Source organism: Erpetoichthys calabaricus, chromosome 7, assembly GCF_900747795.2.
Source record: "Erpetoichthys calabaricus chromosome 7, fErpCal1.3, whole genome shotgun sequence".
NCBI lineage: Eukaryota > Metazoa > Chordata > Cladistia > Polypteriformes > Polypteridae > Erpetoichthys > Erpetoichthys calabaricus.
Window position 1 is genome coordinate 140562318 of NC_041400.2, and position 72089 is coordinate 140634406.

The window sequence follows — 72089 nt, forward strand, 5'->3', positions numbered from 1 at the left end:
TAACAAGGCAGTAAATAGAGTTCTACAGTATGTGACATATATATATTTTCATTAACTAATATTCCATTGCAACTTTGTAACTCTTCCTCTAGTAAAAATTATTCCTTGTATCTACCATGAAATTGTCAGTATCAAACACATTACCTGATGGACAAAAAAAAAAAAAGTAATTTAATATTAGTTTTAAGCAAGCAGCGTAATAGTGAAAAGTGAAACATCTATTTTGGGGTAAAGAAAAAATTGTACAGGAAAAAACAGTGCACACATTATAACAAAATGCAAAGCAGAGTATATGCTTTGATTTCCATGCTATACTTGCCTGACATTAGCACATTTATTCCGCACATTATGCACATTAATATAGTGCACATGGGTGCACCTGCAAAATGTAAAGACATGCATTTTGGCAGACTGAAATTAAATTCCTTGTGCATGCAAATACAATTTAGATCAAAATAAACTTGTTACATTATATTATGGTAGGATAAACAGCATCCTATGAGGAGAGATCTTTGAAAATTAATAATAATTCATTTACATTATGCTGCACAAACAGTGAAAATTTAACAGTGAAATTCTAGACCTTGTGTTGAAATACTTGTCCTAATCTTCACATTTTCTTTGCTGATGTAGCTGGCCTATACAGCAGAATGCTTATTTTATTCTAGTATAGTTTTCCAACTATTTGTATTACCAGAGTACATAATATGTTAATAAAAGTGTAGTCTTTAACTCATTACAGTATTTCTGTTGTACTTCCTTGGCAGTGTAGTGCCCAGGCCTTTTGTCTCAAAAATCTTCTGTGCCGAGTTAAAATTTCCAGCCAGCATTCTGGGAATGGCACAATGCCATCTTGACCTTTTGAGTTCTGGGTGCTCTTGTTTCCTTCCACTCCCAAAAACATGCAGTTAATGTTTAGTGGTGTCTGCAAATTCACTCTGTTTGAGTGCTTCTGGGTGTGAACATGCAGTTAGTGTGCTCTGAAATGAAGTGACATCCCACCTTCCATGGATTCCAAGTTTAAAATCCATGATGCCAGGATAGGCTGTGACCGGAACCCGTACCCCCCCCCCCCCCCCATCCCCCGTACTACCCCCCCCCCACCACCTAATTAGTGTGGTTTTTGACTAAGCATTCAATGGAGATTAGTGACTACTGTATTTGTATTTTTTACAATAAAACACAATCATTAAAGCAATGAATGTTCAGCAGTTTATGAAATAAGGTTCATTAAAAAAATATTCTGTTAGTAGCTTCAAAAACTTCTCATACACATGCTCAGCAAAAATAAATTAATAAAAAAAATCATTAACTCATTTTATTATAATGCAAACGAAATGCATAATGCAATTCCACCTCACCAAAACAATAACATAAAGAAGAAGCTTATAGATAATAAAAGATAACAATGAATTATGTAGGGAATAATATTTTTATTCTTATAAGCACATAGAGATACAAATAATGTATTTTTTTCTGCTTAATATTTTAATATTGTTTTTTGATATTTCATACTGCAGAATCATGTATAATTTGATATACAATCTGATATTGTTGGATTTCTGTTATACCAGTCATTTACCTTCAGCCAGTCAGCTTTAAACTCATTCTCTGATATTTATCAGAAAGTACATGAAAAACTGCCAAAATCCCTTCTTTGAATAAAAAAATCCTTCCTCTCTCATTCACAAAAGCAGGAGCAGAATCCTTTGTGCTTGCATGTAAAAAGTTGTTCATCATTTAAAATATGCAATTGTGTGCCTTTCAGCATATGATTACTTTCCTTATGATGTCACAGATTGAGTGTGATATTTTTCAGATTTTTCAAAGCACAGAATAACAAAGTGAATGATACGTTAGACTTTAAAGGAAAATGGGACCTGTTAATATTATATTAAGATGTATGCATCGACACAGTAATTTTCTCATGCAGTCATACTAACCAGGAAGCAAATGGGTAAACAGAAACAAGCCCAAACAAACAATCAGATCCTAACAAAAGTTAATTCAGAACACTTTATTGCCAGTATTTGCAACATACCATATTTGGTTGTAGTACAGTGTCAACAAAGAATGACAACAATATTACTGGGCCCACTGTAATTAATACACTCACCATAAGAAGCCAATTGGAATCAGAAATTTACTGACGCACCATGACTAAAACATATTCAAGCAACCACACAATTCCTAAATGTTTTCAAGTAACCAGTTTATCTAAGAGTAAAGAAGGTGAATAGCTACTATGTGCAACAATAATGTGCGGACAACACGGAAGAGCAAAATCAGACTGAAAATCTGATGTTGCGCAAAAGCAAGTTATTGACTGTGAACAGCTTTACTCATGAAGTGTATCTTGACAGTTGGGAAAATATCCTTATGTGCAAAAGATGGACCAATACTTGATGCAGTGCCAAAACAAATATTGATTGTAAAAACCAACTATAGATTGCAGTTCAGATTTACAAATGCAGTGCAAGTAGAAGAGAGAAATGTCCAGATAAGGCCAGAGCAAAATTAACTAGGATGAGGGATTTCATGGGAGTGATTGGCGACATGATTGAAGTGTTTAAAATTATGAAGGGAATTAATGCGGGCGGCACGGTGGCGCAGTGGGTAGCGCTGCTGCCTCGCAGTTGGGGGACCTGGGGACCTGGGTTCACTTCCCGGGTCCACCCTGCGTGGAGTTTGCATGTTCTCCCCGTGTCTGCGTGGGTTTCCTCCGGGCGCTCCGGTTTCCTCCCACAGTCCAAAGACATGCAGGTTAGGTGGATTGGCGATTCTAAATTGGCCCTAGTGTGTGCTTGGTATGTGGGTGTGTTTGTGTGTGTCCTGCGGTGGGTTGGCACCCTGCCCGGGATTTGTTCCCTGCCTTGTGCCCTGTGTTGGCTGGGATTGGCTCCAGCAGACCCCCGTGACCCTGTGTTCAGATTCAGCGGGTTGGAAAATGGATGGATGGATGGATGATTGGTGATCTATATGAGAGGCTATGTGAGCTTATTAAGAAGCTGGATAGCTGTGAAAAAGGCATGTAGTCTTTGTGATGATGGACTTATTCCTCCTCTATGACGGCAGTTTGGTAAAAACGTGATGACCTGGGTGGGTGGAATCAACAGTAATCTTACCTGCTCCCATCGTTGTCCTGGCAGAGAAAAGGTCCCTCAAAGATGAGAGCTGACAGTCAATGATCTTTTCAGCTGAGATAAAGAGACGGAAGAAGGCAGCAGGGAACCAGATTGTGATGGAGGATGTCACAACACTCTCAAGAATCGCAAGGTAAATGTTTACCATGATGCACTGTGAGATGTTCAGCTTCTTAAACTGACATAGAGAGAAGTTTTTTTCTGTGCTTTTTTGGTGATGGAGATGACTTGCATGTCCCATTTCCATGTGTTAGTGATGGTGCTCCCTAGGCACTTTTGTTGTAGTATCTCTTTCCTGACCTTACAGTACCTTAAACTTGGCCATGTTGTACAGTACAACACTTCCTACATTAGCCAATGGGATATCACATTTTTACTCATGTGACTACACCGTCATGGTATCACAAGATCAGTACCATGTTAAATCCCAGTAACAAATAAAGATGGCCAACAAAACAGAAATTGTGGAAAGTCATATAAAGGCAAACATGTTAACAAAAGGCTAAAGCCATAATCTAGTTAATTTTTGCATTGCATCATTCATTAATGTCAAATTATTAAACTGTACAATGTTTACATACATTAACATGCAAGTTACATTAAATTCACACTAATACCAAATAATTTCAATGAAAAATAGAAACACACCATTGAATTGTGAACATAATTAGTACAGTGGTGCCTCGCATAAAGAACGCCTCGCACAGCGAACGCTGCACACAACGAACTTCATTTCATGATTCATACAACGAACTTCGTTTCACACAACGAAGTCGCCCGAGCTTCCACGACCGCTTTGCCCGAGCTTCCACGACTGCTTCGCCCGAGCTTCCACGATCGCTGCCGATGTATTGCATCCTTCCGCGCAGGCACTGCAGGCAGTCGTTAGTCACTGTGCTTAACTTAAGCACGTATCGCGGCAATCTTTCTTCATTACGAATTAAATCACGCACGTATCACGGCAGTCGTCCTTTTAAGTTAAACTCAATATTTTTTTTATATCATGGCTTCTAAAAAAAGCAGGAAGGTGATTTCTGTTGAAATGAAACAGGAAATAATTAGAAGGAGTGAATGTGGGGTAAAACAGTGTGACCTCGTCAAAGAGTTTGGCCTCAGCAAGACCACCATTTTCACCATTTTGACAAATAAGGATGCAATCAAATCAGCCAAAGTAGCCAAAGGAGTATCAAAACTATTTCATGAAAAACATAGGTCTTCAATCCACGAGGAAATGGAGAGGCTATTAGCGATTTGGATTAAGGACAGGCAGGTGAAAGGTGACGTAACAACCCAAGATATTATCTGTCACAAAGCCAAGAGAATTTATGACGATCTAAAGAAAAACGTCCCTGGAAGTAGCAGCAATCAAGATAATGAAGAAGAATTCAAAGCCAGCAGGGGGTGGTTTTTTAGATTTAAGAAAAGGTGTGGAATCCACAGCGTTACTATGCATGGTGAGGCTGGCAGTGCTGACAAGAAAGAAGCAGAAAAGTTCTCTATTAACTTTCAAAAATGTATTAAGGATGAAGGATACTGCCCACAACAAGTGTTCAATGCCGATGAAACGGGTCTTTTCTGGAAAAGAATGCCGAGCAGAACCTTCATTACAAAAGAGGAGAAGAAATTGCCAGGACACAAAGCCATGAAGGACAGACTTACCCTTATGTTTTCGTCTAATGCCAGCGGAGACCTCAAGATCAAACGTCTATTGGTTTATCACTCTGAAAATCCCAGAATTTTCAAGAAAAATAACGTTATTAAGTCCAAACTGCCCGTCCATTGGAAGTCCAATCAAAAAGCCTGGGTGACCCAAGTTATCTTCAACGAATGGATTCTGGAAACCTTTGCTCCTGCCGTGAAGAAATTCTTGCTGGAAAAAGAACTGCCGCTCAAAGCCCTTCTGATACTTGACAATGCCCCTTCTCACTCAAAAGACCTAGAGGAAATATTGCAGGAAAATTATCCTTTTATCAAGGTGCAGTATTTGCCACCAAACACCACATCCATTCTTCAGCCAATGGATCAGCAAGTTATTGCGAACTTTAAAAAACTCTACACTAGAGCCCTCTTTAATAAGGTGTTTGAAGAATGCGAGTTTGGTGGAGACAATATGACTGTCCGAAAGTTTTGGAAGGAGAAATTTGATGTCCTTATGGCAATACGACTTATACAGAAGGCCTGGGAAGAAGTGTCACAAAGGACCCTCATTTCTGCTTGGAAGATGCTTGTGCCTTCGTGGACCCAGGAAGAAGCAGTAGTTGATGACACAGAAGTGGTGAAGGACATCATCACAGTGGCCCAAAGGTTGGAATTAGAGGTAGAGGAAGAGGATGTAGAGGAGCTTATTGAGGAACACGAAGAAGAGCTGACAACTGAAGAGCTCCAAGCACTTCTGGTCCAGCAACAGGACAATGCTCAAAGGGAAGCGTCATCTGATAACGAGGAGCAACAATCAAACAATCAACCAATCCCAACTGCTGACATCAAGAACATCCTGGTCAAATGGAAAGCAGTTCAGGAGTTTACCAATGCCCACTATCCGGATTCAGCTAAAGCAAACAGGATCAACGATCTTTACTCCGATACTCTTGTCCGTTATTTCCGGCAGATGTTGAAGAAAAGAGAAAAACAAACGACTTTGGACAGGTTTTTCATGAAACCATCGGCCAAAAAGCAGAAAATGGATGAAGATGTGCAAGATTCGGTAGACTCTACTTAGTCTGTCTTAAAATTTAAAAAATGTGTGTTTTTTTTTAAAAAAAATTATGTTTTTAGATGTATCTAAATAAAAATAATAACAAAAAATTTATCTTTTTTTATGTCATCTTAGCATATTTTATGCTACAGAACGAATTATTTTTTTTAACATGTATTGTTATGGGAAAACGCGTTTCACATAACGAACTTTTCGCATAACAAACTTGCTCCTGGAACGAATTAAGTTCGTTGTGTGAGGCACCACTGTACTATAATTGAGATAGGGTCAGTTGCTAATGGAGGAAAAGAAAACAAAAACTTCAAACAGACAACATCACAGATGTTACAGTTAGAGGGTTTTAACCACATTGACTTTATTTGTATTTTGTGTGTGTGTCTATCTGTTTATTTTGGACCTGTTATTAATTTTTATCATATTTTGTTATTTTCATTCTGCCATTTTGTTACTAACCTACACTACCATTTTTTGTTGCTTCTGTTTCTTTGCTGGTGTCAACAGCACCATAGTCTGTCATGTGACCAGGAAGTCATGTGACATATGCCAGCATAATGCTCCACCTATATAAGATGACATCATGGTACTTCAATTCTCTAAAATTTGGATTGTGTGGGGAAAAACTGTGTTTTGGCTTTTTTTTTTTCGTTTTATATTGAAGACTTGCAATTAATTTATTTTCATTTCTTGGCCCTTTATTTTCTTCCATTTTTTATCACATTTTTCACTGCAACAGTTGTGATGTTCTAATTTAACTTGCTATCATTACCAATAACCTCTTCAAGAAGCATAGAGCTATTATTTGCGGTCCAATCAGAATTCTCAACAGACAACTGAGTTGTTGCATTTGTGTGAGGACTGACAAACAGTGGCAAAGTTTGAACAAAGTTCTCTGTTCTGCACATGCATTTTGTGATGGTAATTCATCATCCAAAATCAAAGAAAGCACCAAAAGAAATGATTAAAATGTTTAAACACTACACAAAAACTCATTTAAAACAACTTCACCTTAATTTTATTCTTATGTACAGCGTAAGTATTGTATAAAACCATGAGTGTAACACATTTGAATATTACATTTTATTATTAAGCATTATTACTACAATAAGTCAAATTTAAAAATTTTGCTTTTGCATGACACATACAGCACATGCTAAACCAAATGTGACACATTTGTTATGCACAATCTTGTTAATTATTTAATTGAATAGGAATAAATCTTTTTTAATTATAAAATATATTGGATGACTTAGGCATGTAATTAATATCTGAGCTTACTGTAGCAATTTCTTCTCTTCTGGGAAATAAGAAGGGAGTATTTACTAGTAATTGCATTCTGAGCAGCAGAATATGTATATCAGAAATTTTAAATTATGCATTAATTGCTATGGATTAAAGCAGTTAATCTTTTTCTTCTCTTACAAGGTGCAATGTTGGAGTATATAAAACCATATAACAAGTAATTAAATTTGGGTTAATCACTCTGTACAAATCAATTAAGTATCAACATTAGTATTACACTGTAGTTGCATTTTATCTAAGAATTAGACAAAAGTTATACAAGGAGATCATTTTATACTTTGAAGAATTAACTCTTTCAAGGTATAATTAAATTGAAGCATTTTTAAGATGAGTGATAGTTTTGTTAAGTGTCTGTTTTTAGATAGATAGACACATAGAACTGTATTTTGTCGTCAAAGGGAAATTGGGCTTTTTACAGAAGATTTTCAAATAGATAGATAGATAGATAGATAGATAGATAGATAGATAGATAGATAGATAGATAGATAGATAGATAGATAGATAGATAGATAGATAGATCGATCAGAGGTGCCCAATGCGTCAATAGCGATCGACCGGTAGACCGCAAAGGTAGTGCAGGTAGATCGCGTTGCATTCAAAAAAAACTTTTTTTAAACATTAGTCTATCACAGCGTTTCTCAACCCTTAAGTATTGCGACCCGAGTTTTCATAACAGTTTTAATCGCGCCCCCTAACGTTTTTTTGAAAGGAGCCCACTAATACCAATTTGTTCTTTTTTAATTAATGATATATCATAGATGCATATTTTATTATACCTACTTAACTTTTATCGACATTTATCTAACTCTATATTAAATAGTTGTCAGTTATAATCATCAACATTAAAAGAAATAAACATTTGAAATACATCAGTCTGTGTGTAATGAATGAATCTAATACACAAGTTTCACTTTTTAAATGGAATTACTGAAATAAATCAACTTTGTCATGATATTCTAATTTTATGACCAGCACCTGTATAGTCACAAAAACGAGACATAATCAGATAAAGGTTTGGGGCAGCCACCCATATAATTTGTTCTCCTGGCTGCAAAATTGCGTTCTTTTGAATACAGCACTGATGTGCTCACAACAGAGTCCAAGACAAGACTGAGGAAATAGGGAAGAGGGGCAGGCTTTTAAAGGGGGAGACAGGAAGTGAGGTCATAAGGATCGGGCCCATGTTCTTCAGCCATTGGTTCGAGCCTGGACATGACATCACAGGGGCCGGAGCCGGTAAGGTCTACTTCCATTGGCTCGGTCCCAGAAGTGACGTCAACAGAGCCAGATGGAATCTCCCGGGAATGGTCTACAGGAAGGGGAGAAAAAGAGTCAGTGCACTCTGCCACATCCCGGTATGCCTCAGAACTGCCTTCATTCAAGCCCTTTAGCTGCCTCCCATGTGCATGTGTGTGACAATATATATATATATGTATATATATATATATACTAGCAAAATACCCGTGCTTCGCAGCGGAGAAGTACTGTGTTAAAGAGGTTATGTAAACATATATATACATATACATATATACACATATATACATATATATATATATATACATATACACATCCACATATATATACATATATATATATATACACATATCAACATATATATATATATACACACGTACACACATACATACACACACATATATATATATATATACACATACAGACACATATATATGCATATACATATTTACATATCTACATATATATACACATATATATATACATATCTAGATATATATATACATATATATACATATCTACATATATATATATATATATAGACATACATATATACATACATACATTCACATATATATATATATATATATATATATATATATATATATATACATATATACATATCTACAATAACAATAACAATTTGTTAAGGATCTGTTTTTTTGTGAAGCTGCCTTTACACAGCCTCTCCTCTGTTTTATAAATGAACGCCATATAAGGCCGTCCTTTCTCCTTGCTTAGCGGTTCTGTATTGTTCGTTTATTACAATTGTTATAGTTATTGTGTAGCTATTTGAGACTCACTTTTCTGTTCAGGTACCCATTTCCTTTATGTAATCCGCGGATTCTCCGCTATTTTTTGTTCATTTATTAAGATTATAGTTATTTATTGATTCCCTTCTTTAGCTGACTGCCTGCTCATATAAGGCACTCTGCTGTTTTTTTGTGAAGCAGCCTTTACACAGCTTCTCTGCTGTTTTATAAACGAACGCCATATAAGGTCATCCTTTTTCCTTGCTTCGCCAAGGAAGCAGCCTTTTTATTTAATCCACGGGTTCTCCGCTGTTTTATTGTTCGTTTATTACGATTGTTATAGTTCTCTTTGTATACCACGTTGTCAGTTCAGCACTCCGGTTGTAATATGACCAAGCTGTGCAAGCTTACTGTTGAGAATGCAACGTATAGTTGTACAGGAGAAAAGCAATCTTGCCTCAAATCAATGGCAACCTTTTGTAGGTCTATGAACTTAATTTAAACTTTAGGTTTACATGGTGCTTTGTTTCCGAAGTACCTGCACTCATGAAAATGTCTGTATGCGTCAGTCGCTTCATATTCTTTTCCTACATTATCAATTGTGTAATGTGTTTTTTGAACAGGTTTGATTCATCGAAGTGATCACTTGTGCTGCGTTCAGTCAGTTCACGTGAGCCGCTCTCTTGTGTGATGTTGCGATGTCCACGGCTTTATTTAATGTTAGCTAAGACCCGGCACTTAAAAGTTTCTCGCTACAGCAATTTTAACTCCGTTACAAAGTGATCCAAAGTCTCGTTTATACCTCGTGTCTTCTCATTAAACTTGTATGTCGCGAATATGGTATTGCAAACAGCAGCGGGAGCGTTTCTATAAACTTAATTTAAACTTACGGTTTATACCGTGCTTTGTTTCCGCAGTAGCTGCACTTATGAATATGCTTGTATGCGTCACTCGTTCGCTTCTTATTGTTTCACTGCCTTCTCAATTGTGTAATGAATGTTTTCTTCAGCGCTCTTTGGGGCTCTTCCTTGTTTTCTACGTACTGGGTTCACAGTCAGTTCACGTGATTACGTGGGAGGCGTGATGACGCGATACGCAACTCCGCCTCCCACGGCCATCGAGCTGCAGTCTATTACAGTATATGGACAAAAAAGAGGTTCCAGTTATGACCATTACGCGTAGAATTTCGAAATGAAACCTGCCTAACTTTTGTAAGTAAGCTGTAAGGAATGAGCCTACCAAATTTCTGCATTCCACCTACACGGGAAGTTGGAGAATTAGTGATGAGTGAGTCAGTCAGTCAGTGAGTGAGTGAGTGAGTGAGTCAGTGAGGGCTTTGCCTTTTATTAGTATAGTTTTATACACAATTTACATAACATTTCTATTATTATTAAGTTATTAAGCAGTTCGCATACGTTTGCAACCCGAGATTTTTCTTCTTTTTTTGCATATAACAAAGACATATGCTTTGCATTTGCCATTCCAACAGACTGCACATCACAAACATTAACACTGTTATCGTTTTTTTCGTGTCTGCCGTTTCTATAGGAGGGTGACAATGAGTTAAATTCCAATGGATGTTTTTCAGATGTTGACAAGCAATAAGCAAAAGGTATCACTGAAAACCACAGAAAACAAAAACATCAAAAAAAAAAAAAAAACAGTACGAGGAAAGTTCAAAGAAAGAATTTTTTTTACAATGTTTCTGTTTGGGGATCGTTGTGTAGCCTAAATGTGTACAACTGAGCTGCGGCCACAGATCTACTGCTCTGTGGATGATTCATTCAAGCATTTCAAGGTCACCTCGTTGTAATGAAAGCATCTGCTGAATGTAACGAAATTTCTATAGTCTCGTGTCATATGGGGAAACTGTCAGGACCGTAAAAATACTTTGTTGTAATACTCTCTCACCTTGGTCTCTCTCCTCTCTCTGGGCCGCTGCAAAGCCCCGCCCACCAAGCATTCTGAAAAGTCTGAGTGAGTCTCCGTTGCCGGCAGTTCTCTCGCGGCCTGGCTGTCAGACGGCTGCGGCCCGGTAGTGGGTCGCGGACCGGTTGTTGAGGACCCCTGGTATAAAGGATAAAGGATAAATGATTTGTCTGTGTTAATGTGTCAGAAAAAGGATGTGCAGCTTTTAATATCTTAACAAATATAACAGTCCGTGCCAGGATCATTTACCAGATCATGTGAGAACTTAGAAGTCATATAATAAACATTTCTTATTATAGTTTTAATTGTTTGTCCAGCTATAAACAGTAAGTATATGTCAACAAGCACTGTTTACAGGAATAAGACCCCTCTCAAGCAATATGTTTCTTGCCTACAATGGTCTCTTCAAACAAAAAGCTTTGACAGCTGGATCATTAATTAACTTTTTTTCTTGAATCACACAACTTAAATAAACAGAATATAGAGAAAACCAAAAACCCTAGGTCAAAAAGCAGGAACTTACAAAAACAAACAAGATCAGAGGAGGACCTATAAATAAAGAAGTCTGACTTCAAAAATAGCAGTTATTTTTTCACATTCTGGACATATATTAATTTATCTCAGAAACTGGTGTGGCTAAGTGAAGCATAATTTATAAATTAGAAATTTAAAGCTTCCAACAGTGGCTTTTGAGTGCCGGTAAAATCACGAACCAAAAGCCTTAGAGCCTCAGTATTTCCACTTTAAAGCAGCAAAGGTTGCAACTGTAGAAAACATGCCTGTGCATTTCAGAGGTAAGTTTATGCAAGTAGACAAAAATGAAGTAATTAATTTTTATCACGTTTTCCTGGCACTTGGTTTCCAGAGAACATGATGCATATTTTCTTCTCTGTTCAAAGCAGCTTGCATGGGTAGAATTTTCATGCAAAAAACAGTCAGTGTAAAGAAGCTGTGGTGCAAACTGAAAGCACTGGAATTCAATGTTATAAGCTAAAACATACATCTGTAGCTTTTTTGCACAACATTGCTTTTCAGATAAACTGATTAAAAAAATCTGCATATCCAATATATAAAAATAAAATGAAAAATTGGTTTGACTGTAGTTGCCATCAACCTCCTTACAGAAATCCAGACGCTTTCAAGCTATGGCTTGTGGCACTTTAATTAGATGTAAATACCCCGATAGAAGACCCTCAGAAGGGTAAACAAAAAATTTGTGATTTACACTCTTCCAAGACTGATGGCTTGTAACTTAAAAAACCTGATGCCAAAATTATTTTGAAACTTTTTATTTAAATTTTTGTGAAACTGAAAATGATATGTTTACCTTTTAAATCATTAAGCTCAAAACTGACTTTCTTACAATTAATAGATTTAAAGCTTTCAATAAATACATTTAACAATCTTATTCCCTTGCCGCCCTCTCTTACCTTGGCATCGCTGGAACTGCTCGCATATGGTTTGAATCTGACCTCTCAAGTAGATCCTATCATGTGTTCTAGTGAGGGGAGACGGAAAAGGTGCAACAAGCAAGCATAAGGACTTTAGCTCCAACTTCAACACAATCATCCCTCAAAAGCTGGTTGTTAAACTGAGAAGGTTTGGCCTGAACACCACCCTCTGCAATTGGATTCTGGACTTCTTGACAGAGAGGCCCCAGTCAGTTCGGATGGGCTGCAACACCTCCAGCATCATCACACTGAGCACTGGAGCATCGCAGGGCTGCGTGCTTATTCCACTGCTCTTCACCCTGCTGACTCAAAACTGCACAGCTACGCACAACACCAACCACATCATCAAGTTTGCAGATGATACGACGGTGCTGATAAGCAGGGATGATGAAACAGCATACAGAGATGAGGTGGAATGGTTGTCCGCATGGTATGAAGACAACAATCTATTTCTCAATGTCGACAAGACAAAAGAGATAATTGTGGACTTCAGAAAATCACATCCTGCCCACATCCCACTCAGCATCAACGGTTTAGATGTGGGGACCGTTAGGAGTACCAAGTTCCTTGGTGTGCACATAACTGAGGAACTTACGTGGATGCATAACACTTCATCACTAATCAAGAAAGTCCAGCAGAGACTACACTTCCTGAGGTGGCCGAAGCGAGCAAGTCTTCCCCCTTCCATCCTCACCATGTTCTACAGAGGCGCCATTGAGAGTGTTCTGACCAGCTGCATCACTGTCTGGTATGGCAACTGCAACATATCTGACCGCAAGCGCCAGTAAAGGATAGTTAAGACAGCAGAGAACATTATTGGAGTGCCTCTCCCTTCACTACAGGACATATTTTACAAACGTAGCATCCGCAAGGCCTGCAGCATTGTGCAGGACCCCTTACACACCTCACATGGACTTTTCACACTTCTGCCATCCAAGAGAAGATACTGCAGCATCAGAGCCAGATCTTCCAGGCTGCAGGATAGTTTTTGCCCCCAAGCTGTCAGACTCCTTAACACCATGCTGCCCCCTGGGATCTTCTACACTGCCTCAACCACCTCTAAGAACACTTTCCTGCAAAGACTAGTGTACATGTAGAAAAGAACTGAAAATCTCTTACTGACCTTTAAGTATTTTGCACAATGCACTTTGACATTCTTTGATATCCTTCTGCTGTGATACATTCTGACCTGTCATTGTTTACACATGTCTTAAACAAATTATCATACACTGATAATTTCTGTATTATCTATGTCTATTTTTTATTTATTATATTATATTCATTGATTATATGTATGTATCTAGATTGCATAATACCATACATTGCATCACTGTTCATATTGCTTACTACACATCAATATCGCTGCTACTTCTTTGTCTTGTCTTTGCACAATGTCTCTCATCACATTTTTTGTAAAACGTCACATGCTCATCAAATCACGTGTTTCATAAGCTGACTTGTCCATGTATTGATAACCTGATGTTTGGTCTCCTGAACTTAATTGATTTGTATACAGCGTTTACCTTTGTGGACACATTGATATTTTTGCCAACAAGAATGAACAAAGTATTTTTCAGGCTCCGCGTTCACTGATACATTTTGACTTGTAATGCATTTGTTTCTCTAGTAGCCATGAAGTCAGTGTAGCAATAATGTTAAAGGTAATATCCAGCCTGCTCTCGTAAAATATCCACTGGGAATTCATAAAAATTCATTAGATGAATTAGTAGGCTACCATTCTATCAGAGAGCAACCTAGTGACATTTTAATTGCATTCAGCCCATATTGTGTGAACAATTAACAATTTCAAAAATGGATGCTGATTAATATTATCAAGATAAAAATTCTTAAAGGATAAAGTTTTAATATCAAAGGAATAAATCAAAAATAAAATGTTTAATTCTTATAGATTTAAACATATTTAATAAAGATTTGTTAATGGAAATATTTTATTCATGACACATGACATCCATTTATGCACATTAATTCTCATGATTATGTGTTTGGTTGCATAATTGCTTATGTATCCTTTATTGTTTTAATCTGCTTATCCCAAATGGTAGGGATGCCCCATTGCACAGTGGCCTGTTGTGTCAGACAATTAAATTAGCATTTCAGCCATTTTTTTACCATTTTAAGTTTTGTTTTGGACAATTTTCACTTGTCCTCACACAGAAGACTGGGATGGTAACAAACAACATTAATTAAATAAATTAAAACAAAACAATAAACCAAACAATAACTGATACACAGAATATAATCAAAGTAAAATATGATTAATAACAAAATATGAAAGATGTGGTAGAAGGCTTATCACAACAAAGCACAAAAAGGGGTGCAGACCTCCAAAAACTACAATCAGCCTTACACACTTGTCTGGCTCCATTAGTCACAACAGACTTACAAAATCAATTCCACATGCATCAGGCAGACGTAAAAAGTCACTTATATGCCATTATGCCATTACAGAAATATGGAAAATATCTTGTATATAAACATCTACGCATGGCAGTGTGTGTGTGTGTGTCTATCCGGCTTGGAAATTAGAGGTGGAGTCGGGGTAAGGGCTGCACCTCCTCAAGCTAGGCCGGCATGTCAGCAAAACGAAACCTTCGAAGAAAGTCACTTGCTTAGCTGCTAGTACAGAAGCGGGGCGAGCAAATTGGTAAAACAAAACCTCCAAAGAAAGACAAAGTCGCTAAGCCACTAATGCACAAGTGATGCAAGCACGGCGGCAAAACAGAATCTCCTAGTAGAGAGAGCCCTAAGGAGCTTTTTTCAATTACCTGACATCTCTACATTTCAATTTTTTTCTGACGATTGCAATAGTTTCTAGGACCCCATGCTTTTTACAGCATGGGCTTACACAGCTAGTATTTTAGATTTATGTGTGAATTGAAGTGTGATACTTAATAAAATATGTTTAACTCAATGCTGTAGAAAAAGATAAGTGATGCACAGAAATATTTATGTTGTATAAGAAATAAAAAATACTTATCAACAAGTTAACAATCTTCAGTAAACAGATTCAGATTTGGTTTGTCTCATTAAGAAATCGCATGGGCGACAGCTTGGAAGGAATGCATTGAAAGATGCTTCCAGTTTGTCCCATGCAGTATTCCTTTGGATTGTCATGGAGGTATCTTTTGAGGGTGTCCACGAAATCTGATTTGAGAATATATAGCGCTTGTGCTCTACTTTGAAGAGACATTCTATCTGAATATTGTCCATCCAAGCATATAAAATCCAAGGAATTTTATATGCTTGGATGACTATTGGACTAACTTGGTTATTAGGAAAAGCTGGAAGCATAATAAACGACAAGTATCAACACTCCTGTATCATCTACATCAATGGGAAATGAGTTACAGAGAGACAATTATGCTTCAAAATACAATTCTACTATTGTGTACCTCTCGTCATCCTTACTTTCTGTGTGGGGATTTCAGGGCCTTTTGATACACTTGTGAATAAAGTTTACAGTAATGACAGTGACATTAATTTTGATCTAATTGTAATGTAGTTTAATGATTACTGTTATTTTTTTAATAAATTTACATGAGGATGTACATTTACATTTGCCCAGTGCTCTTTCCCTTTAAATCGAGAGGAATGCGTAACAGCACGTTATTAATTGAGAGAGGGTGAAACGTTAATTGTCTGTGTGCCACTATTAACGAGCAATCAGATAGCCAGTGGTGCAAAGCAAGGATAAACAGAAGGCCAAAACAAGACTAGCTGCGGATTAGTTACATATGGGATTGATCTGCTGTTTACTGAGGCAGCACCTAGAACTAAAGATCATCCTTTAGTATGATACTACGTAATCGGCTCTTGATCTGCTGCTATGCTAGTACAGTACAATGGTACACTGTAAAGAAGTAAAGAAATCAAAAGACGGAACCAGAGACAGTACCATAAAAAATAAGCAGGGCTCAAAGCCTGTAAATGCATATCAAAAAGAAGCAAAAATCACAAACAGGAGTTAAACACAAAGGTGCAATGGTGAAGTTGCTCCTTGGGCTTCTCACACAGAAGACTGGGAGGGTAACAAAAAACACTAATCAAATAAATTAAAACAAAACAATAAACCATACAATAACTGATACAAAATATAATCAAAGTAAAATATGATTAATAACAAAATATGAAAGATGACATAAAAAATAAGAAAAGATTTAATAAACAGAGCATCAGCTGTGACTGTACCATAACATTGTTCCTTTGTTTAAAGCAGTTTGTTTTTTTTTTCTATTTTCATCACTGTAATTTTTTTTTTCATGTTTTCATCACTGTGATGTTTATTTATTTGTTTGCTTGAACATAAACTAGTTGGAAAAAAAATAAACAACTAAACACCACATGGATACCTATCGGGGAATTTATACCACATTCTGAATTCATGCTTTGTGCTGTATTCTCTAATTATTCATTTATCTCTTTATTTAATTTTATTTATTGTATGGCCGAATTATGACAATGTCACAGATGCTATTTGCCCTGAAAAAGGGGGACCCAGGGCCACATTAAGAAGACTCTCTTTTCCAGTTTTTGTTAGAAAACAAGACTTGGCCACTTTGACATTCATTCTTTAACTTTCATAATTGCTATCCTGTGTTTGTGCATTTACCAACTGTTCTAGCAGGGTTCCTTTTTTTCAGTATTGTACTGTTTACTTGTGCTCAGCAGGAGCAAGTTGATCTAAGCAAGCACTCTATCCTTTATAGTCTTGATATAACACATTTTTTCTAGTGTCTTCACTAGGCAGGAGGTAAAGGCCTGTTAGAGTTGTGTAGCCACATATGTTGTTTGTTTTGATTTGTCTTTGTCAGTTTTAAAGTCTATGATGAGTTAATGTTATTAAATTCTCAGAAGAAAAAAATTCCCTAAAACTTAATTAAATTAGTGTGCTCATTAAATTTAAATAAGGGATTGAAAGTACAAAATACAACATTCAAATATTTAGAATCAATAATTGATAAATATATGTATATATTTTATATATATATATATATATATATATATATATATATATATATATATATATATATATAAAGAAATAAAATAGAAACTGAGAAAAATAGGACTACAGTGATCCCTCGCTATATCGCGCTTCGCCTTTTGCGGCTTCACTCTATCGCGGATTTTATATGTAAGCATATTTAAATATATATTGCGGATTTTTTGCTGGTTCGCGGATTTCTGAGGACAATGGGTCTTTTAATTTCTGGTACATGCTTCCTCAGTTGGTTTGCCCAGTTGATTTCATACAAGGGACGCTATTGGCAGATGGCTGAGAAGCTACCCAACTTACTTTTCTCTGTCTCTCTTGCTCTGACTTTCTCTGATCCTGACGTAGGGGGTGTGAGCAGGGGGGCTGTTCGCACACCTAGACGATATGGACGCTCGTCTAAAAATGCTGAAAGATTATCTTCACGTTGCTACCTTCTGTGTGCAGCTGCTTCCTGAAGGACATGCTGCACGGTGCTTCGCATACTTAAAAGCTCAAAGGGCACGTATTGATTTTTGACTTTGTTTTTCTCTGTCTCTCTCTCTCTCTCTGCTCCTGACGGAGGGGGTGTGAGCTGCCGCCTTCAACAGCTTTGTACCGGCGGTGCTTCGCATACAGCCCTATTGATTTGTTTGCTTTCCTCTCTGTTTCCTTTGAAGAGGAAGATATGTTTGCATTCTTTTAATTGTGAGACAGAACTGTCATCTCTGTCTTGTCATGGAGCACAGTTTAAACTTTTGAAAAAGAGACAAATGTTTGTTTGCAGTGCTTGAATAACGTTCCTGTCTCTCTACAACCTCCTGTGTTTCTGCGCAAATCTGTGACCCAAGCATGTCAATATAAAAATAACCATATAAACATATGGTTTCTACTTCGCTGATTTTCTTATTTCGCGGGTGGCTCTGGAACGCAACCCCCGCGATGGAGGAGGGATTACTGTACATAGGACTATCATGTATCTCCGGCCCAAATACCTGGGTTGCTTTGACAATGCATTGTTACTACAGACCAAGACTAGTCCAACGCAGGTTTTGATAATGGTTGGATAAATGGACCTACTTATTACACTGGTTATTTTTCTGAACAAGAAAATGACTGTTCTCTAAAGTATTCACTAGATCTGGGTGCAAGGCAGAAACCAATTCTAGACAGGCAGCCAGACCTTGGCAGACAGACACACTTCACACATATACTCCCAACCCACCAAAGAGGTTCCAGTTTAAAGGTGTCAATTATTCTTTAACTTGTGTCTATGGGTTATATAAATATAATGGTGCACCTGCAGGAAAATCGATGCAGACATATGGAGTATGTGTGAAATTCACATAGTGACTGATTCATTATTTGCCTCCAGGCTCCTGGAGTGATAAGGCATCCACTGTAACTACTGTTCCACCATGCCAGTCTGTCTCTGTTTATAGAGAGAATACAGAGTATGTGGTATATTCTTTAAAATAAATGTCATATTTACAATAAAATAATATTTTATATAAATTTTAAACTTAACAGGTTAAAAATAAAATTATTCATCTTATATATATTTATCCTTAACTGTCAATACTTAGAAACAAGTCTCAGCTTATTAGAATGAATAAAAAGGTGTGAAATTGTGACATGCACAGGTTTTTTTTAAATCTAGGACAAATTCAACCATGTGTCTGTGAAGATAGCATGTTATAATTTGAAGGAAATTTTAGCTTAGCCATGAGAAGTATAAGACTGAAGGGATAATAAAGAAAGCAATTTTATGGTGGAATTTATTCATTCAAGGTGTTAGGGAATACAATCAGGCTTGTTAATTTTTGTTTATTCGGTTTCTTAAAAAACATACATAAATTGGCATATAAATTACAGCTTTGTTGAGTTTTCTAATCTATCCTTTGCAGATGCTAGCTGTAAAATGTACAGTAACTGTAAATAGTGACCTTGCAACAGTCACTCTGCACTTTCTAAGCGAAGTTCATGGATGCTCCTAAAGTAAGATGCTAATATGCAATGTTAAAAATTGCTAAGAGGTTTAATTGCTAATCTCTCTTTGCTCTGTTTGAATAAATCTTGAAGAAAGATCCAATACATGGACAGATCTCTTTGAACTAATTTCATATTTGTTTATTTTACAATTTTACAAACATCAGTTTATTACATGGTATATACTTACTGTACACCAGAATAATAAAAATGTCTCTGCAAGGAAACAAGCAGAAACTTAGCTTAACAAGAGTGAAAAAGAACTCGCTCCACCCTTGAATTGAACTGGTCTTCAACTACAATGCCACTGTGCCATCCCTACAGACGTGCAACAAAAAAGGAAGAGCTTGTAAACAGTTGAAATATAGGTGAAATAATTATTCTTCCAATATTCAATAAAAGCAATTCACAAGATTCTTAAGCTTACATATGGTGATTGCAGCACCATTGTTTACCATTCAGACTTGGAACGAACTGACGCCATTGAGACTGTTTTTTTTTTTTTTCAATTAATAAAAGCGGGAGCTAACAGTGTTATTAAAAATTAATGCAAAATATGTTGAAAAAAGGATGTCAGTTCATATCATCCATCAAAAAACTTATGATCATTTTTCAACATTAACAGACTTATTAATAAAGAGTCTTTGCATGAAAGGTTAATTGGCAACATTACACTGAACTAATAAATCATCTGTGGGAAAGCATCAAGAAGAATACATCCGTAGCAGTGGGGCAGTCAAAGAGTTTTTGACCCAAAACAAGGTGCTTGCTGCTCATACCTCACCAGACCTTACTCCCTGTGACTTTTTTTGTTCCTAAAATTAAAAATGAAAAATATTAAGTTGAAACTGAAACTGAATAGAAAACATTTTGTTACCATGTTAGAAATGCAGGAGACTCTAGACACGGTAACAAAACATGAGTACAGGAGATGTTTCCAGGGACAACTGTATTACATCTCAAGAGGAGAATTTTGAATAAAATGGAATTGCTTTAATTGGAAAGATGAAGATTTTTTTTTTAACAATTCTGGGTACTTTTGTGTCCACACCCCCTTGTATATAGTGAAAATAAGCAGACAAGGGGAAGAGAGTTTGGGTGTCGTATTGGAAGTCCTATTTTTTGTGGCAACGGGCTCAAAAGTTGTGGAAGATAGTGTGTGAGGTTATTACTAGTGTTGCCTTTTGCACAATGTTGGTTGGGGGTGAAGCCTTCTTTTTTTTTTAGTTATCTGACCTGACTGGTGCAAAGACCATTTTAAAAGGGACTGAATGTGAGAGTGATGGAAGGCAGACAAGCAGGTGGAATCAACTGGGGGTCACAGTTCTTCTTCCAGATTAGAACATTAGAAAAATTTTGACAAGGGCAGGTCACTAAGCCCAACAAAATTTAGCACTAGTATAAAACTAATTCCTCCTAATATTAGCTTGTAATTTGACGGTCCCAAAAGTCCTACTCTCTGCCAGGCTACTTGGTAATTTATTCTCTTAGAGAGATTGGCCCTGAAAGAAAAGAAGTTAGACATGTGACCCTCCTGGCCACTTTGATTAAAATCTCCAGTTTGGGTCATGTTTGCTTGAATGGAATGGATAATCATGCACTTGACTATATACAACATATATACTGTATATATATAGTAGATGCCACGTGGGCTGGATGGGCATCCCAGCAGGAAGGACCAGAAAGGGTGGACAGACAGCCCATTAAAAAGAGAAGATATCCCTGGTAGTTTTTTATTCCCCCAGCATGCTAGACGGCAGCAGCCCTGGTTGTCGGTGCCCCGTGGGAAGTCAGCAGGGCATGCCGGGAAATGTAGTTCGGCAGGGCAGCCCTGCTAGGGTCACGGGGTACCGCAAGAGGGCGCTGCAGGGAAACAAGCTGCATCCTGTGATGCAGGGACTTCCGTGTGACCTGGAAGTACTTTGATCGGGAAATCGCCCTGGAACAGGACGTACTCCCAGGTCTATAAAAAAAGGGCCCACACTCCCTTATCCAGGCGAGTCGGAGCTGGGAGGTAGAGAGGCAACACTTGACTGGAGGAGGGCAGTGTGGTGGTGAGAAAGAGAGTTATTAGGAAGAGAGAAAACCTCTGGTTTGTGCTTTTGTACCATGTTGGCGTGTTCGAGGTATTTGTTGTTAATAAACAACCTTTATTTGAACCTGGAACTGTGATTCTGTGTTCGTGTTGGGGTTTGGGCTTGCTTACGCCAAGTTATCCATCACCATATATATATTAAAGGAACACTTTGAAAACACATCAGATCTCAATGGGAAAAAAAATTATGCTGGATATCTATACTGATATTGACAGGGTAATGTGTTAGGAACGAAAGGATGCCACATCGTTTGATGGAAATGAAAATTATCAACCTACAGAGCGCATTGCTGCAACTCAAAATCGTACTCAGTAGTTTGTATGGCCCCCACATGCTTGTATGCATGCCTGACAACGTCGGAGCATGCTCCTAATGAGACGACAGATGGTATCCTGGGGGGATCTCCTCCCAGATCTGGACCAGGGCATCACTGAGCTCCTGGACAGTCTGAGGTGCAACCTGGTGGCGTTGTATGGTTTTCTATTTAGGTTAGGCGTGCGTGGGGGCCAGTCAATGGTATCAATTCCTTCATCCTTCAGGAACTGCCTGCTTACTCTCACCAAATGAGGCCAGGCATTGTTGTGCACCAGGAAGAACCCAGGACCCACTGCACCAGCATAGGGTCTGACAATGAGTCCAAGGATTTCATCCCGATGCCTAATGGCAGTCAAGGTGCCATTGTCTAGCCTGTAGAGGTTTGTGTGTCCCAAATGGATTTGCCTCCCCAGACCATCACAGACCCACCACCAAACCGGTCATGCTGAACGATGTTACAGGCAGCATAACTTTCTCCACGGCTTCTCCAGAACCTTTTACGTCTGTCACATGTGCTCAGGGTGAACCTGTTCTCACCTGTGAAAAGCACTGGGCACAAGTGGTGGACCTGCCAACTCTGGTATTCTATGGCAAATACCAATCGACTTCCTTTTTCTGGCTCATGTAATTTTGATATACTATAGAGTATAACACTTGAAGTTCTTATAGAAAATAGAAAAGCTAAGAAATATTAGCCACTCTATAGTGGCTCTCATCTATTTTCAAATCTATCTTAATCTACGTAAATTAATATGAAGTTGTCATTGCTTGAGATTAATACATAATATAAATACAAGAAATAACATTTTTTTTTTATTTTCAAGACAATTCTAACATTCACTTCACAGCTAAAACTTTGTTCTTTCCCTTGTAACATTTATAATCATGCATTCCATACCTGCATCTGTTCTGAAAAGGTCAAAGAAAATGTGCCATGTTAAATGAAATTTTTTAAGTGGATATGTACCATCTGAACTCAAGTTGTTATTCTAATCAATAACTCTTTTATTATCCTCCACAATATTCTCCTGCATGCTTTGGCTAAACCAAAAAGATATGCTCTGCTTGATAATTTACATGAGAACTCTGCTCTTTTTTTTAACTTCTTCTCCATAATTAGTTCCCATATGTCAGGATACTCAGCAAGCTAAATGTATTTTGTATGAATTTTTCCATGTCTTGTTTAAAAATTTATTTATTGTTCCCATCCTTTTGTTGTTACTGTGTTAATGATGTCATGCTGTGGTTTCGCATCATATTTCGTATCCAGGGACACTTTCTTGTTGCAGCTTTTCACATTGTCAAATCTCTGTTACTCAAGAAAAAAAACAGCACCAGCAATTCACTTGGTTTTAACATGGAAAGGCACTTTTGCTAGTCACACCTTCACTATTTAATATATCTTGCGTCTTTGTGGGCAATTAGAAGGAGTCAAATAGGAAACACTTGTCATCATAATGCACACATTTTTAAAATCAAATAGCACTTTTCTTGAGAGGCTGCTGGAAATTAACATTTTTTATTACTGGTCCTACATTGCAAAAAGCCAATAATTAACAGATTATACCCTTCCTTATGTTTTAATTTTTGCAGAATGGAGTTACTGATACAAATAAATAATTGTACCTGAACTGCATTCAGTTTAAGAAATAAGACGATGTATTGCTGAATATCATGACTAAGGAAATAGGATAACTGCATATACAGGTGCTGGTCATAAAATTAGAATATCATGACAAAGTTGATTTATTTCAGTAATTCCATTCAAAAAGTGAAACTTATATATTAGATTCATTCATTACACACAGACTGATGTATTTCAAATGTTTATTTCTTTTAATGTTGATGATTATAACTGTCAACTAATGAAAGTCCCAAATTCAGTATCTCGGAAAATTAGAATATCAATTAAGACCAATGCAAAAAAAGGATTTTTAGAAATGTTGGCCAACTGAAAGGTATGAACATGAAAAGTATGAGCATGTACAGCACTCAATATTTAGTTGGGGCTCCTTTGGCCTGGATTACTGCAGCAATGCGGCGTGGCATGGAGTTGATCAGTCTGTGGCACTGCTCAAGTGTTATGAGAGCCCATGTTGCTCTGATAGTGGCCTTCAGCTCTTCTGAATTGTTGGGTCTGGCGTATTGCATCTTCCTCTTCACAATACCCCATAGATTTTCTATGGGGTTAAGGTCAGGCGAGTTTGCTGGCCAATCAAGAACAGGGATACCATGGTCCTTAAACCAGGTACTGGTAGCTTTGGCACTGTGTGCAGGTGCCAGGTCCTGTTGGAAAATGAAATCTGCATCTCCATAAAGTTCGTCAGCAGCAGGAAGCATGAAGTGCTCTAAAACTTCCTGGTAGACGGTTGCGTTGACCTTGGACCTCAGAAAACACAATGAACCAACACCAGCAGATGACATGGCACCCCAAACCATCACTGACTGTGGAAACTTTATACTGGACCTCACGCAACGTGGATTCTGTGCCTCTCCTCTCTTCCTCCAGACTCTGGGACCTTGATTTCCAAAGGAAATGCAAAATTTACTTTCAGCAGAGAACATAACTTTGGACCACTCAGCAGCAGTCCAGTCCTTTTTGTCTTTAGCCCAGGCGAAATGCTTCTGACGCTGTCTCTTGTTCAAGAGTGGCTTGACACAAGGAATGCGACAGCTGAAACCCATGTCTTGCATACGTCTGTGCGTGGTGGTTCTTGAAGCACTGACTCCAGCTGCAGTCCACTCTTTGTGAATCTCCCCCACATTTTTGAATGGGTTTTGTTTCACAATCCTCTCCAGGGTGCGGTTATCCCTATTGCTTGTACACTTTTTTCTACCACATCTTGTCTTTCCCTTCGCCTCTCTATTAATGTGCTTGGACACAGAGCTCTGTGAACAGCCAGCCTCTTTAGCAATGACCTTTTGTGTCTTGCCCTCCTTGTGCAAGGTGTCAATGATAGATAGATAGATAGATAGATAGATAGATAGATAGATAGATAGATAGATAGATAGATAGATAGATAGATAGATAGATAGATAGATACTTTATTAATCCCAATGGGAAATTCACATTCTTCAGCAGCAGCATACTGATACAATAAATAATATTAAATTAAAGAATGATAATAATGCAGGTAGAAAAATAAAAGTAGAAAAGTGCACATACATGGTCGTCTTTTGGACAACTGTCAAGTCAGCAGTCTTCCCCATGACTGTGTAGCCTACAGAACTAGACTGAGAGACCATTTAAAGGCTTTTGCAGGTGTTTTGAGTTAATTAGCTGATTAGAGTGTGGCACCAGGTGTCTTCAATATTGAACCTTTTCACAATATTCTAATTTTCCGAGATACTGAATTTGGGACTTTCATTAGTTGTCAGTTATAATCATCAAAATTAAAAGAAATAAACATTTGAAATACATCAGTCTGTGTGTAATGAATGAATCTAATATACAAGTTTCACTTTTTGAATGGAATTACTGAAATAAATCAACTTTGTCATGATATTCTAATTTTATGACCAGCACCTGTATCTATAAAAAGGTAGAATGGTGGCTCTGAGGCTCTAAGGATGTGCGCTGGTATCTGGGAGGTTTCTGGTTCAAATCACTTTACTACCAGAAGAGATCCTACTCCATTGGGCCCTTGAGCAAGGGCGTTAACCTGAAAATTGCCCCGGGGTGCTGTAGATTAGCTCACCCTACACTCTAACCTCTAAAATTCATGTGAAAGACAATTTCCTCTCTTGGTTTAATGAAGTATATCAAGTTAAAAAAAAAGAAAACAAATAACTCACAATCTGTTCTTCAAAGTTATAAGATGAATGCTTTTTTCATGGTTTAAGACTTTTGTGTGATATTATAGGTATAGTATAAGACCTCTATCTAATCCTTAGGGAAGTGCATGGGCACATATATTTATATAAAGTTAAAATCTATACTATTTAAGAAAATTTCTATCTGTGCATTGGTAACACTCTGTTACTAATTCAACATTAAAGGATAAGTAAAAAAAATAACTAACCTACCGTTGCATATTTCATTAGAGCTAATGGGAATCATGGTGCCATTGTTGGGGAAAAAAGCCCTAAAACTTTTTTCAAGTCAAAGATTTTACTGAGTATTGATCTATGTCATGAAATTACTTACATATTGCAAAAGAGTGTATCCACGTTTTATTAAGAAGAAAAGAAGCAAATGGTAAAATATCAGCCATCTTGAAAGGAGATCAGCTGTGCAGTTTACTGTGATGCTCAACTTCTTCTGTGGCACCCTTCAGCTCCTGGGGTTGTGGATTTACTTCAGAAAGTCATCGCCAAGTGCTCTTATTGACATTAAATGTTGACACCAACATGTGACTTTCTGCTTTTCTGTAGACATCTAGATCACAATAACAGAAAAAGATCTCACTTTTGATCACTTAAATTATTTTCACTATACAGAACTTATTTTATTATTTCACAAAGGTACTGCCTGCTGCTGCTGCTGCTGTATTGACAATGTATGCATGTGCTTTGCTGTGAGAGAAAACTATAGTCATATGTTTTGTGTCTACTCACTTGTGAACAGTGATCACCATATTCAACATTTTGCTAGGTTTCATTAAATTTTTCTCACATTGCTCTAATTCAGTTATAAATGTTATACACAATTGTTTTAGACAATTTATTGACTGACTATATACATTTTTTCTGCTTTTTTGTGTAAACTGAGCTGTAGACCTGCTCTTTGAAGAAGCTGAATTTACCTATGATGAGTACCATGGCATCTGGTGCTGGCTAGATTAAAATGATGCTCTTATTTAGGGATAATTACCTCATTACCTTCCAGTGAAATCAATCACAATATGAAATTTTCTGAAAAGATCACTAACTGTTATACACCATGGCATGATATATTTGATTGTTTATCAAATATGTCAGACTTTAGAAAGGGATTTTATCAGAAAAGACAAATTGCATTTCTTTGACTTAAATAATCTCTTTAAGGCTTTTGAGATAAGTACAGACAAGCTAAATTTGTTAAAAGCATTTTTGAAAATAAATGATCAGGCATGACTTCAAATATATTTACTACTTATATACTTACATTTTTTCATATTCTTGGTTTAAAAAATATTGTCGTTTTAGAGGTTGTGATGTAAACACCAATACTTTGCAATGCAGACAAACAGATTTTATATCCATAGGAAAATTTCAACAGAATTAATAGCTCTCTGTTTATTCATTTTAACCCTATATTTTGACTGTTTGCAGTATACTATATATGTGTAACATTAAGGACAAGTTCAGTGTTTCTCAAGTTGAAGTTATTTCTTCACAAACAAGTCTATATGCATTTGCTACCTGAAAATCTGGTCGAAAGTTAAGTATTTTTTTATAAATTCTAAAAAATACATAGCCAGTCCCTGTGATTTACAGTATAATGGAACCTTATGAGCATGAGGTGCCACCGGAAAAGAAAGGCCTGAAACTTACCAATGAAATGGTAAAAGTTTTGATATAAGAAAATATGCCTTCCTTGTTTGTGATGCATGTTTGTAGCAAAAAAAAGGGATCTGAAAATAATAATTTTTCCAGATATTTCTAGATAAAAGGACAAGTGTTCTGTTTGTTTGTGTGTTAAAGCTTGCCTTCGTGGCAGGAGTTCCCAGATAAATATGAAAGTAAAGAGTATACAGTGATTTTGTCTTTCGAGAGGAAGCTGTACCACAGGGTGGAAGGGTATTGTGGAAGAAGACAAGCACCAAGATAGCACTCATAGCTGATCTTCTTTTAAAATGGCTGCATCTCATAATAATTTTGGTGAGGTTCTTTTGTTCAAAATGAAATGTATAAGCTGTTTTGCAATGTTTGTGTAATCGCAAGACATTGTAGTTGTAAACGGATCAGTAGTTGTAAACTAGACATATTCAGTAAGTATGTAGACTTTTGTTTTTTTTTATATTGAATTTATTTAAATCAAGTAACATTCCATACAAACAAAAGAAACTTAGACTAAATTCAATTCAACCCACACCCATGAGAAAGAGAGGAAGGCCAACAGACAGAGTAAAACTTAAAGAGAAGAAAAGAGGGATGAGAATCCTTTTCCCCAATATAAATACTTATTCCAAAATGTTTTTGGTTAGATTCTGCTATATTTTAAAAATGTTTTGAATAGATCCTCTAAGTGAGAATTTGATTTTTTCCAATTTCAAATTGAATATAACATCAATTACCCACTGACTTAAAAGAGGTGGGCTAGGAGTCTTCCAGTTGAGCAAGATATATCTATGTGCTAATTGTGAAGTAAAGGCAATTACAGTTTGGTTTTCCTTCTCCACTTTAAGCCCATCTTGGAGAACACCAAACACAGCTGTTAATGAATTAGGAGGTATTGTGACATTGTGATTAATATTGTGATTTTATTTTTAATGCAGATCAAGCTTGTTTATGTTCATCTATTTGTGTCAATGTCCTGGTTTTTATAGCTTTTATAAAATTGAACGTTAGGTAGAGCCATGCCACCTTCTGCTTTAGGTTGTTGTAGGGTCACCCTTTGGACGCATAGATGTTTCAAATTCCAAATAAATTAGGTTATGAATTAATCTAATTTCTTAAAAAATGATTTGTTAATGGATATGGGGATGCTTTGAAATAGAAAAAGAAGCTTAGGAATGATATTCATCTTGATAGTGTTAATTCTCCCTGCTAAAATGAGATGGAGGGTAGAGCATCTATGCATGTCTTGTTTTAAGTTTTTTCATGCAGGCAGCAAAATTTAGTTGAAAAAGATTATATTTATATTTACTTGTGATGTTTACTCCTAGGTATTTAAACTGTTCTGCAATGATAAAAGGGAAGGTGTCCAATCTAATGTTGTGTGCTAGATAGTTCACTGGAAAAAGCACACTTTTATTCAAATTCATTTTGAATCCAGATATCTGCACATAATTTTGTGGATCTTATATATATATTTATATATAGTATCATGTCATCTGCTTATAGTGATATTTTCTGTTCAAGTTCTTCCCTGATAATCCCCTTTATCTTGGATGTATTTTGAAAGTGAACAGCCAATGGCTCAATGACAATTGCAAATAGCAGGGGTGACAGGGTGCATTCTTGTCTAGTACTATGTTCTAGTTTGAAGTAGACTGAAATAGTGTTGTTAACACAAACTGAAGTTTCTGGACTCGTATACAGTAGTTTGATCCATGCACATATGTTCAGCCCAAACCCAAATGTGTGCAATATAGTTAATAGGTAGTCCCATTCAACCATATTGAATGTTTTTCTGCATCCAAAGATAATAAGATCTCTGAGGTGTTGGGACTTTATAGGTGAATATATTACATTAAAAAGGTGTCAAAGATTGGAAGCTAAGTTCATTATATTTTTATGGTCAATAATTTTATCTCTGTCTATGTTGGTAAGTACTAGTACTGCATTGTGAACTTCCTGCTTGTAGATTTGTTGAGCTAAGATCTTATTATTGATTTAAAAATGAGTTGTTCCTTTTATTTTGTTGTCAAGAGGTTGAGTTCTGATTGCAATACCTGTTTTTTCCTATAAAGTGCCTCATTTGTAAACCTGGCATGTTCTTGATCTATTCCGGTAATTTCACTGATTAACTCTGATGCCTTCTTGGTTTCCAGTTTATTTTTCAGGGAGAGATATGAAATAATCTGGCTTATTAAAAATGCCTTCACGGTTTCCCAGAGTATTCCTGCAGAGACCTCTGAGGATGCATTCATCTCTAAAAAATCTATTTGCTTGGATATGAATTCTGTACAGTTCTTGTCTCCTAACAACAGGAGGTTATAAGATGCCAGCTGCAAGATGAGTATGTGGGGCATAGTGATTTGAACTGCATGATCATAGGGGCATGGTTGGAGATAGCAATAGCATTGTACTTGCATGATTTGATCGTGTGCAAAAAATTGTTATTTATAAACAAATAATCAATTCTTGAGTAAGAATGTGCTGTTCATTACTTTTATGATCTTTACAAAATTATATTCCATGCAACAGACACCGTTATGACAATAAACTATTAATGAAAATATACCTTATTTGTAGCATTCTTAATTATTTCTGATAACCACAGCAGAAAGAAAAAAGCAACTGACAGCAAAAAAATGGAATAAATCTTACTAAAAATGCAACATTGCAAACGTGATTAATGCAGTTGAAATAAGTAATGCTTGGCACAACAGCACATAAGAAGGAATATGCTTTTAAGTTTGTATTTAGAACTTTCCATGAGTCTGATAAGATATGATCAATTACAAACTGTAATTGTTTTTGCAGTGTTAGATATTATCACCCTGTGGCTGAAGATCTATCCAGGTATTGATTTTAAAAAACATTTAAAGTATCTGGACATTATAATTTTATGAGTGTTCACATTAGGAATGGATGCAAAAATGTTTTAGATGAAGTCTCTGTCATCCACATTGGGTGCATATATAGCCCTTCAGATTCAGATACTACATCTGATACAACAGTCTGCTTTTCTTTGTATAGCCAGAGTGGAATATTGAGCCAGTCTAATCTCTTTCCAAACAAAACTGATCTTTGTTTACTAAGTAAGTCTTCTGTAAAAATACTATCCTGGCATTTAGACTTGTTAGGTGAGAGAATACTTTTTTCTCTTTAATTCATGTTTGAGACCTTTGACATTCCAGCTCACAAAGTTCACTGTTTGGTCATAGAGACATTGCTTTTGCATTTATTTTTTGACATTTAAAAAGTCTTAAATTAAGGTAGTATATTATTACATAAGATACCTTTAACCTTAATTTTCCAGTTTTGCCAGATGTTATGGCTGTGAAGCCTATTATTGTGTTGACACTTACAATTTTGGAGGTACAAAGGATAGATTAGAAATAGCTTCCACATACCAAAGTTATTTTAGAGAATAGTTCAGCTATTTCAGCTATGAATTTCACTGGGTTTAGACTTTCGTGGTTTTCAGGGAGACTTTAAATTCTGAAATTATTCCTTCTGTATCCATCTTCCAGTGCAGCTAGTCTATCTTCATGCACTTTGCATTCGGATATTGCAGCCATTTCTTTTTCATCAGCAGCAGATGCCAGTTGTTCAACTATTTCAATAGGAGTTGTGAACATTTGCTTAACGTCTTCAAGCTGAGCACCATGTACTGTAAATTTATTCTCAAACGTATTCACATTTTCCTATATTTTTTCCTCAAAACGATTACTTAAATGTTTCTCCTGATCTTTAACATTCTGAAGCAGTGCCTTGTTTGTCTTGTTTATGTCCTTCATATCTTTCCTTTTATCCTTTATGTCCCTCCCCCAAAGAGCGATAGTTATTGTGGTAATCATTGTGGTGATCGCTACCTTCAGCTTGGACTGTTCATTTCAGTCTTCTCCACACTCCGCAAGTGGAATAGCAAGCCCGGTTAGAGTCGGTGCTGCTGACTTGCAGGGGTTAGTTGATAGTGTGGATAATAAGGCCATGCTCTGTTCCAATGATCCTTTTGGAATTGACAAATACTCCTGGCCTGACTCACTTGCAGTTTTGCTCCCACTTTTGCTCTCGGCTGGAGTCAATACTGCAGCGTCAGGTCCCTGGAGATCTATTCTTTTGCTGGTCAGTCTCTTTCTGAGCCTTTTTTTGGCTACTCATGATTGTATATACTTGCATATACTGTAATTAAGGCCCCTCGGGTTCAGTAAATACAGAATACCTCGAGATGATAATTAAAAAAAGGTTAAATAACACCACTGCTAAAGGAGTTCAGTCTCAGATGTCCATCTCCCGATATGGATGAGACCAACTCTGACTTTTGTTTTTTTAGTATCCTGTGCTCTCCTTAAAGTTCCATTATAAAAAATTCCAGGACTTGCTATGTAATTTTTTTTTAATTTATAGAAAACTCTTAATTTTATAACACAGTTTTGCATGGCAAATGCATATACAGTATACCATGTTTGTGAAGAAATAACTTTGACTAAAAAAATACTGGACTTTTGCTTTAATATTATTTTAAGCGCAACCAAACTCCACAGACTAAATTTAGTTTGATACTTTAGTAAATCTTTTTCTTAGTTTTACAATTGAAATGACTTGGAGATTACAGTATTGGAACACTAATTGTGAACTGCTCTCTAATCTACATTTTAATCATATATTCATTTTACAAATAAGATTATAATGTGCCTGTCCACAGGAAACATCCATGCATGCACCACACTCACATGAGGTTTGACTTACATTCACTAATTAAACTAATATGCACTTCTTTGAGATGTGGAAGTCAAAACAAAGTTCCCACAGTGAATAGAAGAAAACACATTCCAATGCAGGGAAAATCATGGAAATGCTACAAAGACAGTGACTGGGTGGAGGATTCAAACGTTGAACATTGGATCCATGTGATTGCAGCAGTAAACACTATGTCACTGTGACACTTAGTTAAGTTGGAATGTCATTGCTCTGTGGCCTTGCCCCAGGTTAATGCGCCTGCCACCGCTTAATTAGAAACCCTACATGTCAGGTGAGCAGGGCTAGTGATTTCTTGCCTACCATTCTATCCTCTGGGGCTGACCAGCTTTTAGACAATGAAAATGTTTTACAGGATAGTAAATACTGTTTATACATAATATTGTACATAAGTTATTCTTTAAATTTTAAAAGAAAAGAGTTCTCATTTTTCACCATACCTGCATTGAACTAAGCATTGAATTTAAAACCACAAAAATTTTGGTAAAATTGAATGAATGTGAACTAAAATGCAAGGGCTCAGGGTGTGTAGGACCTTAAAAATGCGGGGTTTTTAGGCTCTCCTAAAGGTAGCGATAAAAGCACAGACTTTTACAAAGTGCTTTATGAGCTGGCAGTACAGCTGACTTTACAGTTAAATCAGAATCATTTTCTAAATGTATGACATATCATTTGTTTTGAATAAATAAAAAGAATATTAGCAGCTTGGTTTCCTCATGTACCTCAAGTTAAATTGTTAATTACCCTCACATAGAACATCCTGGAAGCTTTATAAGCAGTTTTACTTTTTTACAACTGTCAAATTGTATGCTTTGATAGTCTGCATTATTAAGTCAGAGTGTTCAGGCTCTGTACTTGCGAAATATTCCATTAGCTTCAAAATCTCCATGAGGGGCTGGCATACCATAATATCAATCTTAAACAAGCCCTTATATACGTGTTAATTAGAAGTCTCTCCAACATAAGAGTGTGCCATGTTCAGAGTACATTCCAGTTTTTTATGCTGATCACAGTTAGATATATTCTGGTATCATGGAACCCTGAACTAAACAAACAGGTTAAAAAAATGCAAGGATGGCCAACGGAGTGGTATCATTGACTCAGGTTTAAAATGTGTTTAGTGTTCTGACAGGGAGTCACAAATATACTGGAGGAATGCTGAAGGTCAAAAAACATCCCTAAAGGCAGGCCAGGACCTTCTCTGGTCTGCTCAAAAGAGACAAACTTTAGATATAGGGATGTCCCCCAACTACTGCCTGAAGGCTTTGGCTTAACAGGGCTGGAGAACTGACTCTAAAACTTAAAAAAAAATAGCAAACATATCCCAAGAAATATCAGAAATTCCCAACAAGGGAGAAAAATCATAAAAACTCTGGACTTGTAACCAAAAGAAGAGGATCTTTATAATTGAAGTATTTATTCAGAGGAGGCAAAGAAATAAAAAATACAGAAAAGAGCAGAAAGCAGTTGCCTAAAAGATACCCCATCTTAACAAGTACCAAAACAGTTATTTAATGGTAGAATCAATAATAGAAATGACAAAAAAAATCATAAACCAGAAATCAGAAAAGAAAATAGTACTTACAGAGAACTCCATCCTAATCCAATGAAGCACTACTGGGTCTGTCTTACTCATAGCCCTTTATTGCTAGAAAGAAGATCCAGAAGCAGTAATGTCAGGCTGGTCCCGTCTCATGGGGCTCCACCTACAAAGTAAAGGAAACATAAGAACATTTAAAGAGATAGTATGTAGATGTTTTTAAATATAACACAAACAATAAAAAACATAAGCTCTTTATTGCTACTAACATGCTTTTAGGAAAGTCAAATACAGCAAAAAAAGTTAAAAAGTTCCCTCATGTCAGTACAGGTGTGATAGGAAGCCAAAAATACCATTGCCCACTTCAAGGGTTTATCCACCAAATGGGACATGAGAAAGATAATATATGCAATGTCAGAAAAAAAAAGAACTGTAATTCCTATCAACTAGGTGGTTGATATATTGACCATTGGGATTTTTCCAAATGATTACATTTAAACTGAGTGTCAGAGATTTAAGGGACATTATAAAAAGCTAGTCAAATGTAGCCAGGGTTTAAACACAAGAAGAGAAAAGATTAATTACACTAAATTTAAAGTCAAAAACATAACTGATATAATTGTAATTTACTTTATTTGCCATTTACAATTTCTTGCATATGGAATTTTTATTTTTTGAATACTGCAACTTACTCAGAGTTTAAGGGTCAGAGCGTGGGGTCAACTATTTGTACAGCGCCCCCGGAGCAAATGCAGGTTAAGGGCCTTGCTGAAGAGCCCAACAAAGTATCATTCCTTCTGACACTGCTGGGATTTGAACCGACCACCTTCGAGTTATCAGCCCAGATCATTTAGTCACAGAACCTGATATGTCAGGTAGGACCAATGGATTTAAACAATTAGAAATGTTAAAATCTATTTCCTGGAGAGTGTTCGAAGCAGTTGGGTGGGTAGTTACACAGGCCCTCAAGTATAAATGGTGTGTACACAAAAAAAATATTGTGTACACGTTTCCAAGCTCACTTCGAGATGTATAGAAACTAAACTTGGTATAAAGGCACTCACATTTTCACGGCAGCCTCTCATATGTATGTAATTTTCTGCTTGGTTTTTCAAATTGGCAGCACACCGCTTCAAAGGAAATGTTCAGAGAGCTGTAATATCATGAATGTAATGTATTAAGACTGGCAATCGCTGCATACACGCTGCTGTTGGCATAAGAGAAAGCACGTAGCGAGTAATGACCGGGTCAGGGGAAACTTAGAATAGGAAGAACAAATAGGAAGAACAAAGAACAAATTCTCAACTCATGACAGTAGAAACATTGGTAGGCAGTATGGATGATGAAGGGGACAGCTAGCAAAAACAACAGGGTTATCATTTAAATAACAGGTAAAACTTAGCTTTCTTTTCATAACTCATTCTACAAATAAACTGGGGCAGCAGTGAGTACTTTGGCTAGTTTATAATACATTTTAGTTAAGTCACTAATCTTCAGAAGGTTGATAATGAAAATATGACCTAATTTGGTGAGTTTGTGCAAGTTTTGCTATTTTTACCTTTTAATGTAGGTTAAACACTTTTCCTGTGTGACATTTTTGATAATATGCTTTTAAATCCATTAATTTAATTCATTGTTACTTGTCATTTAACTTCTCACATGCCTACATTAAAATATTAAAAGAAATTCAGCTACATAATTGTTTTCTCCATGAATTACATGTTTAACATAAATAACCTATTATTGACAAGACACTCAATGAATAATGAGTTTTATTTAATTCTTTTTAATATGAAATCTGACAAGATTATTATGAATCTGATCATATGCAACAATATAGATATAATTTTAATAGATAAAAGAATAATTCAAATTTATCATTTTGAAAAGAAACATGCTTTATTCCTCTGACAGCTAAATGTCATACATATGTTGGGTTATTCAAATGCATTGAAGAGCCTTCGCCTGCTGCAAATGCATGTACAGTAATCTTTAAATGGTTGGGTGTATCAGGAATAGAATATGAATAGACTACGTAAGGCTGAAACAAAAAAGACAAAGTGCGAATAAAAATTTTCAAATGACAGAATAGACAAACTGGTGTAATTTCAAAAGAAATAGAAAAGATCAGAAACAGTATGGTAATATTAATTTGAAACTCATTTTTAACCTTTCATTCAAATTGGTTTAAGTGTAAAGTGGAATGTCTTTATTCCTATAACTCTAAGCAAATACCAGAAAATGACAGAATAGACAAACTGGTTTATGTTTGGTTAGGTGTGCCATAGTAATATAACTACAGTAAATGTACAAATAATTTTTATATTATGATGCTGAAGAAGGGTTTGAGAAATCCCACTGTGGACGCACGGGGTGGAAATGTCCAGTCAGTGTTACAATATATTCATAAGACTGTCTTTTTAACAATGCTTAATATTCTATATTCAGGAAGATGATGATGATTCCTAATGGTCTGAGTAATAAATAATTTTTTTTTTTTTGCATAATTGTGTTATGTTTTTTGTGAATGCTGACTACTCTTCTCTATTTAATCTGACAGCAGACTTGTTTGTTAACTTAGATGGGTGTGAATGTGACAATATAGCACACATTTAGTGCATCTGTCCTGAATAACATGCACACCATTTAGAAGGCCAGCAGATCACAGAATCAAATCATTCCACACTGCACACCACACAGTTGCATATTTAGTAATGGACTACACAAGATTAATGTGTGTAGTGTGGTCAGTAGATAATAAATGGATGTGCTAAACTGGTAAAAGAAAGTCCACTGCAAATACAACTTTGTTGATTAGAAATTGTATTTGTATTTTGTTTAACCAAGTATTGTCACATGGGCATAAAAGCCATCTTCTTTGAAGCTAATGGCATGATGGACAATGTGAATGCATCCCTTTCTGCCTGTGCCTAGGAAATGGACTCCAAAATCCCTGAGCATTTAGATACAATCGTCAGAGAATACAGCGAAGAACTGTGTAACAGATGTACCGTTCTTTTGTGTTCTGCAGCTGTTTATATATGTAGGAGTTAAAAGACTCAATGAAAAGCAAGGTAAATACTGTATATCATTTTTTTTAGTATCGCCTTGTAATATTTCTGTCATAGTTACAGGAAAAGCAGCAGTATGGTTACAATTCTAAAAGAATACATTCCCAGGGAGCATGTACCCACTACTGGACATAAGAACATAAGTAAAAAAATTAATTTCCTGTTTTTTTCTGAGTCTCTGGTGGTTCCTTATGCATCATTCTCCATTAGACTTTAAGATACATTAATTCTGCCTGGTGATGGGAAAAAAATTGCAGTGTAAGGTTAAGAGGATCAGAAGAATAAACATCAGAAATTAAGCGAAAATTCATAACCATAAGACCAAAATGTCAAAACCAAAACAGTATCCAAAATTATAGTCAGAGAAACAGGAGTGAGAGATTTGAAAAAGTCAAAAAGTTCAATAAAAGAAAACATAAGCACAATTTTAGAAATCTACAATATTTGACAACCATGATGCACACGATGCTGACCTTTATATTATGGGTATGATGACATCATGCATTGCGCAACTCCGGCTGGTTGCACCAAAGGAAAACAGAACGGCATTGAGAGAGAATGTGACTATTTTTTAATATCATTGAAATAAACTCAAAACAAAAAATAAACATTAATAATGGATTCCTTGTACTTCAAAACTCTAATTCACATGCAACTTTTTTTTAATTTTCTAATGGCACTTTATGGTTCTTTAGTGGGCTCTGTGGTTCCTCATAGTGCTATTGCTTGAAAATGCACCATTTCATTCTGGAAAAGGTCCAGTGCATAGGAAGTTGGTTCTTTGTGATTTGGAAAACCTCTTAATATGTGGGAAAAAAATGGAAATCTTTAATGTATGGTGCTCTTCAAACAGAATAGTAACAGATTAAAAAAACTGAACTTTGCCTTTGTTATTGTATGTAGCCAGAGTCCTTTTAAAATCATGAGCCATTGGTATTTCACAAATCTGATTTCATCTATTCATGGTTATTTACTGTATACAGCCTGTTACGGATGTTAATACATAAAAGGTTCTTTCTAGAACTTTCATGTAGGGTTTTTTAGGGAACCAAAAATGGTACTCAGTGACATCACTCTGAAGAACCACTATTGTACCTTTATTTTTAAGAGGGTATGCAATTATACCAACCTGACACATATGGATAATAATAACTGCTATGCCCAAGTCCTGTTTACAAACTACAACTCAGCATTTAAAACAGTTTAAAAACATCATCAAAACTTATTTCCAAGTTCCTCATGGTAGGCCATAATGCCACTATCTACATCTAGATTTTGGACACAGCATATGCAGAATGGTAGCATCACATCCTCTTCCTCATTGACCCTCAACAGAGACACCCCACAGGGTGATATGCTGAGCCCCAACCCATCCTAGTTCAACTACGACTGTGTGGCCAAACACAGCTCAGACTCCGCTAAATTTCATCATTATGTTACTATTTTAGTTCTGATTACTAACAGCAATCAGAAAACATACAGAAAAGTAAGATTACCTTCTGACCCAGTGTCACCAGGACAACAGTCTCACCCTTAATGCCAACAAAACTAAGGAGCTGGTCATAGACTTCAGGACGCAGATTGCAGATGACACATCTACATCAGAGGGAATGCTGTTGAGAGTATGAGCAGCTTTAAATTTCTTGAAGTGACCAATAGTGATGAACCAAAATGAGTATAAGATATTTTGGCTCTTGTCAAAAAGGCTTACTGATGCCCTTTCTTTCTATGGGCAAAATGTGTATTTCTCTGTTTTCACTAATATACAGGTACACAGTGTAGCTCATTCAGGGGCGCTGTGCAATTTCCCTTTAGGGATTCATACGGTGTACCAAAAATCCTCACTAGCTGCATAACATCCTACTACAGCTCAGTTTTGTAAAGCATTGTTGAAGATGGTGAAGGTGGCATCAAATTTTACTGACACACAGCTACTTCCTATTGCTAAAGACTTCAACCATCCTGTACAGTCACATATCACTACACAGGACAGTGTGCACTCTCACCATTCGGGGGACATTTATATCCACAGGTTGTAAGATTACTGGACAGCCAGTCATAATCAATATTGTATATGTTCTTGACATAATAAGAAATGTAATAACATATTAACAAATACTGCATGTGTTCCTACTTAAATATAATTAATATATTTTCTATACTGCGGTGGGTTGGCACCCTGCCCAGGATTGGCTCCTGCCTTGTGCCCTGTGTTGGCTGGGATTGGCTCCAGCAGACCCCCGTGACCCTGTGTTCGGATTCAGCGGGTTGGAAAATGGATGGATGGATGGATATTTTCTATAATTGTACATGTATAAGTTTTGTGTGTCTCTATTGTTGGTATTGTACTACTGTAACTATTCTAAAAGGACATGCAAGTAATAGTTTTATTGCGCCTTGTACGCATGACAATAAACTTGAACCTAGATACCTCTTTATTCCACTTTGATGCTTATTTGAAAAGTTTATTTTTTCTTTTTAATGCAGTACAATCTTAAATTTTATTTTTGAAACGTTGACCATGTGTATATTAAAAATATATCTGTGATCACAAACAGCAATATACAAATACAAAAGCAGAGATTTTTGAAAGCATTTTTTGTTATGAAAAAACAATGACATTTAGTGCACTTCAATTTCCTGAAGAGGATATTAAATTCTGACTGGGTAAGGCAAATGTCGCTACTTTAGCTTTATGCAGGCTACTGTAAGTCTAACAGCTTGAAGATACCAGAATACTTTCTATGTTCATTTATTAAATAATGTTTTCAAAAAACATTTTTACTGTTAAATATGATGAATGGAAGAAAAATGTTCAAGTATGGCCTCTGCAGGCTGCCCCAAGACAATACAAAGAGTTTTGAAGAAAAATTATAAATTGAATTCAAATAATGTAGAGGAAGTGCATAATATCATTTTACTTGAGTTAATTCTTTGCAACAATTTCAGGATTTCTATTTTGTCAGCTTTGCAATCTGTCCATCAATCCTTTGTTTAATGTATTAAAATTGTCATTCCTATTGGCTATTTGAAACTGAAATATATTTTAGTGTATCATTTTGACATAAAAGGGGTAATTTCTGAAGATGCATTGCTAAAATTCTTTAAATTAAACCTTATGGTCTTCCTTTGATATAATATTTTGTCATTTCCAGATGGCATATTTATTTTAATCTATTTTTGTGCCATCAGTGCTGCACAGAATAACAATAAAGGCCTATATGAGTAATTTATAAACATAAGGCAACAAAAGACAGACTGAAGAAAGACTGCCATGACATAGCAGTCCAGAAAAAATAAAAAGAAATGATTTTCTCACTCTTGGTCACTGAACCAATTGTTTTATTTTGAGTGTCAGAGCATAAATATGCCTGGTTGTTAGGCAAAATTAAGGGCAATACAGAGAACAGGCACTGTAACAGTAAAGAGTATAAAGTCATTTGTGAGGAAAACAGCCAAAATTCTTTAAATTGCATTTACTGTATATATTTGGAACACTTTAAAAATCAGGTTATTTCTTTGTTGTTGAAGCAATGCCAGATAGATAGCTGAAGTATTTTTATGCCCAAAACTATACCTTGATGCCCTCCCTGCTCCTAACCAAAGAGTACAGAGCTTCTGCGTGGAGACTTTATATGTTGTAGTGTGTCTGGTGCCAATTACAACATTTTTTGTATTTAGGGTTTGTGTTTTTTGCATTCAAAGCATTGTGTGTTAATGATGTCATCAGAGTGTGATGTGCAGAAGTGTTACGTGTTTGCTTCTGCAGGACATCACACATTCTGGAGCAATCATGTCTGTGCTCTTCAAGAAGAAGGTAGAAGGAGAGGTGAGCTGATTAGTCCAAACAAATGAAAGAAAAAGATGTTTTTATTTAAAGGTTTGAATTTTAACTTTATTTTGCAAATCCTCTTTTGCTTTGTTTGTTTCAGCTGGTCGTCCCACATTGAAGGGCAAATATTTTATTTTGTTAAGCAAACATTGTCTTTAAGGGCCTGCTACTATCTGTTTCTGTGAAATGGCAATAATGCAGTAAATAACTGTTGTACTCGGCCTCTGTTAAGATGATCATTCAGCCACCTAACCTCCAGACAACAGTTCTGTTTCTGTATGGTTACTCATTCAGTCAGATTGTTCATTCGGCTTGCCATTTGCCAGGTGGTAGCGTTTTTGTGTTCTTTTCAGTGCTGCTCTTTAATTAAGTTGCTGGCTTGTCTCTTTTTTGATTCTACATGGCTAGCTTTATCATCTAAGTGGTAGCAGCCTCATTCCTGTCTTGTCTACTTAGCTAACTTGGTAGGAAGCAGCTGCTTTCATTCTTTTTGTCTGTGCACCTGCCAGACAGAAAACCCAAGCAGGATGGTGCTTTTATATAATTGAAGTTAGTCACACCTACAGTTAAAAAGTACCAAGATTTTTTTAATGTTACTATATATTTTGTGTGCATTCCATTTAGTCATTTGCAACGAATGCTGAAAATGTGTGATTGATACACTCCAAAACAAGAAAATCCAGCTTGTGGAGTAAGATTCCTATTTTATATACCTTTAAAATTTACTGTATAATTTGTCTTTATGGTGAAGTGGCGGCTGTGTGGCTGAGGGCCTGAGCTGGTATCTGGAAGGCTGCTGGTTCAAATCCCATTATTGCCAGAAGGGATCCTACTCTATTGAGCCCTTGAGCAAAGCACTTAACCTGGAAATTGCACCGGGGTGCTATTCAATGGCTGACACTGCATGCTGACCCCCAAAGTTCATGCAAAAACACAATTTCCCCTCGGGAATTAACAAAGTATATCAAATCAAAATCAGAAATGTTTAATTTGAAGCAATAATACTTCTTAGAATCCCTGTTCAATGACATATTTTCACAAGCACACAACATATAAGAGTCAGAAGAATCTCATATGATGAAAGGTGAAAGATATACTGCATAACTAAAAGACTGCTTCTTAAGTACTATGCATATTGTGAAGCGTAACACTGATATATTGTATTGAATGTTATATTTTTTATCTTTTAACAACTTAATAATGCAAGTTAAGCCAATTGTAAACTCACTTGAAATATTACATTTATATTACATATTGTTACAATATAAGAGTGTATACTTTATATAATCTGTAACATGATGCACACAGAGTTTTAAATATATAACATGTTTAAGCAATATTACATAAAAATTTTATTTATGAAAATGTGCCAGCCAGCTCTGGAGGGTCCTTCAGCACCTCTTCTCCCTTTCTGTTTATTTACAGAACGTTTCCCAACTGTGGAAAACATTCTGTGTGGTTCCAGTACCAAAGAAAGGGTACTGATTCTGACTCTCTGTGGTCATAAAGGAGTCCTGGGCCTCTTTTGAAAACAGTAGGGTTTTCCTTGATGTTCTGGTTAAATTTAACATCACAGCCTCATCCATTTTGCCCCCCTAATCACCCCCTGTCCAGTGATCCCAATTACTTCATACCAGTTGCTCCTATTTTATACATCATGACGACCTTTGAGATGCTAGTTCTAAAACAATTATGACCTTTGGTTTCAGAATATCTGGATCCTCTGTAGTTTACCCATCAGGCACCTGTAGGTGTGGAGGATGCTCTCATCTACATGCTCCACTGAGCTTACTCCCCCTTGGACACCTCAGTCAGGATCATGTTCTTTGAATTTTCAGTGCTTTTAACACCATTCTGCCTCATCAACTGGGAAAAAAGCCTCAAGGGTTTGAATCTTGATGCTACAACAATCTCCTGGATCATCGATTACCTGACCAACAGGCAGCAGTTTTTTGAGGCTCAGAAACTGTATGTCAGAAATGGTGGTGTGTAATACTGGAGCACCCCAGGGGGCTGTCCTGCCTGCCTTCTTGTTTACTCTGTATGCAACATATTTTCAGCACAATATCAGTGCTTACTATCTACAGAAATTTTTAGATGACTCGTCTATCATCAGGACTTTGTCTTGTGGTGCGGGAACAACAACCTACAACTCAGCAGCAAGTCAAAAGAGCTGGCGGTGGACTTCCGGTGTGCTAGGCAACCTCTGAGACCAGTCACCAGTCAGAAGGACATGAAAGTGGTGTACAGCTACAAGTACAGATGGTTATCATGAGTAACAAACTGAACTAATCTGACAACACAGTGGTGCGGTATAAGAAGGGCCGGAGAAAACTGTGCTTACTAAGGAGACTCCGGTCTTTTGATGTATGCAGCAAGCTGCTGAAAATGTTCTACCAGTCCATAGTAGCCAGTGTGGTGATCTATGCTGCAGTCACCTGATGAAGCAACCTGAACTTAAAAAAAGCACAAGGTCTGAACAGACTTATCAGGAAAACCTGTTCAATCACAAGGCAACACTTGGACACACGGGAAGCTATTGTGGAAAAGAGGATGGTGACAAAATCGGAAGTGATCATAAAAAATTCCTTCCCACCGCTCCAGGGTGTTCACTTTTAGAGGACTTTTAGCCAAAGGCTCGTTTCACCACAGTCTGCTAAGAAGTGCCTTTAGGGGTCTTTTCTGCCCACTGCTATCAGTACTACTTGTGTTGATTTTTATTTATTTATTTGTTTAGTGATTCATTAGCTGTTTTATGTGTCCTTTGAATCTATATCCTTGTTTTTTTATGTTTCTGCTGTTGTATGCATCTGAATTTCCCCATGGGATTAATAAAATTCATTAAATCAATAAAATACAAAAATGAAGAAAAGGAAAAAAGGAAGAACCATAGTCTGGCTATTAATATATTATGGGATTTTTAATAAACTGCTATGATATCATATCTGAAAATGAAGATTTAAATGAAAATGGGAAGCTTAAAAGGCAGATAACTCTCTGAAACAACGTATCTTATGGTTTATTTAGATGAATTGGTATTAATATATTGTACATTCAGGAGTGTAGCTTTATATTGTAGTCAGCATTTTCAGGGTTTATGGTGTACTTTATTTAGTAAGGGGACCCTAGGACCCAGGAGTATCTTAACTGGGGTTGTGACAGCTATTTAAGGCCAGGTGGTAGGGCTGTGGAGAAACAGTTTGTTACTGGCTAGCTAGCAATAATGGCTTCTTTACTGAGACCAAGTAAATGTTAGGTCATCTGTTATATGTTTGAACTCCACTCAAAAGTGGCCTGAGAGTCAGACAGACACAGAGAGCAATAATTACTGTTTAACTACTGTTTATTTGTAGCTTATTTATCTGATTATTATTTTTGCTCAATTGTTTGTCATTGGATTATTTGTTATAGAAATTCTATTGTGCTTATTAAACTTTAATAGTTTTTTGTGTTTTGAATTGATCAAATGTTTAGTTTGAATGTTGTAGGTGAGATGTTTGTTTATCCTGGGTGATACAAGAAGTGGCCATTAGGGTTTTACACCCACCCACATGGCAGCCTGGTTTTGTGGGTCAAACTAGTTATGAGAGTATTTTGTGTGGTATTTGATACAGTTTGCATAGTTTTTCAGTTTTCTTTTACTTTTATACTTGTTTTGTATATGTTTTTTTACCATGTCAGTTCATTCTTAAATCATAGATTTTGTTTTTCCTTTCTAATGATACATGTATCATCCAAGTGAATTGAAGCCTAAAACGGATGAGTAATTTTCAGTTCTTCACTTTCTCTTCAGTTTTGTTCAGAGTTCTTAATTAAATCAAATAATGAATGATGAATACACACAGGCGGATACACAAGCTAAATGTAGAACTGTTGGTCCGTTTGTCATTTGCATCTTATTGCAAATAAGGAGCAGTTAAAACAATGAATACAACTGTTTAAAACTAAAGTAAACAATTAAGGGTTCAAAATCTTAATAAGCGAGACAACCAAAATGAAGCAGAAAAATGTCCCTTAAGTAATAAGTGCTTCATCATCAACAAATGATTTTTCATGAAGCAGTTGGTTTAGAACTAAAGCCCAAAAAAAAAAAAAAGTCACTATGGCCCTCCAGGACTGACTTTGCTCATCCCTGATTTAAAGGGCCTGAGTCTTAAATAGGAAGTAAATTAAATGAAGTTAATTAGTAGCAAAGACTACTTAGAATGAAAAACTGTAGCCATTATGGCTGTCCGGGATCAGAGTTGGCTACCCCTGCTCTAGTGAGACTTCTTACACAAACCAGAAACACAATATCCAAACCGACATTTCAGTTTAGGACTCTGAAGCCACTGTTCCACCATGCTTCCAATCATTCATATATTATCTTTGATTCTTTTGAAATTTGTTCCCTCCTACATCTTTTAAATTACTTTCAAAAAGAGTGCAAATAACTACAGTGCAATATGTTTGTAATAATTTCTGCGTGATCATTTGAAAACAGTATGTGAATAATATGAATCATGCACATTTTTGACATTTCCATTTCTTTGGCAGGAGATTAGTTCCTAAGAATTCTTTCTCCTTGCTAGAATTAACCATGACGCCACTCAATTACAAGGCAGTACTTAGTTTTCGACAGAAAAAAAAATGAAATCTTGTCATAAGCTCTTCTTTCTGTGAAAGTAGTCATACACTCTGCCTCCAAATTAACCTCTTATGAATAATTAGGACTCGTATGACAGTGTGCTAGCAAGTGGTAAATTTGATGGTTAACTACAAAGCATTAACAAAAATCCACATAGCGTAACCGCATAGTGGTTTAACATAATGCATGTATATATGTGGGACGGTGCGTCCTTGAAAGGCATATTTATGCATTTTGAGAAAGAATGGTAGCTTATTTGAACTATTCTGCTAAGTTCAAGATTTATCTCATTCACTTGATGTAGCTAAAAGTAGAGGATATTCTATACAGGGAAACATCTTGTTAAAAGCTAGATGGTGGTCAAGATTGCTATCTCTCTTTCTACCTGAGGACTTCAGGATCATTATTTAATTAATTCAGATAGTAAGTGTTACTGTGCCATCATTATTTTTGCAGGATAATTCTCAGAATTTTGCATTATATTGTAGCAAATTTGTAGAAATGAAAGATAAAGTAATGATGGAAAATTTAACTGGAGTCCCTGGGTGGGGCAGTATGCCAGAGAAAGCTGTGTAGGCATGTGGGAGAAGCAAAAGTAATCTAATTTAGAGTTGCTTGAAAAAGATACATGCTTTTTAGAACCAACCAATATTTGTGTTAATTGATTAAGTGTTTGCTCTTTCATTTAGTCTTAGACATCTGATCTACTCTTATACAATGATGATTGTTTTTCTGCCTCACTCCACTCTGTCCGTGCAACACTGCCGCAGAGAGCTTAAACAACTCGGCACATCCACATAAAAACGACAAGGGTGAGCTTTCTTGAAGGCTTTTACTGGATGTACCTCGTTGTAAACTGAAATATATACAAAATAGACATACAGGTGTACAACCAAAGACAATAAAGAATGATTTACAAAGCAATACATAGCAGACAGTGTACATTAAACAATAAAGCTTTAGAAGACACAAGGCGAGTGATTTCCACGGTTGGATCAAGACAAAGAACTGTGTAGGCAGAGGTTCAAATTTCTGCATACAACATCTAACCAGACCCAGGGGTTTATATACCTTAAAGATATGCTTTGGACGTGACCGAAACAAGAGATAAAGGGGTACGTACTTGAGACACATGGGGTGTATTGTATTCAAATGTTTATTATGGGGCCTACATGTTTTAAGTGAGTTTCATAGACATTTATGGCACTACTATGAGTGTGGAACGTGACTGACAGGTGTGTTAATAAATGACAAGACAAAGGGGGAGCACAGCTCAACAAATAACAGTAGGGCAGAACACTCCCTGTCTGATATAATATTATATCACTAAACAGTACATATAGGCAAACATTGTGTTAACTTATCCATTTTCTAGTAGAAAGATTTTTGTGATAGGCCTGATAGAGTTTCTGGAGATGCCTTGAGAGGCAGTCTTAACTTACATTTTTTGTTCAGTACCATCACTGCTAGGGAATACCAAGGTGACAAATCCCATAGGCCATTTATTAAGTGATAGTGGACTCTTCTTCAACAACACAATGTCTCCTATTTGTAAATTTCTGGATCGGTAAGCCCATTTGCGCCTGCTCTGCAAAGTGGAAGGGTATTCACGTCTCCATCGTGTCCAGAATTCATTTGCCAAGGCTTGCACTTGTCTCCACTGGCTTTTACAGAGATCATTCTCTGTGAAACCACCACAAGGTGCAGACAGTCTGTTCTGTGGCAACATGGAGTCAAAACTTGTCCTCATTTGACCATCCTTCTGTGGATATGTTCTGAAAAGTGGAAGGTACCAGCATTCTTCACCTTCTTTAATTGGAGGGGCTGGTTCTGCATGTCCATTCTCAAATATTTTCTCCATAAAGCTGGTGAACTGCTCTTTCATCTCGAGTCTTCTGTATAAAGAGCGCTGCAGAGAGACACGGCAAGAAAGAGCCTGTTCGTGATTCTTGGGGAGATGACATCTGAAAAATCTGAAATCTAGCGAAGCAACCCAGCTGTTTGCTTCATCACTGCTAAGTTCCTTCTCCATAATTTTTAAAACGACTTGATCTTCAGTTGAGAGGGCATTTTGTCTTTAGTTTTGTCAAATATTGACTTGCCCAGCACATCATTATGTACAGACTTGATCAAAGAGACCAATGGTGCTTGCTCCCCGCCGTAAGTCACTCTCTCTCTCTCTCTCTCTCTCTCTCTCTCAAGTGAAGGTGGCCCATTTTCCAGCACATTTGTCTTGAAAGTACAAACTATTGGTTTTGTGTGCATTTCCAAGGCAAACTTCACATACAAGAACCCAACCTAAGTCAAGTCTTTGAACAAAGGGTGCATTGTGAGGGCCACTAATTTGCTGCCTGACTTTGTGCACTCTGATGTCTCTTCCAAAGAACAGTAGAATGTGGACATTAGTGTTGAATTCTGGGATAGGGGCTGCCACAGACTTTAAGCGAGGGTGGTGAAGTGCTGCCTCCGGTGTTGGTATTTCTGAGTTATTGTTCAAAATCACGTTGCATTTAATAAGTGGAGGCAGGGCTGTACTTACTACTTCATTCACAGCCTCTATTTGATAACCAACTGTTTTCCATCCAATTGTCTCAATAACTCCAGCACAGGTTCGTAGAGAATATGTGAATGGGCTTCTCTTTAGAGGAGGAGTCTTGATGTGATGATCAGGAGGTCCTTCTTGGTGGGGCAGTCTTGGGTAAATGGCATGTGTTGACTGTGATGACACTCTTTGGACACCTTCACTTTCTCCTGCCTGCACCTTTGTAGAAATTGGGCAGTCACCTGAGATGTGTGAATGACTCCTCAGCATGACGTCCTGTTGTGCTGCAGGTGATTTTTCCATTTCTATGTGAGTAGGTGAGTTAGGCTGAGAGGTGACAGCATAAAGTGTGAGCCATACCATCTTCTCCCATACATACTGTGCCATCCTTCCCTCATGTGCTGACTGTGATGACACTCTTTGGACATCTTCACTTTCTCATGCCTGAACCTTGGTAGATAATGGGTGGTTAACTGAGATGCGTGAAGGTCTCCTCAGCATGACGTCCTGTTGTGTTGCAGGTGATGTCTCCATTTCTTTGCGTGTAGGTGAGTTACAGTTAGGTCCATAAATATTTGGACAGAGACAGCTTTTTTTCTAATTTTGGTTCTGTACATTACCACAATGAATTTTAAATGAAACAACTCTGATGCAATTGAAGTGCAGACTTTCAGCTTTAATTCAGTGGGGTGAACAAAACGATTGCATAAAAATGTGAGGCAACTAAAGCATTTTTTTAACACAATCCCTTCATCTCCAAATTATTTACAACATGAGTATTTTTTATGGTGTGAACTTACCAAAATACAGTATATGCATGATACAATACCACAATTGCTTCTTAAATGTTTCAGCTTTAACAGCCTGATGTGAAATATTTGGAATTCACCCAAAACCTAATCGGTTCTTAAGTCTAGCAGGTACAATACAGTGACTTGGACACATAGGCAGGCATCTTTCCTAAAATGCTCAATACATGTTCTAGGAATATCAGAATATGTTTTTCCACTGAAAGCCAGCAGTCAATTTTTTTCTTAAAAACAATAGTTCCTTCATATATGAATTATAAAGAAAGTAAAAAAAAAAAAATCAAATATCAGTTTATAATTATAAACCACTTTTAAATTTGTGTTGTCTTTTTAAAGTCCAGCAATGCCTTTTAATTGGTTTGGATGATACAAAAAGCATCAAGGTAACAACACTTTGTAATTCAGAAGGCCTAAACATTAACATTATCATTACAGCATCAGCCCACAGTGTAATCCTTTACCACGCACATTACCACGCTATTCTGCAGTTTCCGGGTATAAGTTAAAGGAAAATTACAACATTTTAGGAAGGATTTGGAAAAGTTAATTCATGCATTTATTTCTTGAGCAATTAACTAATGCAAAGTGTTATTTACATTCCACTCTAATTGTTCTATTTGTAGCCTTCAGATATTTCAAAAGGCTATGACAATTATTATTACTAGAGCTAGGAAGTGCAACCTTTTTACTTTTGTTGTGAATCGGAAGCCATTGTAAAGATTTAAGTTTAGTGTTGATTTCAAACTATCCCCACATTGAAATATACAGATTTAAAGAATTTGGGCACAATTTACTGAAGACCACTTATCAACACAAACATTAGGTAGATGCTGGCCCTGTAAAGGTCCAAATTATAAATATAACATATGGGCTGTCAAGCCTTTAGCTATCAAGTCTCAAAGCAATGGAATGACCTACCTGTTTTGTGTAAGGGATGCCAAATTGGTCTCTGCATTTAGATCTAGATTAAAGACATACTAATTTAGTAGCACATCATAATTAGAACAACTTATTAGTTATTTTCTGAAAAATAAACAGCTATCATTATGAATAATGACTGAACCTCCTATTCTGTTTATTTTCTCGGCATCCGGTTGTGGCACTGATACATTGCCACACTATGATTTCTGTATATGGAAAATGAAACTAGAGATGCTGGGAGTTTTGTGATTCACTGATGAGAGGACAGAGTGCATTTTTATTAAACTGTTCAGCATGGACTTATGATTTTGTAGCATACCCAAAAGGGAGAGAAGTTGGTCATTTCATCAGAAATGTGACCGTGTTTATTATAAAAATAACCATGGACTCTCCTGGACGTTTATCGTCTCTAGTAATACTGCTAACTGAAGTTTTTTGTTTGTTTGTGAGACATGTCTCGCTTATAATGTTAATGGTCGTTATATTATCATTATTTATTTATGATAATCGCCAATATGAATTCTGTTTTTTAATGTGTAATTAGCTCAAATTGAGTTTATATATTTAAGGGATTAATAGTGAAATATTACTGCTTTACACTCAGTAAAGCGTGCTTTGCCAAAATAAACTGAATTGTATGCATTAATTATTAATTGCCGTCTCTTCCATGCAGTATCTCGATTATTTTATTGAGATGTGTTAAACTAGAGATGAGCACCTTTGAGGTGGTATAAATGTATATTTGCTGACTAAGGAGAATCCTTACGTTGCCTACAGATTTGTGTGTGTCGTTCTGTGTATATGTGCAGTTGATACAAGACTATCCTCAGCAAGATACAATCAAGAGGCACTAGTATCTGAAACCATGTGCAGATTAAAAAAAATCTATTTCTACCTCTGTTTATAAGTAATCCTTCAAGCATGCTTATTTCTGTTCATCATCCATCTTGGTTACAAGGAATGGGATTTTATAACTGATAGCGTATTTTTTTTTTCATTAAGATCAATACAAATGATACTTGTTAACTTGGAGCATCTTACAATATATCAGCTTTTTTTTTATTGTGAGTACAGAAAGGTCATGCCTGCTCACCGACTCATTCAATTCAATTCAATTTATTTTGGTATACCACTCTTCAAAGAGAATAGGCTCAGAGTGCTTGCACAAGTTTCCATCTATAATGGTATGTCATTTTACATTCACGTACACACTAATTAGGTTAAATGTGCAGAAAAACAGTGCAAATTTTATTCTCATTAGGGTAAAATCATGGCAATACACTGTAAGTCCATTGACATTATAACTGAAATGTCCAGTTATAAAAAGGAAAGGAATGAGGGGACAATAAATTCTACTCAACAGCATTCCTGGAGAAATATACCTCTGGGGATATCTTAGTCAGTCTAACAAGAAGATTAAACCCTTGCATTTTTGGATTCCATGGCTCCTATTGGGTTCTGCATGGCAATAGATATAGCCAATAATAATATTTTCAGCCAATAATTCAGACACGCTTGCTTTGTGCCTGATATGGTCAGTGACTCATTCCAAATAGTCTGAGACTTGCAGGTTTGATTTTGTCTTAAGTCAGAGGGGTGAGCTCTGTGCTTATGAGGGCTAACAACTAATGAGTGGTCACCTAGAAGTACAATGTGTATAGTGCAGTGACGAGGAATAAGGAAGTCAGGGGTAATGGAAATCACAAAAAAGAGAGGCTCATCTCTCTGATTTTTCGTGTTTTACGCACAATGACAAAATGGGGAAAAAAAAAATAAAGGGCTAAGATTGCTGCTGAACTCGACATATAGCACTGGCTTCTTCAGGCAGCACATTATTGGATATCAGAAAAAGGGACGAGCATGCGATTCTTTGAAAGTGAAAAACTGTGCTGGAAAATTGTCACGTAGTTACTTAATTGCCCAGCAATTTTTAGTTGTGTAAACTTATCTGCTCCGATGACTAGATTAGCAACTCAGTCACCAAGTCTGACATACTCTCCAACTAGAGATCACCAATGTGGCTTTGACTTTACAACACCAGGCACTTCCTTCCACATCTCTGAGGCCCTGAAAGATTGTCCTTCCATATACTGTATATTCCCATTTACGCACAAAAAAATGAAAAACTGAACAAAAAAATTCTAAAATGAGGCAACAGGACTCGATAAATTCAAAATATTGGAATATGTTGGTTTGACTTCAGCACATGTCTGGTGTAGTGTGTTGTTCTGTCTTTGGAGACATCTGTTTTGGACAAAAATGTCTGGGTTTAGCACTGATACTCCACCCAATGCTGTCAAGACACACTACAGCCCCTTGTAACCCTAAAAATGGATTAAGCAGTCTGAAAAAGAATGGACTTTGCATAAGTAATGGGCTTGAATTCAGTGTTTTAAAGAAAAGACAAAATTCCTGGAAAATTCTGCTACAGGTTATTGTTGATGGCTATCTTCTTCTTCTTTCGGCAGCTCCCGTTAGGGGTTGCCACAGCGGATCATCTTCCATATCTTTCTGTCCTCTGCATCTTGCTTTGTTACACCCATCACCTGCATGTCCTTTCTCACTACATCCATAAACCTTCTCTTAGGCCTTCCTCTTTTTCCTCTTACTTGGCAGCTCTATCCTTAGCATCCTGCTCCCAATATACCCAGCATCTCTCCTCTGCACATGTCCAAACAAACGCCATCTCACCTCTCTGACTTTGTCTCCCAACCGTCCAACTTAAGCTGACCCTCCAATGTACTCATTTCTAATCCTATCTATCCTCATCACACCCAGTGCAAATCTTAGCATCTTTAACTCTGCTACTGTACCTCCAGCTCTCTCTTGCTTTTTGGTCAGTGCCACCGTCTCCAACCCATATAACATAGCTGGTCTCACTACCGTCCTGTAGACCTACCCTTTCACTCTTGCTGATACCCATCTGTCACAAATTACTTCCGACACTCTTCTCCACCCATTCCACCCTGCCTGCACTCTTTTTCACCTCTTTTCCACAAACCCCATTACTCTGTACTGTATTTAAACTCATCCACCTTCGCCAACTCTACTCCCTGCATTCTCATCATTCCATTGACCTCCCTCTCATTTACACACATGTATTCTGTCTTGTTCCTACTGACCTTCATTCCTCTCCTCTCTAGAGCATATCTCCACCTCTCCAGGGTCTCCTCAACCTGCTCCTCACTATTGCTACAGATCACAATGTCATCAGCAAACATCATAGTCCACAGGGACTCCTGTCTAATCTTGTCTGTCAACCTGTCCATCACCATTGCAAATAAGAAAGGGCTCAGAGACAATCCCTGCATCCATCACTCCTACCGCAGACCTCACCACTGTCGCACTTCCCTCGTACATATCTTGTACAACTCTTACGTACTTCTCTGCCACTCCCGACTTCCTCATACAATACCAGAGGTCCTCTCGAGGCACCCTGTCATATGGTTTCTCCAGGTCCACAAAGACGCAATGCAACTCCTTCTGGCCTTCTCTAAACTTCTCCATCAACATCCTCAGAGCAAACATTGCATCTGTGGTGCTCTTTCTTGGCATGAAACCTTACTGCTGCTCACTAGTCATCACCTCGCTTCTTAACATAGCTTCCACTACTCTTTCCCATAACTTCATGCTGTGGCTCATCAATTCTATTCCCCTGTAGTTACTGCAGTCCTGCACATCCCCCTTATTCTTAAATATCGGCACCAGTACACTTCTTCTCCACTCCTCAGGCATCCTCTCACTGTCCAAGATTCCATTAAACAATCTGGTTAAAAACTCCACTTCCATCTCTCCTAAATACCTCCATGCTTCCATAGGTATGTTATCTGGACCAACGGTCTTTCCATTTTTCATCCTCTTCATACCTGTCCTTACTTCCTCCTTGCTAATCCGTTGCACTTCCTGATTCAATATCTCCAGATCATCCAAACTCTTCTCTCTCATTCTCTTCATTCATCAGCCTCTCAAAGTACTCTTTCCATCTGCTCAACACACTCTCCTCGCTTGTGAGTACGTTTCCATCTTTATCCTTTATCACCCTAACCTGCTGCACATCTTTCCCAGCTCAGTCACTCTGTCTAGCCAATCGGTACAGGTCCTTTTCTTCATCCTTAGTGTCCAACTTCTCATACAACTCTTCATACGCCTTTTCTTTAGCCTTCGCCACCTCTCTCTTCACCTTGCGCCTTATCTTCTTGTACTCTTGTGTACTTTCTGCATCTCTCTGACTATCCCACTTCTTATTTGCCATCCTCTTCCTCTGTATACTCTCCTGTATTTCCTCATTCCACCACCAGGTTTCCTTTTCCTCCTTCCTCTTTCCAGATGTCATGCCAAGCACCCTTTTTGCTGTCACCCTTACTACATCTGTTGTAGTTTCCCAGCTGTCTGGTAACTCTTCACTGCCACCCAATGCCTGTCTCACCTCCTCCCTAAACTCAACCTTGCAGTCTTCCTTTTCAACTTCCACCATTTGATCCTTGGCTCTGCCCTCACTCTCTTCCTCTTCTTGATCTCCAATTTCATCCTACAAACCACCATCCTATGCTGCTTAACTACACTTTCCACTGCCACCATTTTGCAGTCTTCAGTCTCCTTCAGATCAATTCTTCTGCATAGGATGTAATCTACCTGTGTGTGTCTTCCTCCACTCTTGTACGTAACCCTATGTTCCTCCCTCTTTTTAAAATACATATTCACCACAGCCATGTCCATCCTTTTGGCAAACTCCACTATCCTCTGACCTTCTTCATTCCTCTCCTTGACACCATACCTACCCATCACCTCCTGGTCTCTACTGTTTCTTTCACCAACATGCCCATTGAAATCCGCTCCAATCACCACTTTCTGTCCCTTGGGTACACTGTTCATCACTTCATCCAACTCATTCCAAAAATCTTCTTTCTCACCCATTGCACACCCAACTTGCGATACATATGCACTAACAGCATTCATCATCACACCTTCAATTTCCAGCTTCATAATCATTACCCTGCCTGACACTCTTTTCACCTCCAAAACACTCTTGACATACTGTTCCTTCAGAATAACTCCTACCCCATTTCTCCTCCCATCCACACCATGATAGAACAATTTGAATCCACCTCCAATCCACCTGGCCTTACTCCCCTTCCATTTAGTCTCTTGCACACACAATATATCAACCTTCCTTCTCTCCATCATATCTGCTAACTCTCTCCCCTTACCAGACATACTGCCAACATTCAAAGTTCTTACCCTCAGTTCCACTCTCTTTACTTTCCTCCTCTCCTCTTGCCTCCCGACACGTCTACCCCCACTTCTTCTTCTTCTTCTTCTTTTTCTTCGGCCAACAGTAGCCCAATTTCCGCCAGCACCCTGTTGGCTAACAGTACTGGTGGCGGTCATTGTTAACCCGGGGCTTAACCGATCCGGTATGGAAATTTGTATTGTTGTCTGCATATTGATTTGGCAAAATTTTACACCGGATGCCCTTCCTGACGTAACCCTACCCATTTATCCGGGCTAGGGACCGGCATGAAGAAACGCACTGTGGTAATGTGCTTTACTGGCATTACCTGTAATTAAATAAAATTTGTCAAGTGTCCGCTGCAGGGTTGAGAGGCATTTGTTTGTAATAAAAATTTAAAGTATAAAGAAAGGAAACTTGCCTTTTTCCTTTTTATAGAATGCAGATAGACATCTTCACTGACCTTATTAGCGCCTTTTGGAGAGTGTCGTGGTAGGTCTTGTGTAGAATGGAGAGACAGCCTTGCCATTATAAATGTAATGAATTATTATTATTATTATAAACCGTCCGGGATGGCATTGTCAGTCCTCCAGTCCTGCATGTGCCTCCCGCGACCCCATAACACTAAAGGAGTAAAAAAGTGTGAAGCGTCGTAGTATTAGTTTACCGCAGTTTAGAAAAGGGATCCCATGTCTGTAGTTGTCTGAGCAGTAGCTAAGGGGAAGGACTTGAAAATTTAAATGCTTACGTTAACTTAAGGCAGAAGCACAGTTTGCGTCTCAAAAGCCGGCACAGCTATGTGCGCGCGCACCGGCTGCTTGAACTATTATAGTATTTTTGCAGGGCAGGAGACACCACTTCTCGCAGACATGTTCTCGTCATCGCGTGGTTGTAGAGAGATGACATAGCACAGCTTAATTGGTTGGCACATATAAAATAAGTATAAAAGTGACTCATGGCCCCTAGAGTTTGGTTCCTTTCTGACTAGATCTTCTTGGAGAAAGGTACTCGGTAGAACAGCTTTTGAATTTACCAAGCATTACGGCTTGTGCCTTGTTTTTGTAAATATTTGTTCATGTATAAATATCTCTGGAGTAATTTTGGTGGAGGTATTTATTTGGGTTATGGTTATTGGTGCACTGTTTTTTTTTTTTGTATATAGCCACTATTTTTGGGCTTCATTTACTTACTGTTTTTGTGTGTCTTTTGCGGTATTGGACTGTGTATTTATATATAAATTCCGCAGGACATTATTTTTGTTAAGTGCACCTGTAAATAAAACCTCACTTATTTTTCAAAAACCCAACCCTTTGTGTGTCCGTGTCTCCCTATCTTACACTATCATCCTGGTCACGCTTGGTCCCACATACTAGACACCTAGAGTGTAGGCTGGTGTTCCTAATTCCCACTACACGGGGTGTCACACACACTGGTTTGTGCATCCCCTGTGGCTGGGTTTTGATGGCTATCTACAGGACATAAATATTTACCTGTCTTGCAAAAGAGTCACCAGTTTTGTATAATCAGACTGCTTTGATTAGTATCTCATCCACACACAATGTGGTGATACAGAACTGCCTGCTTCTTTTGAAAATTAACGAGTTCTGGGGACATTGGTTTCTAATCAGGTACTTCTTGATAGCTGACAACAATACTATTGTTGAACCAAAGTAAATGTTTTTATACTTTTGTTCTGCAGAGGAAACTGGCATGCACCATTGTTTAACTGACTGTCCTGTTGATCTATGCAGAGATTGAAGCATCTATATATTTTTGGGTAAATGAGAATAAAGTAGAACAGAGAAGTATGGTCTGGGACTTGTGACTGCTGCGTGCTTCTTTTATGCTTTTTCACCATATCGCTGTGGCTACACCCTGTACCAACAGTGGCTTGTACCCAAGCCTGAGGCCGGAAACACACAGAAGGTAAACCTAATTAATGATCTGGCATTGATCTTCTAGTTTGTGAGAATCAGATGTGAAATGTTCTCAAACTGCTGCAAAACCTACATGGCGCTTCTGTTATAAACCTGAGGAAATCTTTCAATATTTACTTTTTCATTAGCTTAATATCTACAATGTAAAGGACAAAAATCCAACTCAGAGGATTGAGTACACCTAAAACTGGCATAATACAAAGCATTACTTAAGGCTTAATTAATGCTTAATAAAATAATAAGCTTAACCTTAATTAAAATGCATTTAATGATAAAATTCCTAATTCATTCACACAATTTAATTTTCCCATACATTAAACAAAGTCACAAGTTTAATTATTTGTTTAAAATTATCCTTGGAGAATAGTGTTGTTCACTTTATAACTGCAGAATTATAACAGAAAATGGAAAATATGCACAAAATTTCTATACTTGGAAGCAGTCCTCCTTCCTATAATGGAAGCTAATGAATAATATGTGAACGGGGAAATAATAACAATGGCAAATCTCTGTGCTGTGATGGGACCTCCCAATAATCATGGACCACGTTCCTTAGATGCTGCTTTTACTGTTACAGTCCACACTGCTGGAAAGCTGCCTTCTTTGTATCACTTTCAGTTTATTTGGTATTAAGGATTTACCTTTACTTGTCTCCAGTATTCTTTTAACCCAAAACAATCAGTATTTTAAAACTATAGCGTTAAACAAGACCAAACATCAGGCACTATAAATGATTATTCAGTTCTCCACTACACTGGTAATAGTAAACTCCTTTTATAGGTGCCAGAATTATTACTGAACGCTATGACTCACAAAAAAATCTCTGTTGCTTTTCATTTATTGAAAGGTTTTGGATTTTCATGAAAAAATGCTGGATATTAATTAGTCACTCAAGGAAACACCTGGGTTAGTGGCGATATCTGATTGACAGCCTACTGCTCTAATTTGTATGTCAAAAAATTCAGTGAACACCTGCTGCAGTCGCCTTTATAAGAACAGCAGGCTTGCATTTTTACAGAGAGTTTTGGCTCTATTACATGTTGTGGCTTTATTTTAATGAATTCTTAATCAGCCACAGCACCTGCAATAAAGGTAATTTGAGTACTGCATTGCTATGACAACATCTATATCTGGATTGCTAATAATTTTTTTGCAATTTATTTTTCCAGGCACACTAAGTTAATAGTACATCTCTGAAGGATAATTTAAACAAATTCAAATATGATAAAAACAGAAAATAATAAATTATACATGTATTTGTATACACATATAAAGTGCATGATTGTATTCCACACTATCTGGTGAAATGTTTAGTAGTTAACCACATAATTCTAAATCTAAATGAAATTACAAAGAAAAAAACATGGATTCTATTTTCATGTTTTGGTAAGGGCTTCATTGGCAAAATATTTAATGGATCCACTAGCATATCCCCAATAACAGTGTCTAGGTAGGTCTGGCAAATTCCAAAGCACTTTCAGGATAGCCAATATAATTCCTCTAGTGTGTTGCATTTTCCTGAGTGGTCTATGTCCATTACACTTCTTATGGACAGTCACTGAGCAGAATCTTTCACTACAGTATAGCAATATCCTCTCACTTCTCAGAAGCACTGATTATGTTCTGTGCTTCTTCATAGTGCTAAGATCCTCAAGGTGCCTTTACAAATAATCTGAGCAACATTGCACAACATCTTTATTTCAGTCACTTGTCCTCATGGTCGAACTTTTGACATCACTATGCAGATGATACAGAACGACACCCAGGTTAGATCAAATATATTAAAAGCTCATGGCACCTTTTTAAGTTGATTTCCTTTAGTTCAGTTCTCTTTTCTCCTTAAGGTATGTTAGGATTCATAGCCAAGACTAATAGCAGACTTCATTATTAAAAATGACACTTCTGTTAATAAATCTACATTAAAAATCTAAAATATTAATAAATGCTGCAAGACTATTATATAATTTAGTTAAATATTACACATTATACATTAAGTACAAACTGTCAACATAATTTCCAGTGCATTCAGGAGCTTTCCAAAGGAATCCAAAGTTCCTCAAAGAATGGTGTAACTTTTGTTTGGTATCTAGAATTGTGGTCATTGTTGTGTGCTTCTGCATGGCCACGGCCACATTTTTTATGGTTACTACGCTAGTTACTAGCCACTCAAATCGGGGTCACAAGACATTTTTATGTCATGGCTCCCTGCCTATATAAGATGGTGGAGCACTACTTTCTGTGTCCAAGTTTGTGGATTCACCCTAGAACTCTAAGCTAATTTTGTGTTTTAAGACTTGGGCTTATTGAATTTCTAGTTAATATTTTTGACTTTATTTTCACCCAATACTGTAACCTACAATTTATTTTGATGTTCTATTTAATTGTTGTTTTTGCTCCTTTTTTCTAGTTAAGACTTAGGAATTATTCTCTCTTCATCTTCTGGTCCAATTCCTTGTGTTTAATTTGCTATTTTCCATATTTCAAGGTCAGAACAACTAGTCATAATAATAATAATAATAGTAATAATGTATTTGTACGTGTGTGTGTGTGTATGTGTGTGTGTGTGTAAAATATATAATGTTTCACTCGATTTGTGTATGTTTTTGTGAGAATTTGTCTTTTTGTGAGTACTGTATTACTGCAACTATTTTTTGACCACTTTATTCCTTACCCAGTTTAATAATTCAAGCAACTAGGTTAAGTGACCATTCTTATTATCCTTTCAAAAATCATCATATCCTTGTGGTGCTTAGACTTAGACTTAGTTCCTCCCGTGCATTTCCGCACATCGGGCAACAAGCGTCCGCCAACGAGGTCGGTCCTCACCAATAACATTCATATTTTGCCAACTGATGTCGATGTTCTTGAGGTCTTCATGCAGGGTTCTTCTCCAGGTGATGTTTGGTCGTCCAACATTCCTTTCCCCCCCCCCGGGGGGAACCCAGTACATCGCGATCTTTGGGTGCCGATTTTCTGGTAGGTGGAGAACATGCCCTGCAAGGCGCATTCAGCGCTCGGTGACAATCTCTTCCAGTCGACGAGTGTTTGCTCTTCTTAGAACCTCATCGTTTGTGATGTGGTCGCGATAGGAGATTCGAAGAATTTTTCTCGGGCAGTGTTGTTGGAATGTGTTCAGCTTTCCGGCGACCCGCTTCGTATGTTTCCATGTCTCACTAGCATAGATGGCCGTTGGAATAACAATGGTGTTGAGGAGGTGTATCTTGATGGGCGTGCTGACCAATGCCGATGCCCAAATTTGGCGGAGGTGTTGGAAGACTGCTGAGGCCTTGCCAAACCTGTAGCTGACGTCCACGTCTGTGATGCCGTCCTTGGCCACGATGCTCCCGAGGTATGTAAACTTGTCGACCTTATCTGCCAGCTTATTCTCGATCTTGATTCCTGCGTTGGTCCTTCGGTTGATGGTCATGATCTTCGACTTTTCAGTGCTGATGCAAAGACCCACCTTCGAAGCCTCTTCACTCAGTGAGATGGTCATTCGTTGAAGGGAGGGTTTGGTCGAGGCTAGTAGCACTATTTCGTCTGTGAAATCCAGGTTGGTGAGGTGAGCTAGGTCTTTCCAGCTGATACCAAAACCTGCGTTGTCCATCGCACGTTTGGTGACAAAGTCGATCGCAAGAAGAGAGAAAAGGCGATAGGACGCAACCTTGGCGGATGCCTGTCTCAATATAGAAGAAATCCGTGTGGCCCTCTTCGGCCTTCATACAACAGCTTGAACCTTGATACAGATTCTTGAAGATGGAGATGAAGCGCTGGGGTATGCCATAGAGTGCGGCTATGCACCACAATGATTTATGGTGGATACTGTCAAAGGCTGTTTTGAAGTCGATGAAATTTATCAGGAGCGGTTTTTGGAATTTGGCGCATTGCTCGATAATGTTCCTGAGCGAAAATATCTGCTCACTACACGATCGTCCTTGCCTGAACCCCGCTTGTTCTTCTCGCAGCATTTGGTCTATAGTGCGACGGAGTCGGTTTAGCAAAATGATGCCAAGCAATTTTCCAGGCACTGATAGTAACGTGATTCCTCTCCAGTTGTTACAGTCAGAGTGGGCCCCTTTTTTTTGGCAGCTTGACAATGGCGCCTTGTTTCCAGTCCACCAGGACCCGTTCTTCCCGCCAGATGCTATCTAGCAGTCTGGTCAATCGTCGCATCGTCTCATCTCCACCATGCTTCAGCATTGCTGCTGAGATCCTATCTAACCCTAGGGCCTTATTGTTCTTAAGACTTCGAATCTCCTTCTTTACTTCCTCCGTTGTGATTCCGTCCACACTCACCTCCAGAAGCTCGGAAGGAACGATTATATTGAAATCGTGGGTTGAGTCCGGAGCTGGCTGGTTGAGGGTCTCGTGGAAATGCTCTATCCAACAGGTGTTCTGATCTTCCTTGGTGAGGAGGATATCGCCGTTCTTGCTCTTAATAGGCACGTTGGCGTTGCTCTTGGCACCAGATAATTCTCGTACAATGCGGTAGAGCATCTTTGCGTCATTTCTGTCGGCGGCCTCCTGGGCTTCGGTGCTCTTCTTCTCCGTCCATGCTTTCTTGTCTGCTTGACAGAGCCGCTTGACTTGACGATTGAGATCTTGATATCTGACGGCGGTCACATCTTTCTCACTGGTGGTCTTCGCTTGGTCACGGTGGTGCTTCGCTTGTCTTCTGTCGTCAATCAACATCCACGTGTGGCCCCGGATCCAGCGTTCGCGTTGCGTCCCTCATCTGCGTCTAATGACATCCTCGGCAGTTTCAATTATGACGTCCTTAATCTGCGTCCATTGGCCCTCGATGTTGGTGCCTACATCGTCTTGCAGCAACTGGAATCGGTTCCTCAATTCCAGTTGGAAGAGGTAGCTAGAAGTTTGATCTTTGAACTTCTCAATGGCGAATGGTTGGGCGGGTTTCTGTGCCGGTGTCTTCTTCAATTTAAGCCGAACCGCGGCCACTAGGAGATGGTGGTCTGATCCAATATCGGCGCCACGATAGACCCTCACTTCCCGTAGTGATGATCTCCACCTTTTCCCGATGCAGATATAATAGATTTCGTTGCTGCTGTTTCCGTCAGGTGAGCGCCAAGTCTTCTTGTGAATGGTCTTATGGGCAAAATACGTGTTCCTGACGGTGATATCGAGGAGGCTGCAAAGGGACAACAGGCAATCTCCGTTGTCGTTGGTGTCCACCGCTGATCCATGCGGACCGACCACATGTTCCCATCCTCGCCGATCATCGCTGATCTGAGCGTTGAGGTCTCCCATCAGAATAAGGACGTCGTGCTTCGGAATGCCATTGAGTGTGTCGTGCAGTTGTTCATAGAAAGTGTCCTTCTCGTCATTGCTTGCATCCTCGATTGGTGCATATACTTGGACCATGGTTGTCTTCGAGTGCCGCAATTGGAACCGAGCGGTGATGATTCATTCATTGACTGGCTTCCATCCCAGCAGCCAGCTGGTTCAGGACGAGCCCAATGCCAGCCACATGCTGCTCAATATGGCCGGAGTATAGAATGGTCTTCCCCTCGCTGGCCAATTGTCCACTTCCTGTCCATCGCGTCTCACTTATGCTCAAAATGTCCAGACCATGGTTGTCGAACTCGTGAAGCAGTTGTCCCAATTTGCCGCATTGGTACAACAATTCTGGTGCACCAGAATTTATTTTTGTCAGCTTTATTAAAGCGTAAACTAAGCGTTTATACTAGCAGTGATGTCAGGATTTTGTTCCCTGTTTTGAATGATAATTATTGTTTTTATTAGCAATACATGCGGGTATCAATTTGCTTGTTAAGTAATATTCATGTAGGATAAATACTTGAAATGAAGAAGAGACATTTACTGTTTTCAGTAGTATGGCTACTGTTATTTGTCTATGTATGGCTCTGCTGTTTTTATGTTAAATAATCCTCTTTTTGGGCCCCAGTATGCTACATTTTATTTTTTAAGTCCTCAGATTAAAATGTTAAAGAACCCCTGACCTAAATAAAGCAAAGAGCAAAAAAAAAGTGAAAGTACTTCTACAGTCCAATACATGTTCCTCATAACTGTGAGATTTATCTTTAAATCTTTAATCACTTTTTCATAAATTTGCTCCTAAATGCTAAACATTTTTCAACAATTGAGTTGTTGCCTCGATAGCATATTCTCTTCTTTTCACATGGAGAAGTTCTGACTTGAAATGAACACAATGAATTTATAATGGTTCTTAATGGGTTTGTTATCATGTGATGCCATAAATGAGAAAAGCTATAAAAACTATTCCTAAAACTATTCTGGTGGGTAAGACAACAAAGCGTAGTTTATACAGATCTTGTACTTTGCATTACTTATTGTATAAGGGAAAATATATGCTCAATTTGTATTACAGTAATCCCTCGCTATATCGCGCTTCGCCTTTCGCGGCTTCACTCCATCACAGATTTTATATGTAAGCATATTTAAATATATATCGCGGATTTTTTGCTGGTTCGCGGATATCTGCGGACAATGGGTCTTTTAATTTCTGGTACATGCTTCCTCAGTTGGTTTGCCCAGTTGATTTCATACAAGGGACGCTATTGGCAGATGGCTGAGAGGCTACCCAGCTTACTTTTCTCTCTGTCTTGCGCTGACTTTCTCTGATCCTGACGTAGGGGGATTGAGCAGGGGGGCTGTTCGCAAACCTAGACGATACGGACGCTCGTCTAAAAATGCTGAAAGATTATCTTCACGTTGCTATCTTTTATGCAGCTGCTTCCTGAAACGACATGCTGCACCATGCTTCGCATATTTAAAAGCTCGAAGGGCACGTATTGATTTTTGTTTGAAAAACAAACTCTGTCTCTCTCTATCTCTCTCTCTCTTTCTCCCTGCTCCTGACGGAGGGGGTGTGAGCTACCGCCTTCAACAGCTTTGTGCCGCGGTGCTTCGCATACATAAAGCCAAACAGCCCTATTTATTTGTTTGCTTTTCTTTATCTCTGTGACATGATCTGCTCCTGACACACACTCCTTTGAAGAGGAAGATATGTTTGCATTCTTTTAATTGTGAGACGGAACTGTCATCTCTGTCTTGTCATGGAGCACAGTTTAAACTTTTGAAAAAGAGACAAATGTTTGTTTGCAGTGTTTGAATAACGTTTCTGTCTCTCTACAACCTCCTGTGTTTCTGCGCAAATCTGTGACCCAAGCATGACAATATAAAAATAACCATATAAACATATGGTTTCTACTTCGCGGATTTTCTTATTTCGCGGGTGGCTCTGGAACGCAACCCCCGCGATGGAGGAGGGATTACTGTATATTTATGTTAATATGTCTCTATTCAGGGTTCATATTCTGCTCTGTTAACTTTAAATCATATCACTAGCAAAATATATTTTGTTGTTTAACAAGAAACATTCAACTGGGTTTCATGCATGTTAAATGGTTTCATACCATGTTATTTTCTGTAAGATTTAACCAAATTTGTATCTTTATAGGTACTGCAAAGAAAGAGACAAAGAAATGATGATTTGGGGTATCCGTCCCCGTATACTGTCAAGATTTCCTCTCAATACGGTCAGTTTAGTACATAGAACACAGACATCCAAACAATGACAGGCAGACAATTAATGGGGTGGGAACGGAAGTGGACACACAGAATGCTGGGAAGGAGCCGCGGAGGTAGATGGGTAGTAGTGATGTCATCAGGTGGGGGCCAGAGGGAAGGAAGAAACCCGGAAGTGGCTTGTGTTTATCAAGTCCGGTTGAACTCACGGCGGTGTTTTGTCTTTCCTGATGGAACAAAGAGAGAAAGGTTAGTACACTGCCGTTGTCCCTTGACATTAGATTTTGCAGTGCTCGTTGGGTCTTTAAGCTGCTCCCTATGCACTCATGCGTGACAGTACTTATTAAATATATCATACCCATAAAATATTTCCAAAGGAGGTCATTCATGTTATATGAAAACGATATGACTTATGTCCCATTTTTGTAAAAGAAGTATACTGGAGTTTAAGGATAGGCTGTCACTTATAAGCCAATGATCTCTGTAAGTAATACAGCTGATATGTTTGCTGACTAAGGGTCACCAAAAGGTCACCAGATATAATCTAACTCTTGTATGGCAAGAACTAAACAGTTTGGAATTGATTTGCGAAGAGAAAGGGGTGAGAATTTTTTTTTTTTTTTTTCCTTAACGGAGGAGTGATGAAATTAATGTTAAACTGGATCAGCATTAATGCTAATAAAAAGACCTTGATTTGTTAAATTTAAATATTGAGTCTTATTTTTCTTCCACACGTATTTATGTAGATTTTATTTCAACCTTGTGTTGTTCAGCTAGTGTAATCCCTCAAGAATTTAAGAATGCACCTTCATTAAAATGTTAAAGGAGTAAATGTTAAAGGAGTGTGGTCACACAAAACAGTGTCAATTTTTCCCCATTATAAAACCAGGGATGCACAGTGCTAAGATTGTTAGCTGTTCTGTTTATTTTGAGTAAAAAAAAGTTTTCTTTTTGTTCAACTCTGTTTTCTCTTTCCCTTTTTTCAGTTGTGTATTATGTTTTGCTCTTCAGCAGCTAGTTAATATTAAGCAGGCATCAAGGGAAGAGTAGGTCAAGAATATATTTGTTTTATAATTTCTGTCAGGATGTAATAGTGTTTTTCAGTTGCTTTAAAACTTGAGGGTAATTTCTACCATTTTTATATATGGAGCAACAATGTCCATTTTGTGTCTTACTTTGTGAATTAGTTTTAAAATATTCATTATTCTTTTTAGATATTGGAGTATAATGGGTCTTAAAGATATTGTAAAAAGGAAATTACTTTTTATTTATTAAGGGCAGAAGGCTCATTGCCTCATTGCTGATGCCTCACTGTGGTCTAAGCAGTGGGAAGACTCCATTATGTTAAGTTATGGATTCAGTACGTCTGCTGGTGTAGCCATATGTTTTAACAGATGTCTTGGGAATATAGTTAAGGGTGAAGCTGATGTAGAAAGACAGTTATTATAGTGATCATAAAAAAAAATGGGGAACATTTTATAACTAAGTCAATATCTGTGGGATTAATAATAATGATTATAAAAAAGTCATTAAAATAACATTTTAGAGGTAATTAAAACACCATTTATCAAACAAGCTTAAATTAACATCAACAAAAATATCTTTGTGTAATTAAATTGACAGGTTTCCAGTAAGATGAGATACACAACCCACTAACAAGGCTATTCATCAATTTCAAAGTTTTAAGTTCCTTGACTGATATACAGTATGAAGAATAGGAAATACCAGTACTATTAAAAAAAAAAAAAAAAAGGCATCCTTGGATGATCAACACAAAACTAGAGGTCAAGAATGAAGGTTTTGGCTCATCACTAATATAATGGTAACCTACGGCATGTCTAAGATATCCATCCATCCATTATCCAACCCGCTATATCATAACTACAGGGTCACGGGGTTCTGCTGGAGCCAATCCCAGCCAGCACAGGGTACAAGGCAGGAAACAAACCATGGGCAGGGCGCCAGCCCACAGCAGGGCACACACACACACATCAGGGACAATTTAGAATTGCCAATCCACCTAACCTGCATGTCTTTGGACTGTGGGAGGAAACCGGAACACCCAGAGGAAACCCACACAGACACGGGGAAAACATGCAAACTTCACGCAGGGAGGACCCAGAAAGCAAACCCGGGTCTCCTAACTGTGAGGCAGCAGTGCTACCATTGTGCCACCGTGCCGTCCAACATGTTTAAGATATGATATAAGTATTTCTTGTGCCCTCCTAGCAGATTATTGTTTAATACATACACCTGCACTTATTTTGAAAGGAAATTGTATAATAACAAAAAAATAAATATTTTTTTTAATGAAGTAACAATTTTTATTGTATTAAAACAAATCATCAATGATCAGAGTATAAATAAATCTAGCAATAAATTTAAATACTTCAAATGTGAAGTTAGGGGATTCTCATTCATATTTAATAATAACAATAACATACGCTGGTTCAGGTGACTCATGAATGTTTTAAAACTAATACTGATGTATATTAGTAGAGACAATGTTAATTGTACAGTCCACTTTAGATAATATGTACATTAAAAGAACTAAAGGTACTTTTGTACAGTTTAGGGGAAAACTCATTGGCCAAAGACTAAAATATGTCTGCCATTTTCCTAGTTTAGGACACAAATAGAAATAATGGAAATCGTTGTTTTCTGTATGTTTTGTGTCTGAATTGTCTTTAAGTTAAGAAAAGGACATTAATGTGTTGTGGGTGAACAATATGATCTACACTAATCTCAAATCAATCCTCTAAGATACCTTAGGATTTTTGTAAATTATTTTTTCATTTGGTTTTAAAGGATCATTAAACTTTTTGGACTGTTTTAGAGAAATATTGGATATTTTACATATTTGGGTTTAATAATCATGATATTAAGCTCGCAGAACAAAAAAATGAGTCCCTGCCAGTGTAATTGGCAATACATACTTCAGACACCACCAGAAGGGACCCCAGTATGAATATCGTCCTACAGATTTCTGTATTGTTTGCTACAGGCTTCATAGAGTGCTGAGGAGTAGTGGTGTACCCCAGGCATTTGGTTCTTTCTGTGAAAAATGGTTCACATGACAGATGTGAATGATTTGTAAAAAGAGGTTATTCCATTTGGCCATGACAAAGGGCACAATGTACAGGAAGTTGACAACTTTGCAGATGTTTCAAAGTGTACTGTCCAATGGGTCTTTCAGCAGTGTTGTAGATCACAGTCAACTGCTAATCATCACCAAAACTGTGGTCAAAAGACAGCTCACAGATATGGACCATGCTGTATATCACAAAATGTGATAGCAAACCACTTTGCCACCAGGCAAGAACTGCTGCAGACAGTCAACGCAGGCCCACAACAAACCATTTCTAAACAAACACTCAGAAGGGAAGTACAATTTAGTGCACAGTACAGCAGTATAGGTCCTTGCTAACAGCTATGCACGGAATCATAAACACTGGACTGCTGATGCCTAAAAATGTGTTTCTGCTTGTACAGTAAAAAAAATGAAAATATGTATATGCCTTTCAGTTATTTAATAGCAAGTTGTATAAAGTGAAAAACACTGTTTATTTTCAAATGAATGCATTTACTGATTGCATACATAAAACTGAAGTATACATAAAAAAAGCATAACATTTTAAAAGTGAAGAAAACAATTTCTGAAATTTTATCAGGTCCCTGCGGATTGTGGGACTCTAAGATCAGTGCTTTGCCTGAATCTGGTGCTGCTTACATATGGACTGTGTGCAAGGTGCTATTTAAGCGGAAGTCTCTCTGATGTTCTGGGGCTGTTTCAGTTATGAAGAAACAGGTCCTTTGGTTAAGGTGATGACACATTTGACACAGAAGGGCTATATTGGGCTTCAGGATGACCATGTGTATGCTTTTGTGCTTCACTCTTAGAGTGAATACAGAATGGCTATCTGAGTCTTTCAAGATGACAATAGACTTGAATATTCTGAAGCATTCATGACTGCCCAGAGAATCTCCAGATTTAAATTCCTTAGAAAATCTGTGGGACTGTTTAGAGCAACAATTGAAAAGATAGCAGAGCCTTCTGAACAATCTGGATGAACTTTAGGATTTGGTGTTGAATGAGAGAGTGAAACTTGATGTTCCATCTGCAAACTGGTGGCATCCTTGCAAGAGAAAATTCCCTCTCTTCTTCAGTCTCTCTGAGGAGTTACTCTCTATAAGATTTAACCAGGTTGAATAATTTTTTTGACCAGTGACCTTATATTTTATTGTAATATTGTTTTTTACACGGTTCAATGCTTATTTATTTTCCAAAATTCTGAAATGTGCAAATTAAATATTTTCACAAATGTAATAGTTATCAGCTAAGTGAATTAAGATCATTTATCAAAGAAGAACATATAAACTTAGTTTTGGAAAGTATGAAGTTTTTAGATAAAGTCTAATGAAATTTATGTCAAAAAATTTGTGAATTAATAGCCAGTCCATGATCATAATTCAAATAAACCTATTCCGGTTAAAAATTCATAAGGAATTAGACACAAAACACTCCACACAACACAAAACAACTGACTACTCTGTTTGAAAAATGCATATTTTGCAATATAGTTAGTGTGTTTTTTGGTTATTTTAACAAAATAGTTGCATATATTAATAAGTTGCATTATAATTGAATATGAAAAATCCAACATCATTATAAAAGAAAACTTGACAGTGAAATCATGAAATCAAGAAAGAAGAATAAGAGATACTGATGTTGAATGTTATTCTGAAAATAAAATATTTTGAAACATTTTTTTAATTTGACCAATTAGTACTTCTTTATTGTAAAATAATATTGATTAGTAACTTTACTCCTTGAAATACTCTTGTTTGAAACAACAAAGGCATTTCACAAAACAATTACTTTATATCAGAAACTAGTGGACAGATTATGTATTGGATGGTAAAAGAAACCTTTTTGATAATTTCACAAAACTAATTTGATTTTTTTCATAAGTGATCTACTGTAAGTAATTTCAATAACAGGGTCTATGTTCAGCTTAGTTAGGGGTCCTTAAAATAAGAGATTGCACCTACATTACAAGTTCTGTTTATTGGTAAGTGCTGTTTTCTTAATGACAAATGTAATAACACTTTTGCATGAACTTCTTTTGCAAAGACACACAATTCCAGTGTATTACAACACAATACAATACAATTTATTTTTGTATAGCCCAAAATCACACAAGAAGTGCCGCAATGGGCTTTAACAGGCCCTGCCTCTTGACAGCCCCCCAGCCTTGACTCTCTAAGAAGACAAGGAAAAACTCCCAAAAAAAAAAACCTTGTAGGGAAAAAATGGAAGAAACCTTGGGAAAGGCAGTTCAAAAAGAGACCCCTTTCCAGGTAGGTTGGGCGTGCAGTGGGTGTCAAAAAGAAGGGGGTCAATACAATACAATACACAGAAGAGAACAAATCCTCAATACATTATAAAAATAAAAATTTTAGAAGTACTGAGCAGAATTTAACAGTAGATGATATCCCATAATATGATTTGGATTTGTTTAGAGAGGAACCTCCCACTGTTATTTTATTAATCCTTGGAATCATAAGCAGACCGGCATCTTGAGATCTTAATTTGCGCTCTGGTTTGTAAGTCATGATAAGTTCAGACAAGTAAGCCGGACCTTGGCCATTTAATGCTTTATATGTTAAAAGGAGGATTTTGAAATCTTCCCTAAACTTAACCAGAAGCCAGTGTAAGGATTTAAGAACTGGAGTTATGTGTTCGTATTTTCTTGTTCTTGTAATAATTCTTGCTGCAAGAACATCCATTGCACTTTTTGCTAGTTTTGTTGGCACTGGATCTAGGGAACAAGTAGTGGGCTTCATTTTAGAAATTAAAGTTAAGACTTCCTGCTCAGTTACAGGATTAAAATTACTAAAGTGCTGAATGCAATGTGAGACAGGGTCTGCTAAGCTAGTATTTGGTTTGTACTGTGATGCTGAGATCTGGCATCTTATATTTTTAATTTTCTCATTGAAGAAGTTCATAAAGTCTGTACTGCTAATATCTGTTGGTATTTTGCACTGTTGATCTGAATTTCCATTTGTTAATTTAGCCACTGTTCCAAACAGTACCCAAGGATTTTTATTATTGCTATCTATTATTGTAGAATAGTATTCTGAGCGAGCTTCAAAGAGGGATTTTTTATATTTATTAACACTCTCTGTCCATGCAATTTGAAAGACATGTAGCTTTGTTGTTCTCCATCTGCGCTCCAGTTTATGACACTCTAATTTAAGGGCTCGAGTGTTTTCATTAAACCAGGGAGAGTTTCTATGTGCTTTGATCACTTTTGTTTTAAGGGGAGCCACTGTGTCTAGAGCATCTCTCATGGTCACATTATAATGTGATGTTAGCTGATCTAAATTGTTTTCCATGTTTACATTTGATGTTAACTGATCTAAATTGGTTTTCCACAATTACACTCGACTTAATCAAAGTATCTACAAATTTTGAAGCAGAATTACAATCTACATGTCTTGTCTTTGTTTTAATCTGTGAGTGTGTTGGCAGGGGCAGGACTAAATCAAATGTAATTAAATAGTGATCGGAAATAACTTCATTTAATGGAGTAATATTTAAATTTTGAATTTCAACTTTGTAAGTTATAATTAAATCTAATGTGATTATTAAATCTAAACATTTGCTAAAAGTGTCAGTTTCCACATCAATGTGTACATTAAAATCCCCCATCAGTACTATGTGATCATAATTTATAGCCAAATCAGATAGAATGTTGCTAAATTCAGTCATGAACAATGAATATGTCCCTGGTGGTCTGTAGACTAGCACTATAATTGTGTTGGAATCTGTTTTAATATTTAAAATGAATGCCTCAAAGGACGTAAAGTTGCCTAAATTTTTAGATGTGATTTGCATTTTGTTACAGTGAATTATTCCAAGTTCTCCTCCTTGACCAGAATCTCTAGATTTATGAACGAACGAGTATCTATCTGGTGACGCCTCAGCTAGGGGAATAGTCACATTTACTAAGCCAGGTTTCAGTGAGAAGACACAGATCAGATTTTGTACTTAATATAATATCATTTATCAAAACAGCTTTAGTGCCGAGAGAGTGAATGTTGAATAAGCAGCATTTAAAACTGCGTACTTCTTTCTGAACTGGTGATATATTTTTTGTTTTAATTTGAAGTAAATTTCTATTACAGATGCCCCTGGTGGAGGGTCTGGTTTTATCCCTTGGTCTAATTATACACCTTATTTTTTGGTTATCAATTAATTTAAGGTTTGTATCAAGACTAAATTTACTGGATGCCCCACAACAGGGATTTTGTGTAACAGCTTCAGGAAAGTAACAGGTGGGATAAACAACAGCCTGTGATTTAAGATCACATGACTGTGGCCTGAATGGTGCTCTGATCAGTCAACCAGGCAGTTTTGCTACGATATTTTGGGATAATACATAAGATCCCCTCCAGTTAGGATGAAGACCATCTCTTTTGAAAAATCCAGGCCTTTCCCAAAAATCATCCCAATTGTTCACAAACGTTATGCTTTTATTTGCACACCAGGTTTCTAGCCAGCAGTGAAGGGAATGCAATCTGCTATAAATCGCATCCCCTCTATATAATCTTGGTAAGGGGCCAGATACAACTAAATTCCGACATTTTCTTTTAGCTTTGGTGCATAGAGAGATGAAGTTCCTCTTTAATACCTCAGATTGATGTAAATAAATATCATTAGTGCCGACATGCAGCAATAAGGTACTGTAGATACTTCATCATCTGTGACACGGTCCAATGCGGCCTCCATGCCAGAAATCTTGGCCCCTGCAAGGCATTTAACATTAACTGCTGGTTTAACATAGTTTGGAATTCTAACATTCCGCACTATGGAATCG

General features: G+C 37.3%; 1 protein-coding gene across 1 annotated transcript; it reads left to right on the plus strand.

Annotated features, from left to right (window-relative positions):
- Window positions 1-4185: 4185 nt before the first annotated feature.
- LOC114654165 (tigger transposable element-derived protein 1-like) lies at window positions 4186-36176 on the plus strand. The gene is made up of 3 exons (XM_051929474.1): window positions 4186-4597; window positions 4673-5733; window positions 36156-36176. Exons 1-3 carry the CDS (start codon window positions 4186-4188, stop codon window positions 36174-36176), a joined length of 1494 nt encoding a protein of 497 aa, XP_051785434.1.
- The last annotated feature ends 35913 nt before the right edge of the window (window positions 36177-72089 follow it).

Bases quoted from the DNA above. Each gene is read 5' to 3' on its own strand.
- LOC114654165 (XM_051929474.1), top strand. From the start codon at position 4,186: ATGAAACAGGAAATAATTAGAAGGAGTGAATGTGGGGTAAAACAGTGT. The intron at 4,598-4,672 runs GTGAGGCTGGCA...TTAAGGATGAAG, and splicing joins CCACAGCGTTACTATGCATG to GATACTGCCCACAACAAGTG. The intron at 5,734-36,155 runs GTCCGTTATTTC...TTCTATATTCAG, and splicing joins ATCTTTACTCCGATACTCTT to GAAGATGATGATGATTCCTA.